Here is a 72,089-nt window from a genome sequence, read left to right as displayed (position 1 = left end):
ATCAAGAACAAAAGAGAGAAGATTTTCTCTGAGAAAGGATATATTTCATGGTAAAAGAAGTTAAAATCAGAAGGAAGAAATGTATTGGAAGAAAGAGTGGTGAGAAAGGAATGTACTGGATACAGTGCTACATCTAAAGAAGGGTTGACTATATAAGATAATAATGAAAATGATTTCTGCTTGGATGGGGCGGGGAGTAAGATTAAAATGCCAGAAATCAAATAATATATAAAAGCATTTTAATCTTTGTATTCTTAGTAGAAAAGGATATAAATTGCTTTAGAATTCATGTCAAATGTGTATGTTACCATTTTTTAAATTTTAGAATTTTTAAAAATTGTAGAATGTATAACTTCCAAGGCAGGGATGCAAAAATAAAATAAAAATGATAAGGAAAACTTATCCAATCCAATAGGATAATGATAAATAGAATCATAGAATAAAAATTAATTTGACCTAAAATTTAGAGATGAAATATAAAAATATCTTCTTCAATACATTACATAGGGCATATTTGGGCCAAAATCCAGCGAAAGGCCAAAGTCTACAGAAATAAGTAAAAGCTCACATTTGCATTTAAGGCATTTATTGAACCCAGGGAACTTAAGCTTAGATTTTATGGACTCAGAAGAATATCAGAGAACAGAGACAAAGACCAGGATCCACCTCCAAGATGGGGAATATGACAGGACACTCATTTATAAGCCTGTGACCCCTACAGGGCTAGACATTTCAATGCAAGGTAGATCAGAAAAAAAGCTCTGCTCCCTTGTCTTCTCCTACCAACAGGGGCCTGCAAAAAGACTGGCTATCTCAAGTTCTGTCACTATAAGGGGGAAAAGTCCAACAATGTGAATGTACTTAATACTACTGAACTGTACACTTGAAAGTGGTTAAAATGGAAAATTTTGAGTTGTGTATATGTCTCTACAAAAAAAGTTAAAAATTAAAAAATATTTCTCTTTGAGAACTAATAACCACAAACAGCCTTCCCTTGAATAGTTCCTCAGATTTAATGGTCTCAGTTTGGTGGTGCTACCAGTCATATAGCAAGAACTACTGGAAATACTCTCTGAAAGAACCCATGTTCATCCCAGGCTGAAAAGTATTCACAGTGTTAAAATTCCAAGAAATATGGGCTCACAGCAAACAATACAAGATTCAGGTGAAAACAATGTACTATGAATAACAACCAAAAGAAACAAGAGAGTAAAATCTGACCTATAAATTCCAATATTGGAACTGTCAAACACAATATAAAATAATTATTTTTTAATATATAAATATTTTTAAAAACACTGAGGTAAAGTATAGTGACTAAGAGTATTTGAAAAACAAAGTAGAATGTTCTAGGAATGAATATTTTTATAACTGAAATATAATATATGATTATGATTTATAAATATATATGAAATATATAATTGAAGCAATAATAAGCTCAATAGGGTTAAAAGCAGTTTAGGTGCAGACATAATACAGTTGAATAAATTAACAGCCTGAAAGATAGAACTGGAAATTATCCAGAAATGAAGTACCAAAAGAACCGAAAGATGGAAAATATTTTTAAAAGGAGTGATTTGAACATGGAGAAGAGAATGAGGATGTTCAAATACAGCTACTAGGGGTTTCAAATGAATACCTGAAAATATTCAGAGAAAATGTTTTGATGAAATAATGGAGAAATGTCCAGAAATAATTAAAGGTAGCAAACCACAGAATCCAAATTCCCAATTAATCCCAAACAGAATAAATGAACATATACTATCAAGTTAAAAAATGGTAGATCAAAAATATGCAAGTGATATCTCAAATAAGAAGTTAAAATGTTTAAAATAGTCTAAGGTCTAATGTCCTCATATTCTTCAAGAGGAGCATAAGTTATTAAGTAACTTTAGAGTTGAAAAACTTAAAAACACTTGACTTTCTATGATAAACACTAAAATGTGGTTCATGAATAAAAAAATATAAAAAACCTAATAGTTAATGGAGAAAGAAGAAACATAGAAAAAGCAAGACAAATAGAAATCAAGAAATAAAAATTGTAGAAAGAATGATAAGAAATGTAGATGGACTAGGTGCACTTGTTAAATGTGAAAGATTACAAACTGGAATTAAGCAAATCCAGTTATATATGTTATGATGACATTTCAGGCAAAATAGGCTAAAGAACAAAAAGTTTGAGGGGAGGGAGAGAGGATCACTTCTTAATTAAGAGATTAAATACTCTGGGAAGAAAACAAAAGCAATTCTGAAATATAATGCACATAATGATAGTCTCAAGAGTATATACTGCAAAAATTGAAAGAATTATCAAACAGAATAGATAAATTCACCTCCACAGTCAATTATTTTTACACCATCTTTCAGTAATTGTTAGATCAAGCAGTCCAAAAAATATCAGAAAGGATAAAGAAAATTTGAATAATAGAATTGATGAACTTAAACTGACAGACATATATGGAATACTGCATCCAATAACTGTAGATAAGTTTTTGGTATAATCCAACCTCAGACTTAAGGATTCCTTTTTTTAAACTTTTTATTAAGAGTGTTTGAAAGAGCAATGTTCATAATTTGCCATAAAAATGCTAAAACAAACAAACATTTTTTTCAGGCTCCCATGATCTAATGTTCTATAAGGAGTATTATTGGTTGCAAATTATTAGTTTCCTATAACTGATGTACAAATTAGATTTCTTTAAATGGGCCTCATTAGGTTAAAAACAAGGTGTCAACAGGGCTGTTATTTTATGGAGGCTCTAGGGGAACATCGATTTCCTTGCTCTTTCCAGTTTCTACAGACTGCCCACATTCCTTGGCTAGAGTCCCTGTAGCAGTTTGATATAGCTATGAATTCCAAAATTAGATATTGAATTTTGTTTGTAAACTGGTCTATACCTGGGCATGATTAAATTATGATTACTGCTTCTCTTGGGCCACATCAGTAGGGTGTTGGTGGGTGGGGACTCACAAATAAAAGACATGACAATGGACAGAGTTGGGGATTTTGATGTTGGATTTTTTGGTGTTGGAATTTTGATGTTGGAATTTGGAGCTGGAGTCCAGGAAGTGTACACACAGGAGATGAACACAGAGGAAAAGAGACAGCTCCTTATACATGGCAGAAGCCCGGGGCAGAGATGGAGCCATTTGCCTGATAGTCTACAGCTGGCCTTGTGTAGTGAGCACAGCAACTAAGTCCGGAGAGATATGCAGCCCCATGAACAGAGGAACCCTCACCCAGAGAGAAGCAAGTCCCATGAAGAGAGAAACCTAAGCCCAAACCCTGGCAGACATTGGCAACCATCTTACTCCAACATGTGGTAAAAGACTTTGGTAAGGGAAGTAACTTAAACTTTTAAGAATTTTCATTTGTTAATGTGATAATATTATCCTGATGTATGAAGACATACACTAAGCAAATGGGCAGACACAAAGAGTTAGACACAGAAAGAAAACTCATTGATATTATTTATAATTTGCATTATTTTATATACTGTTTAGCTTTATTTGGGGTTCCAAAATATATATTACTTATAACTGCATATTTAACCTCATCAATTTGAGCAAATAGGCAGACATGAATAGTTTGACACAACAACATGACTTCAGTTATTTTAAACTTCTAATTCTTACAAAACAAGTGTGACTGCAAAACATTTCAGACTCTTGAAACTCTTCTTAATTTGCACTATGACTGTGCAGTTTTATACTATGACTATGCAGTTTTACACAAGAATTTTCTTTCTTAATGGATTGTAACCAACATGTTCTCAATACTTTAGCACTTTTTTTTTTGTTTCAGAACTTTATATTTTACTTTGAATTTAGCAGAATTTTGGATAAGCAACAAGAGTAATTATATATATATATTTTTTAATTATTTATTTATTATTTTTTTAAAATTACATTAAAAAATATGAGGTCCCATTCAACCCCACTGCCCCCGCCCCCCACTCCCCCCACAGCAACACTCTCTCCCATCATCATGACACATCCATTGCACCTGGTAAGTTCATCTCTTATATTTACTGAGGCTATTTGAAGCCTCAGGGAGACAGATTGGTTTCTCTCATGAATTGCCACTCTTAGGAACACTGACCGTTAAGGCAGGGGACTTCTCCCCCTCCACCCCCCTTTTTGATTTTGTAGATAATAAAACTCCAGTGGTCATTTAACCTTATTCCATCAGGCAGCAATTTATTTAGTTTACACTTGAATTCATGAGAGAAAGGGTTACTAATACCAGGAGAGGAGACAGTGATGTCCCAGCTCTTCTCAATTATGAAATAACCATAGGCAAAGGCAAAGGGTGAGGTTAGGCTTGAAGTAACCATAAACAAAGGAAAGGTTAGCTTAGAATTTACACTTAAATAATAGTTTCAGGCTAAATTCACCCAGCTATAATTTCAGTTATTGTCTTTCCATTGTTTTATAATATAAATGCATTTATAAATGATTTTTAACTCTTAGTTACAGTTTTTATTAATTTTTTAAAAACCTATTAATTTTATAACACCTTTAAATACCTTTCATTCGACTTATAACATATTAAATGAACTTAACCATTACTTTAATTTTTCCTTTAAAGTAAAAGAATAAATCTCTTGCAATTAGTTTGAAATAAAAAGCTACTTTTCAGGATTTGATTTCTAGAACATAAATGTTCTTTTAATAGAGGTAAGACTCTTCTTCAAACACTGAGGAAATGATGAGGTTAAAGCACAAGAAGCTAGTTTGATAAAAGATTTTCTTTGTATATTGATCTTGCTCAATTTTAATCATAAAAAATTTCCTTCCACAAACCTTCTACACTTTCAGTATTCATTCAGGTTTTGTCCCACACTCTACTCTTTCCAATAATCAATCACTTTATCTTAGGACAAAATCATCTTCTGTTTCCTTAACAATAAAAACACACTCCATATATCCCACATACTAAGTTACCAGGCAAACTTCTTACAACATATAATTGCCATTAGTACTAAACAAGCTTGTTAAAATAATGAACTTTTCTTCACTTTAAATACTTAGTAGCATGTAATACCAAAAACGGTTTTTTTGGAAGCAAATTGGCAGGGGAGACTGGCTACCGAATAAATTTGTTATAAAATTGCCTTTTATTATTATTATTATCAATTCAGTTTTTGTTAAATAATGACTTTCTGCAATTAACCATTTAAATACTTTAATTTAAACAATGCTTTGTAAAACTTTTATAATTATTTATACCCTTAAGAAAAATTTTACCTTCACAGAACACATTCTCTTACTTAAAGTTACTACAATACCTTCTAAGAACCTGGGCAGAATGCAAAGTTATTTTGGCTTTGACACACTAGGGAGGGAACTTTACTGCATTTATTCTGATGCTGCTTTTTACCCCCTTCACCACAGGCAGTCAGGTGCACAACAATCAAACAGGAATGCAGCTTATGAATAGAATGTGTGGACTCACTGGAAAGGGGCAAGCTGCTGCCCCCTTTCCAGCTTTCAGCCAAAATGGGCAGACAGAACCTACTCAAATTCAGCAACTCTCCACGGGACCCAGCCACCCTGACTGGGCAGCCCCAACAAACTTGGGTGCATGGCACCGACACAGATGGCCTCCAAGCCCCGGCAAAGGGCCAGACCAGAGACAAGACAGCAGAGCATGCACAAACATCTAGACTCCACAAACATCCAGACTCCTCAATTTTGCTCCATAATCATTTCACCCCCTTGCCAATGGCAAGGGAGGGCTCCAGCTCAGCTGTAATTCTACTTTATATAAGGACACAACTCCAACACTAGCATTGAGCTGACACAGACAGAAGCAGAAAGGTCGCTAATCTGACCCACAAGTTTATATATATTTTCACCATGGCTGCCCCCACAGCCATCACAAACCTCAGAACACTTAACATTTGGTATAAAGCAAATTCATTCACATTTTAGCACCATAACAAAAGATTTCAGCTAAATTTTTCCACTGTTTAAACTTTACACCCAGACCAAGCTCCACCAGAAAAGCCGATCCATTTTCCTGTACCCAAGTTTTGTTTTTTTTTAAATCTAGACCAATTTCCAGGACATTAGGACTTGAACCTATAAATAGCCCTTTTTACTAAAATCAAGCCTCCACTCCTTTAGTGGATATAAGACTAGTACCAGATTCTAACATGCAGTTAGACAAACCCAAAACACCAGGACTTTTCCCCAGTTTTACTCCTTTTCCCAAGCCTAGAGAGAACGGCTTCCCCTCTAATTTTCTGGGGATACTAGGGTTCTCTTGGGAGGTGATCAGCCTCCCCTTCCTAGCAATTAAAGCTAGGGCCTTCCAGACTGTGCTCACCCAGGGAGTCTTACCTTCTTCCATGTTTGGAGTTCTTTTTTGTTCCCAGAATCTTTCTGTTCAGACTTTCCATTGCCCTCGATTTTTGTCAGGAAGATTCTGGTGGAGTGCACATCTTTTCTGGATTAAATTTAATCCAGGGGTGCCCAGATTTGGGGTTCACCCAAGTCCTCCCGGCTTCCTCAGGGATTTGGAAGGGGCAGCAAAATGCTACCATCTCTGGCCTTCATTTGTTGTCCTGCAGCGGTCACCAAAAATATTGTAGAATTTGAGAGAAGTTCAATTACTTGAGTATATAAAGCCAGGACTCAGGAATGATTTTGAGAAGGAAAAATGATTTATTGATGGCTGGCCAGACTCGGGAACTTTATGTTTGAATCCCAAGCCCCGAACAAGATTTTTTAGTCCCTTTTATACAGAGAGGAAAGGCCAAATGGTCCTTTTGTTTCAGTTCTCAATAGGCTTGAATTAGCATATATTTCCACATCTTAGTAAGCTTTTAGCCTGGGCCTCAGGCATTCGATAAGCTTTTAGCATATTTGCTTTGCATTTCCCCTGAATACTTAAAGTTTATAGACCTTGCATTGTTAAAATGTCTCCTGCTCATCAAGGGCAGGACTGCAACCTTTCATCATCCCACACCCACAAGTCACAGATAGTTTAGGTTATCTCTGAAGAGACAAAGAGCCTGCCACCCATAGCCCACATCACCATCACAGGTCTCTTTCTATGGCCAATCTGCCTTGATGCTTCCTGATGGGAAAGGGCTTTGAAAATCCCCCAATATCCTGCTTTGTTTTGAATATTACATGCCCTGTGTGGCAGTGATGCTGAATACCCCCAATTCCAAAATTCTCAGTCTGCCTTGTTTTCACAATGATGTACTTATCTCTGGATTCTGCAATTTTGCCTCAGATTTACATTGCAAGTTATAACCCAGTAAAACTTATTCCAGTTCCCTATGCCTATTTGCTCCCATTTTTAAGCCACAGTAATAATAGTCTGTATGATCAATGAGTAAAGAGATAGATATAGAAATGTATATATTGTCATTTTGGTTTCATAAAATTTCCTCATTCATTTCCAATGAAAAAATCCAATGTTTTATACCTATGACTCTACTTTTATTTTTAAAATTACTCTTTTATAGATTACATCAAACTTCAAAATGCTTACTTCTCAATATAAGAACTGATTCTGTAAGAATCTCTTACACGGAAAGAGATCTCTGCTTTTATGTGTACAGATAGTGGAATATTAATTCTTAATAATTAAGTACAATCTGCTTATGGCAATTTAAAATCACAGGCAGCACTGTGACAGCCTTGAAGTGGGATCTAGAAAGTTGATCATACAGGATTCTTGAGTGTGACACTTGTATGGCCAAGTTATTTTAGAGGGAAATGATTCTCCATAATGTTAATATGGAAAAGTGTCTAAAGTAACAGTTTATCACTGCTTTTAGACAAAACCATCAGCATATCTGTATGAAAGCAACCTTTTAGCTAGATTAATATTAATCTATGTTTTGGATTATTTTTGAATTACTGAAAATTATACAGTTCCTCACATTTTTAAATAACCAATAATTTGGATTCATGTGCTCCAGTGGTTATGAAAAGTTTTCTCAAACTTCATGTAGATACAATAGAGAAGGTGCTTATTATGTGCTATTGTTCTTTCCTTTTTTATCTAGAAAATAGAAAGCATGGATGTTGAAACATCATAGCCAGAGTTTGCATTTGAGAACCCAGACTCCAGAATCCACTTCCGCTACTTGCTAACCTAATATATTAGGAACTCAGAAAACAGTAATGAGTCGATCATAATTTTTGTTATTAGTAACAGAGCTCCAGAGTTTGTAAAGGAATTAGGAATGGAAATAACACAGGGCCCCAGTAGAGGAGGGTCTGGAGTAAAAGACAGGAAAGCCAAGGCAGGGTCACAAACTCAGGAGGCAAGCCTCTAGATTTCTTAGATTAGATCCCATGGGGTCTTTAGAAACAAAAAATAAGATAAAACTCAATTATTAGAAAAAACATCCTTTCTAGGCTTATAGTTCAGGAGCTGGGACATGTAGAAGCATTGGGGTGAAGCCAGGATGTACCCCATTAGCCTCTAATTTGCCAACCTATCAGCATATAATTTAGCACTGATATGTTGGGGAGCTCTGGTGGCTTCTTTCATAAACCATTCATCGGGACCTTCCCACAAAACTTTTGCCTCTTTAGTGGTCCCCACCCCTTTCATAACTTCTTTGCCAGCAGCAACTCCAATTGGCCTTTTAATGTCATTAGCACAGGTGACATGGAGATGAAACAGATGGAGACCTGGCTACTTTGGTGCCAAGGTAAGTCCCAGAACCATTGTACCCAGAGGAAAGGCTACAGGACCCACATGTGGACATGAGCTGAGGGTGGCCCTGGGGAAAATATGCCATGACTCCCCAGTACTCATCAAGATCACAAGGGGAGAGTCTTGATTAGGAAAATATGCCATGACTCCCCAGTACTCATCAAGATCACAAGGGGAGAGTCTTGATTAGGAGATTAAGGACCTGCCTACTCCTTCAATATCTCAATGCTCTTTTTGATTCTTCATTCTCTTTCCTTGATTTCCACCATACCCACATTTTTCCTCACTCTGCCACATTTTTCCTCGGGCAATGTGAACATTTCCAGTATGAATGACTGAGTAATTCCTTTACCCACAATAAAGTCATCAGTCATATCCAGGCAAATACTTGATAGGGATGGAATTCCCCTCCAGATAAAGTACACCCAATGGGTGATATCATTGCCCAGTTCAAACATCACCTAAGCCAGGGGTTCCATGGACCACTTTGCCAGCCAGGGGAAAACTGCAGACCCCTTACTAAGTCCACACTATACAGTATTTTAATATGTCACATCTGCACCTACACATCCCCAAAATAATACTTTTTAAAATTTAAATTAAAACTCACTGCCCTAAGCTAATAGTCTGTTCTTCAACTTTACACCATCTATTCCAGAGCACATCATACACACACACACACCCGCCAAATACAGTATATATTTTGTGAAATGATAAAAGCCACAATGTTTTGGAAAGTGTTCCCATCCCTGAACTCCTCTACAGCTGGGTTGACTTGTGCTGAGGGGACAGTGGGGACACCTGACCCAGGCCTGAGGTCAGTTTTCCTATTTCCACTTTTGAATCCAGTTCTCATCATATGGCTATAAACAAACCTGTGAAACACTTGAATATATGAAGAGATGTCTTGCCCAAGCTTATAAATAGCCTCTCCTCTTCTCAACCCAATTTGAAAGGCTCATTCCTCTGAACCACTCCCTTCTATCACATGTCCTTTCATTTAGAGGAAAAAGGAACAGAGAAAGGAAATTTCTCTGTGTGTCCCCACAAACCCACCACCTAGGGCTACCGTGCCCAGCAGTCAATAGCCAAGGTCACCACAGCTGTGTGTGCAGTCATCAACATTCATGGACCTGCCTGCCCAGACTCTGGGCTTGAGAGAGGTTACATGATCATTGAACTTTTCATTGGGGCGGAGAGGAAAACAAGTCCCACAGTAGACTCCCTGGCTGTTCCATGTGTACACATATAGATACAATAGCTCTAAAGTGTGTTCAGGGGTAGAAGAATTACAAGTGGTGGAATGTTTTCCATTTCATTAAGGCTAAACAAAAAAAGTGGAAAGCAGGGCCCGTGTCCCCCATCTTCATCAGGAAAGAAAGGAGACTTGGGTGAAGGTGTTTTCTTTTCTCATAATAAATTGATAGACATAGATTACTTCCACCCTTCTGAACTCAGCACTGAGGCAGCCCCAGACTTCCCCTTCTCACATTGGAGATATGTGATGCTGCAGGTCTCCCATCTTCCTGGATGGCAATTCCTGTTTCTAGTAAACCTGTGTATCCCCATCCATCCCATCCTTCTCAAGAAAGGGAGGATAGGGAGGAATTTTCTGAGGCAGGAATAGGATTGGATCTCTATGAACTTTATAGATTCACAGAAATTTTAATGGATGCTTTTTGAAATTTTTAAAATGAAAAGGTAAGGAAAACATATTTTAAATGTAAGATATCTGAGCACATGAAAAGGAACTGCCTGGTGGCAATGGATGGGCAATGTCAGTATTAAATTCCCTCCATGAACACGGGCTTCTTTTAGAGGCCAAAACAGGCACCTAATAGGTGTTAAAACTACCACTTTATTTAAGCTCAAGCTATTGGAATACCCTAAACTCAACCCAAATGTGGCAGAGACAGACACGACACTCTTATTTGAACAAAGAAATATATTTTTAAATATTTTTTTTTAAGTTAGAACAGAAAATGTGGTATGTCGCTGGGGGCGGGGAATAAGATTTATGATTCGGTGGGGGAGACACAGGACATAAAGCATAGCAGGGGGAAGTGGTGATGGCGGTCTCGGGGACCTTGCACTCTTGGTACATGCTGGTGGGCCCTGATGGGAGTCATCAACTCCATGGGTGGAATGGTAGAAGTACGGCTTGGACGCAGTTGCTGGGAGACTGACACTGACCTAGTTGATTTCAATGCAGCTTGGTGGCTATTTCTTTTTCTCCCTAGACAAATCCACTCTAGCACATGGCTAACCCTTTTCCAATGTTTGCTTTCCTGAGGTCCCTGTCCCTTTTGGGGCAAGAACTGGGGCATCACACTCTCTGTTGATCCCACATCCTGAGAAGGGTCGTCCATCATCTCTATTCCAAGGGAGGACCCTGACCCTAACTCTCTTTCTGGGTACCCTCCCAATGGGAAATCCTTGGGGTCCTCTTTTTCTGTATTTAGGTTTAAACTGGCATCTTCGACCATCCAAGAGATCTTAACCTTAGAATCCCTTTGCTCCTCCAGGCCCAGGTTGCTCCCTCTCTCCTCTAGGTGAATATAGGGGACCTGGGAATTGGTCATGTTTCCTCTACACACATTTGGGAACCAGGGCTCATAGTCCTCAGAAGACAAACTAGGTGAATTAGGGAACCCTTCAGTAGCACAGCCAGGAGGAGACTGGCTCAGTGGCTCTCCCTCCAGTTGGAGCTTTGGCTCACTATCAGGATAAACTTTCAGAGGTGACTTCCCTCCATCCTGCTCCCCCATTAGGTTCAGTATTGTAGGGCATTCGCCAGGTGATATATTCCTTATATTGAACAATTCTTTGATAGATTGGGAATCTGCAAAATCACTGGCCCATGGGGAATCTCCTGATTTGGGTCTGGAAACAATGGTCTCCCCAGCCTTGATGGTTTCCTCATACAACTGTTCTGGTTGATCGCCAGTGCTCAGGAAGGGAGGGGACCCTGGGAAGTCCCCATCAATATTAGGTAAATCTACAGTTTTTTCAGAATTGAGTCCACATTTCCATCTGCATTGTCTTGGAAATACTTCCTCCTTTTCTTTCTCCAGCACCATCTGGACATCCACTCCCCTTGTTCTATCAAGGGGCTCCTGAAGAAAATGCTGAAGGCCAAAGAAGCCACTTGATGTCATATGACAGCATTCTTGGTATGCCCGGGGTAAGGCCTGTGAAAGATGAAGAGAAAGACACACTTTATGGAGAAGAGCGTGGGAAGGTGGAAAAGACAAGCTCTTGTCAGGTAGCTGCATCCAGGAGAAGGCTGAAATGAGCAAGTCTGAGTTGACTTGCTGAGTCAAGCCTGATATTGTTAGAACAGAAGGCTCTAATCTAAAGGGACACTGTGGAGTTGAGCTCTCTGTGCCAGTGTTCGATAGAAAAGGAGGCAAGTCAGACTGAGTCAGTATAAGATGCCTATGTGGTATTGGAGTGGAAGAGAGGGTGGTGGAACATGGCAGGCAAGTGATTCATGGGATTCATGGGATGGCAGACTTGGGGGAAAGAGTGATATCCTGAGATTGTGGGCCCAGCTAAGGACATCCTTCTCTTGACTCTGAATTGACCCAGAAAGAATGAGGGCCTGGGACCCAGTTCTTACTGTCATTTCTTAGGCAAACTGCAGACCTTCCTTTTTCATAAACTATAAGACGTTCTACCTAGGATGCAAAGAACTGTGTTCCTTTCTTTTTATTCTTTTAAAGGGGATAAAATGTTTTCTACTTTTCCTTCTTTGAAAATCTCGAAGTACTTTATGCACATGATCCTCTATTGATACTGCAGTCAGTGCTCTGTGCTGAGGAGAGTGTAATCTCCAATCTTTAGGTGCCTGGGGGGAGGCCTTGTAAGATTCTGCTCCAAGGCCAGAGCTTGTGCTTAACATCTGACCAGAGGCCTTCCAAGGTTCAGTCTCACTCTCCAGGTCAGCTTCACCCAGAGACACCAGACTTGGGAAGGAGAATGATGAATAATTATCATAGCGGCTGTTTGATGCTGACATTAAGAGACATTTCTCCCCCAAATATTCCCTATATTCTCTTAATAACTCAGCCCAGGGGCCCTGAGTCACAGCACTTGAAATTTACCCTGGTGTCCTCTGCCACCCCCAAGGAGACAAGAGTGTGGATAGAAGCCTCTCTGCTGCCTCACCCTGTTTCCCTAAAGAAAGGTTTTCATCTTTCCTTAGAGGGTCCATCTCTGTGGAAACATAAATGATTTAGTGAAGTGGAAGGAGCAGAGAAAGCAAGAGTCCATCTATGATGGGGGTTGGATCTGGGATTCCCTTACCTCATCTCTGTCTCCATCTTCCTCAAATGGATTCATCGGAAGTAAGAACAGAAGTAGGAAGAGCAATAACCCACACAGTAAGAACACATTGTATACAACCACACATGCGGAAGTACTTGTGCTCGTCCATGGGGCACCATGGCTTCTCAGGAAGTAGAGATCTGTCTCCATTTCCCGAGCGCACACCTGCCTCAGGCAGCACTGAGTACTGAGTGCTGAGCCTGCGATGCCTGGAGATACAGGCCCGCATCACAGAGCCACAGAACACTCAGAGAGAGTGGGGGAGGGGCCCCCTCTGGCCCCCCTCCCACCTTAAAGACCCCACAGCACAGCCAACTGCATAGTTACAGAATAGCATATGTATACCTCAGTACAATATCATCAGATAGGAACTGTTCCTGCTTTATTCCTTGGTGCTTTCAGCTTTGATGCAATCAAACCAATAACCCAGAGTGTTTGATGCTTTCTCAATAATTGTTTTGCAAATTCTTAGTACTTTACACTTTCTGTATTTCTCTGCCCTCAACTCCAGCTTTGCCACCTTTCTGGCTTGTTTTGTATGAACCCAGGTATAAAATTCAGCTATCTTTCAAGTTTACCCAAACTATTCCATTTTGATTAAACACACACACATGTACCCACATACACTCATGAGTTGGCAATGTACATGCTATTACAGATACTATAAGGGCACCCAACAAGTTTGAGAGAGCTGCTAGGACCCCCCCCCCCCATGACAAATAATTTAATTAGAAGAATAATTTAATAATTTATATGTTCAGACAGTAATTTTTGTGCAGCAAAATCATTTTATGGGCATTCTGCTATCCTCCCCAGAACTTCTCCAGAAGCTCTTGAAAGTCTTGACCCCAACCTGTCCTAAACCCACTGGATTTTGAGACCAGGTGAGGAGAAGCTGAAGTATTATAAAGAAAATATTAACTTTTTAAAGAAAGTATTAACCTATGTTACTTATTTTTTGAAAAGATTTCTGATTTTTCACTTCTACTTTTTAAGTTTTAACCAAAATACTATTGGCCTCTCAATAATTCTTAAAACAATGAATACTGAATAGCTATATTCACTCACACATGCATACATAGATATTTATCTCCCATTTCAGCAGGCATATAGCATAGCTGTAATAATGATAGCTTCATTATTAAGATTACAAACCATGGAAATAACTCTGATTTTCTCCTGTCAGACTTGACCCAGAGCACCCAGATCAGTTTAAGTAGGAAGATAATACATGAAGAAGATACATGAAAAATAAGGATTAGGAGAGAAAACTAGCCCATCTGAGAGAAAAACATAGTAGAAAGCAACCAGTTAAATCAGTGTGGTATAATACCAGGATAGAGACAAAATTAAAGGAAACAGAGTAGAATCTAGAAATTGATCTAAATGCCAATGGGAATTTGGGGCATGCAGTTAACTGAGCATATTTAGTAACCAGTACCACATTCGTCACCTTAAATATACCTGTAAAATTACAGGTTATATTATTGGAAGATATTAAAAAATCAAACTATCTTTTTGGTACAAGTTTTAAGAAACATATTTGTTTCTATTTAGTAGCTGGCTTTCCTCAAAAACTAGTGAGACTTCCCTCTTTATTTTTTTATTTGTTTGTTTTTTCTCTCTCTCTCTCCATTTATTCTTTCTGTTAGAAGAATCATAAGATAATTAATAGCGTTAACTGTGAAGAGATGAGTGTGTGGATTTTCAGTTTTAATATTTTTCCCTTCATACTATTTATATCTTCCAATTATATAAGTGTATATTGTTTTTAATTTTAATTGAAATCATGCTAAAAGGGGACTTCTGGGCCAAGAGATTATGCAACCTCTCCCAGTCCTATTTTTAATGCTTTGGTACAAGATAGGTATTTTGCAGGAAATATTTACAACCCTGACTTCTAGGTTGTAGACCCTGAGACAAGATTTCGGGAGTAATTGACCCCAGGAAGCAAAAGATGATCAGGAAAGTGAGACAGAGAAGGGGAGGTAGCTATGAAGTGCATGTTAACAAGTCATTCTTCTGGATCTGGGGACTACTGGGGATCTGGGGGTCAGTGTGACCCGTGTGTATCAGAGTCGTGCTACTAGAGGAATTGTCTGCAGAAGGTGATTCCCAGTAGAGCTAATTCTCTGCCCATTCTAGTTTGCCAGGGGCCTGGGGAGATGAGCCTCTGGATGCCAGAGAGAATCAATAGGGAATTGGCAATCAGAGAAGTGGTGCAAGACAGTCCTAACACCTGAGGAGGTACCAGTGGTGAGTCTTCAGGAATACATCAAAGACCTGGGTGTGTACTTAGACTGGTGGTGTACTTTACCTTATCTTCCTCTGATTTACAGTTCCAAATGCCTATTGGCTCTCTACTGCTTGGAATTGGCCACTTATGAGTGTAGAGGTCTGATCAGTGATTCTAGATAAGGACTCCTCTGGAAGGGAAATAATTACTCTGAGGCTGGTTTGAAGGTAGATGAACTTCTGGTATTCAGTGGGTGAGTGTTCATTTTTGTTTGCCTACCAGAAGATTTTCTGTTTCGAGAAACATCCTCAATTTGTACTTTGGGAGCTCCCCTCACTCCTGAACATACTTTCCATCCACACGAATCAAGATAGACATAGGCAGTTCAAGTCAGGTGTTGGAAAAAATCCAACTAGAGCAAGTGTCAATAGATTTTCTGTAAAGAGCCAGATAATAACTATTTTGCTCAATATTTGTGAACTAGGAGGCAAAATTTAGGAAAGTTGTATAACAAAAAGGGAAAACAAATGCCAAAAATATTTACTGAAAAAAATTGAAATTATAATAATAATTATTTACTTTTTATACAAGTCTACTAATGAGGAGAAAGGGATTATTTTCTCTTTGGCAGATAAGATTTCACTTAATTGGATTAAAAGTTAGAATTCCTTATCATCCAAATCAATTGCAATTTTAATCTGTTAATGCTGATCTGTAATGAGATTTGATGTACTTTATCTTTGAAAATGTCTTTTCAGACCGATAGGCACTGCTAAGTACTGATACCAGGTCATAAGCAGTTGGTTTTAACTCAGGATCTACATCATTTGGAAGTCTATTAGATTCTTTTATTGACATTTGCTTTTTAGCATGTCTTTAACATACAGATTAGTCACCTCCAATTGAAGATTAGGTGGAAGCACTTGTATTGAGATCTGAAAAATGCTTCAGGACTGTAGTATCAGTTTGGAACATATGCACAAAGTTTTGTGAGATTGGATTTCTCACTTCTTATTTTCACTTTTAAGAGTCTAGGAAGTATATAAAGCAGTTTAACATTACTTGTGATTTAAGCAATTTTAATTGTTTTCAAAATGACTTTACCAGAGGATAATTTCACACAAAAGCACTGTTTTGCCTTGTAAATTTAGGTTTAATTAACTAAGAATTATTATTAAACCTATAGCAAAAGCTAATTTAAAAAACATGCAGTGTCTCATAATAATGGTTGAAGTTGACTCTCATTCAGAAAAATTTCAATCTCCGTAATGAACTCAATCTAAAGTAACCGTATCATTGGGAAGTCATAATACTTCTGTGTGGTAGGGCAAATCAGGACATTCAGCTTCTACTGCATATAAAAATTCAGAAAAAAATCATGATTATTTTGCAAGAGTAAATGAAGTTCACTACTTACACTACCAGTTCAAGAACACATTATAGATTCAAATGTTTTATATAAACTACCTGCTAATAATATAATAAATAACCATAGGCTTTATACATTTTACTTTTTCACAAGAATTGTAAATTTGTCCAACCAAATCTATTTCTGTTTGACATGTAATTTTACTACTTTTACTTATTAAACATCTTAGCAGGTTCCACTTCAGGTAGTATTGAATTAGTGTTTTCTTAAATTCTTTGAAAATATTCTGCCTGTAAATGTTCCACAGAGTATTTGTAGAGGCTAATTCTTGACATACTTCAAATTCTTTATTGACCCTTAAATAAACAACTGAGAAGTATAGGTGGCATCTATCAACTCACCAAAGGAAATTCTCTCAAAGTTGTTTGTCTTTATTTTAATTGGCAATTGATGTTGTTACAAATTTCCTAAACTCTTCACATAAGTATTCAATCAAACATGATCCAATTAGCTTATCATAAATCAACGGCTTTTCTTGCTTATTTAACAAATGAACCATCTGAAAGTTTACTTTGGTTGTGTGTCCATTTTCTATTTTTGTGAAGAATTTCTGCTGAGATAAGATTTAAAAAAAACTTTCTAGTTTTCCTGATCAGTATTTTCTGTTTGTTGAGATATTTTGATGAGTGTTCATTTTGGCAATGTCCATATATGACATATTCTTTTATCACATCCATACTGTCACTGCATCATGAACACAATGATGTGGATTTAATAATAAAATAATTCACATCCCATTGTTAATTAAATGTGTGACATTCCATATTAGCTTTCTATTGCTAATGTAACAAATTACCATGAGTTTAGTGGCTTAAAACAATACAAATTTATCCTCTTACAGTGCTGGAGGTTCAAAGTCTGAAAGGAGTCTTATGGGGCTAAAATCAAGGTGTCAACAGGGCAGTTCCTTCTGGAGTCTCCAGGGATTAAACGATTCCTTGCCTCTTCCCGCTTCTAGAGGCTGCTGGCATTTCTTGGCAGTTCCCTGCATCTTTGCACGCTCTGCTTCTCTCATTACATTGCCTTCTCTCTACATCTGACTTCTCTGTGCATCCTTCTTAGAAGGACCTTTGTGATTACACTGAAACCACTAGGATAACCCAGGATTTACTCCACATCTCAAGATCCTTAATTTAGGCATAACTGCGAAGTTGCTTTTGCCAAAAAAATTAGTAATAATTTCACAAGTTTCAGGGGTTAGGATATGGATACCTTTGAGATATTCAGTCTATCACACATTCAAAGCCTATTTTCTCTACTTCAATTGTTTTGCAGTTGTGGATATGCATTGATAATTTAAAAAATAAAGCATTGTAGTATGATCATATGTGTTTTGAAATGGTGTCAACTTATAACTGTGTCAATGCAAGTTGTAATGTGCTGAGCCTGATGAGAAAGTCACATTCAGTCTAAGTTGCAACTACTTAATTTGCTTTTGTATCATCAAAACAGTGATAGACAATATGCAAATGAATAAGCATGGACATTTTCTACACTGAAATTTAAATTACATATAATGTGCATTTGCCATGGAATATTAATCTTCTTTTGATTTTTGTCAACCAGTAATAAAATATAAAAATTATTTTTAGCTATCAGGCCATACAAAAATAGGTGGCAGACTTGATTTGACACATAAGCCATAGTTTTCTGATTACTAGCATAAACCAAAAGACACACAATATCCAGACAAGATCTGCAGATATACCTTGGACCACCAAATGATTTTTATAAAAAGAGAGAGCGTTGATAATTAAAAATAAGGAGAAGGGAAACAGATGTGGCTCAGGCCACTGGGTTCCTGCCTGCCACATGGGAGGTCGCTGGTTTGGATCACAGTACCTCCTAAAGAAGATAGCAAGCTGTCACAACAGGCAGGTGCAGCAAGCTGACACAAAAAGAGACACAAGAAGAATGAAAAAAAAAAAACATTCTGAGAGGCACAACAAAAGCAAGGAGCAGAAGTTCCTTGTGTCTCCTAAAGAAGACAACTAGCTCATGTGATGGGCAGGCGCAAGCTGGCACAATGAGATGATGCAACAAGAGATGTGGGGAGGAAAAACAGCATGAGAGATACAACAAAGCAGGGAGTGGAGGTGGTTCAAGTGATTAGTCACCTCCCTCCTACATCAGAGGTCCTGGGTTCAGTTCCCAGTGCTTCCTAAAGAAACAAGGAAGAGAAACAGACACAGGAAGTGAGAAACAACAAGGGAGTGTGGAGAAATAAAATAAATCTTAAAAAGATACAGATGATAGGGGTTTATTTTTTAAAAATTAAGGAGAAGTTCACATGAAACCTTGCTTTCTGCCTCCTCTTATAAAATCTGAAAATCCAGAAATACTGGGTCCACATAGCAACAATTTACCTCTTTTTTTCTTAGGACTGCCCTTCTGGCCTACTTCAGTCTTTATGCCTTTGAGTTTGAAATCCAAGTTTCTTACCCTTCTAGGTTTTCTCTTAAGGATAAATGTCTTAAATTCTTTCAACAATTCCTTCTAGGCCATCATTTCTCAACTCCCTCTACTATCTAGAACATTTTCTTTTGTAGCAGTTCTTTTCTCACCTAAAATATGACATGCAGAACATTGTCCACTTAACACTTTTAATTCAGTGTTATTAATTACATTACCACTATTGTGCTGCCATAGTCAATATCCATTACTCTTTTTCATCACTTCAAACAAATACTGCACTCATTAAGCAATAATTCATCCCTCACCTCCCCACCCCTGGCCTCTGGTAATTTGTAATCTCTATTTTTCTCTCAGAAATTTATTAGATATTTCACATAAGTGAGATCAATGCAATATTTGTCATTTTGTTTCTGGCTTACTTCACTCAGCCTGATGTCTTCAAGCTTCATCCATGTTGTAGCATGTATCAAAACTTCATTCCTTTTATGGTTGACTAATATTTCATTTTGTTTATCCATTCATTTGTTGGTGGACACTTGGATTCCTTCCACCTTGCAGCTATTGTGAATAATACTACTATGAACATTGGTTTACAAAGATGTCTTCCAGGCTCTGCTTTCATTTCTTTTCAGTATATACCAAGATGTGGAATTGCTGGGTCATATGGTAATTGATGCCTTTATAAAATCACAAGTAGTCAAGGGTAGAGGTGAAATTGTGAGCTTCTGTATTTGCTCAGGTTTCAAGTGTCTGTTGTCCTTAAAGGGTATAGTTTTTCAGAGTGCTAAGAGTATCATCAATGTAAATTTTGCCTTGTCTCACACCACACTTGCTTCTCAAAAATTTGCCATAGTCATATTTGATTTGTATTTTCTACTTTGTGAATTCAGTTACATTATATACTAAGAGGTAATAAAAACTTCCCCCTTGAAGAAAAATACCAAGAGCTGTTTCTCTAGTTGCGGTCACCGCTCGGGCTGAAGTGTGGTTTGCTGGCCTGGCGAGGGGAGCAGCCGCGGTAGGGCTAATTCTGCTGCCCCCATAATAGGGTGGTTGGTTGGGCCCACTGCCACCCCTGAAGGAAGCTCAGCATGGGTGCAGAGTGCCCTCGGGTCTCCCCTTCTCGGTAGCCATGCTTCCGCGGCCGCCCCTCCTCCCGGATGGCGCCACATGATGCCTGTGGGGTGGCACCCTTCTTCTTCTTTCTCCCTGCGCAGGCGCAGGGTGGAAAAATCCAGTCTGCCCTTTCCCCTCCCCCGACAGCAGCAACAGCCAGGCGTGGGCGGAAAACTCCAGTCTGCCCTCTACCCCAGCAACAGCAGCCACCAATCCCTAAACCCTGCCCCTTCCCCCAGCAACAGCGACAGCCAATCCCTATCCACCACCCCTCCCCCGTCCAGCACCTCCCACTGACCTTTCGCCAGCAACCAATCAGAAAAGGGCATGGCTTTGACCAATCAGCCTTCCCCAGCCCCTATAAAACTGTTGCCTCTCCCTCAATAAAGTGGACTTGCGTGTTTACCTTGTCTCCGCAGTAGTTCTTCTGCCGTGCGCCCTCCAGTCCTGAGAGCCCCCGACAAGGGCCTGGCCTCCCTTGTCCCCAGTTCGTCGCCTGCTTCTCCGGGTGACCCCTTCGTCGCCTGCTTCTCCGGGTGAACCCTTCGTCGCCGGCTTCGCCGGGTGACCCCATCAGCCGAACCGCGCAACCCCTGTGAGACCGATCCCTCATCTGCTGCCGGACCGACCCCTCGTCCCAAGTGGGAATGACCCCTCGTCCCAAGCAGGACCGACACCTTGTCCAGAGCTGGACCGAACCCTCTTCCGCAGCCAGACCCCACCTCTACTGACCGAGCAAGCCGCCGCAGTTGGCGCCCAACGTGGGGCAGTGCAACCCCACCTCTACCGGCCAAGCAAGCCGCCACAGCTGGCGCCCAACGTGGGGCAAGGCAACTCCACCAAAGCCTCACTCCATAACCTGGCAGCACCCCCCCTCCTCTCTTCTCACCTTGGGACTTCTCTCGTGCAACATTGCTGCTACCTGAGCCTTGGCTACCTCATATGATCCATGGCGGTCTGGGAGAATCGCTGGATGGCTTTCTCCTTCCATGTCGGGGGCTTATACCGACCCGCTATGATTAAGAGGAGCCTTGGATTTCTCGGGAGCGTGCGCTTGCATGTCTGAAGTAACCCTACCACAGCCCTACGCCCTCCTCTCTTCTCACCCCTATCTTTTCGCTCTGCATTGCTGCTCCTGAACCTTGGTGACCTCATACAATCCACGGCGGTCTGGGAGAATCGCTGGATGGCTTTCTCCTTCCATGTCGGGGGCTTATACTGACCCACTATGATTAAGATGCGCCAATAAAAAACTCAGGAGCACGTGCCTGAGCACCTCCACCCCTGCCTTCTCCTCTGCCTTCACCCCTCCGTGCTTGCTCCCCTTTGCCTTGCTCCACTGCTCATCGTTCCGCCCTCCCCTCGTCGGGGCCTTCTCTTGGCCCCGCGACCACCGTCGGAGCCCCACCGCCTTTGACCCCTCGTCTCACCGTGCACCTCGGCTCCCATCGCCGTGCTCTCAAGGATGTCGCTCAGCCAATCTGGGTCCCCGGGAGATACGTCAAACCCGCCACCTCAGCAGCGGATGTCCCGCAGGGAATGGCGCCAGATGCGAGTGATCCAGCACCAACTGAGCCAGCTCACCCTCCACCCCGAGAGGCAACCATTCAACCCTGAAGTCCGTTCGCTGCTCGCACTCTACTGTCAGTGCAGACACCGCAACCCTCGCCAAGCTGCCGAGCCAATTAACATAGTCTCTCTCCTTCTCCTTATGCTCTCCCTCGCCACCTCTGGCCAAGCTAACCCCTCTCACCAGCCCCGCTAAACGGCCCGCAATCCGCTTTCCCCCGGCCCACAGCTTGCGGAGCTTCCTCTTGTCTCGACCGCACTCCTCTTCTCAGCCATCCAAAGCGTCCTTTCTCGTCCCCCGCCCCTCTCCTTTTTTTTGCTTGAACCCCCATTGCATTGCAGATTGGGCCGCCCCATGTCAGCCCGCCCCGTTAACATCGGCCTCTCTCGCGCCCGTGGAGACCTTGGCCTTCTTGTCCTCGCCTACATCTCCACCACTCCCGATGCTGCCGCCACCACCGTCGCTGATGCCCTGACGCGACTTGTCCTCACTGCTGCGATCCTCCAGACCATCACACAGTCTGCCTCTACCGCTCTTCGCCGCCAAGAAGAGATCAACTACCTATAACGCACTGTCAGTCTGGACTTTTAACAGCACATGGACCTTATAGCCACCGAGATCAATGAGAATTGGACATTGGCCACCCTTGCTTGCAACAGCAAGATACCGCCCCCCAAATTGTACATTTGTATGCCCATCATACTCACCTCCCTCTTCAGCCCCGTTTCATCATTGCTTACTGCCTCTTGGGCCTCAGCTACTTCTTGCTGCTGCCATCCTGGCCCTTATTTGAAAAGAAGGGGGAAATGCGGTCACCCCTTGGGCTGAAGTGTGGTTTGCTTGCCTGGCAAGGGGAGCGGCCGTGGTAGGCCTAATTCTGCTGCCCCCATAATAGGGGTGGTTGGTCGGGCCCACCGCCACCCCTGAAGGAAGCTCGGCATGGGCGCAGAGTGCCCTCGGGTATCCCCTTCTCGGCAGCCATGCTTCTGCGGCCGCCCCTCCTCCCGGATGGTGCCACATGATGCCTGTGGGGCGGCACCCTTCTTCTTCTTTCTCCCTGCGCAGGCGCAGGGCGGAAAATTCCAGTCTGCCCTTTTCCCCTCCCCCAAAAGCAGCAACAGCCAGGTGTGGGCGGAAAAATCCAGTCTGCCCTTTCCCCTCCCCCAACAGCAGCAACAGCCAGGCGTGGGCGGAAAACTCCAGTCTGCCCTCTACCCCAGCAACAGCAGCCACCAATCCCTAAACCCTGCCCCTTCCCCTAGCAACAGCGACAGCCAATCCCTATCCACCACCCCTCTCCCGTCCAGCACCTCCCACTGACCTTTCGCCGGCAACCAATCAGAACAGGGTGTGGCTTTGACCAATCAGCCTTCCCCAGCCCCTATAAAACTGTTGCCTCTCCCTCAATAAAGTGGACTTGCGTGTTTACCTTGTCTCCGCGGTTGTTCTTCTGCCGTGCGCCCTCCAGTCCTGAGAGCCCCCGACAAGGGCCTGGCCTCCCTTGTCCCCAGTTCGTCGCCTGCTTCTCCGGGTGACCCCTTCGTCACCGGCTTCGCCGGGCGACCCTGTCAGCTAAACCGCGCAACCCCTGTGAGACCAATACCTCGTCTGCTGCCGGACCGAACCCTCTTCCCAAGTGGGACCGACCCCTCATCCCGAGCGGGACCGACCCCCTCGTCCAGAGCTGGACCGACCCCTCATCTGCAGCCAGACCCCACCTCTACCGACCAAGCAAGCCGCCACATCTAGTCACTTTTGATTAGCACTAATCTGGCTCTCCAGAGAGAAAGAACATGACATTGGTCACTGAGCCTCTCTATTCAAAAAGCTGATTCTTAATAGCACTGAGGGAAAAGGAAAGATTCTTTTGATCCTGTATTTTAAAATAAATTTTAATCTGAACCATAAAATTTTAATAACTATCCTCTAGGTTTCAAAGTGAGTGGAAATAAGTATTTTGCTCATGCTGTATATTACACATATAACTTCAGATTCCTTTGTATCTGCAAGAACTTTGAAGACTGCTTATTAAATTAGTAATGACCACCAGTCAAAGACTGTCAATCTTTGTATACTCACAAGCCTTGCCCACACATCGAAAATAGATGCTGCAATCCTTTCTGTTCACGAGCATAATGTAATCATATGACTATGATTAATAAATTCTGTGTTTCTCATGGGACTCTCAATAATCATTTCTCTAGCTTCTTCCAGACATTGCTCTTTAAATGCTAATAAATGAAGAGGCCAATTGATGGTTTATACTTTCCAAAAGGCTGATGATAATGGGAACACTTCTGATCAAAATGCTTTACCCCTATTATCCTAAACTAAAGCAAAGTTTCTGTTCCAGAAATAGAAACGGATCAGTAGCCTAAACCCATTTAAAATTGGTCACTTTATTTTTCTGTTTAGTTTTTTGTTTTATGCACTGAGTAGATGGTTTTTAAAATTAAAGAATACATTTTGAAGCAATTATACCCTTTACCATTTTACATGTGGTGGAATAGAAGTATCTATAAGTCAAATAAGAAGAAACTCAAAAAAAAAAAGAAACAAATGTGTAGTACAATTGGCAGACATACTGCTATTTTTCAAGAAAGTTTATTTTTTCTATTAGTGCACTCAGTGAAAATATGGTCAGAACACACTACATGTTATGCACTATACAGGAAGATGAGATAGAAAATTTCTAAAACAAGGAGTTTTGTTTAGTAATTTGATATTTACTTATTATGTAAAATAAACATAACTGTAATCAATCACATGAAGGCAGCAGAAGTGACAGAATGGAGGAAACATAGTAATTCAGAACAAAGTTGATTAGTGACAGCGTTGAGGGAGCAGGAAGCTTCAATGAGAATATAAACCTTAATTTAGTTCTTAAAATGTAAAGAAATAAGGAGGAGTTCACCAGTCAGATAAGAGGAGCAAGGATAATCCAGGAAGATCTCAGGTGAGTAAAAAGAAAGAGTGGCATGGAATGCATAGCCTCTTAGGGAATTTTTGAGTTAGTCATTATTGATAGAAGATGGGGGGGGTGAGAATAGGAGGTGATATTGAATAGGAAGGCAAGACTTCACTGTGTGTGTGTGTGTATTTATGTGTGCCCATGACTACATGAGTATGGATAGAAGTTAAATAGTTGTTTCTAAGAATTAAAATGGCTACCCAAGCTATTTATGTATATATGCAATGTAGCAATACAGGAGAAAATATAAGTGAGCATCAGATTTGCTATTTTATTCTCCTAATCCCATTGCCTCAACACCTTGTCCCCAACACTCAAACCCAAACAGCATATACAAGCAAAAATATATTTGGCACAGAATAAGCTATTCGATGAGTACAATCTATATATACTAATGACCTGGTAAGATACAAATTATAATAGACACAAATCTATATTTATTATCATAATAATTGACTCTAATGAGAGATTCAACAAATTACCTAAGTTGGTTTAATATACTTTGTTTACTGAGCTATAATTTAAATGTAGTAAAATGACCCTTTTTAGTGTAAGAATCTATGGGCTTGACAAACACATACACTTACGAACATACCCAATTAAAATAGAGTACAGGGAAACAGATGTGGCTCAAGTGATTAAGCTCCCTCCTACCACACGGGAGGTCCATGGTTTGGTTCCCAGTGCCTCCAAAAGAAGAAAGAGAGCTGGTGTAACAGACAGGCACAGCAGGCTGACTCAACAAGATGATGCAACAAGAGACACAAGAAGAAAATCATAACGAGAGATACAACAAAGCAGGGAATGGAGGTGGCTCAAGTGATTAGGTACCTCCTTCCCTTATTGGAGGTCCAGGTTCAGTTCCCATTGCCTTCCTAAAGAAACAGCAAACAGACTCAGCAGGTGCAAACAATGAGGGGGTGGGGAGAAATAAATAAATAAAATAAATCTTTTTTAAAAATACAGTATGTTACTATCACTCAAATGTGTAATTACCAGAACGATCAAAATATAGTATGGGTCCATCAACCCCCAAAATTTCTTCATGCCATTTAGTGATTAACTCAAGCCAATGGCAGCAAATGATTCACTTTTTGTCTCTGTAGTTATGCATTTCCCAGAGTGTAATGTAAATGGAATCACAGATTGTGGACTTGGGAATCTGGCTAATTTGATTTGGCTTAATGCATGTGAGATTCATCCATATTATTAGATGCTTCAAAAGTTCCTTCTGTTTTATTGCTGTTTTATTCCATTATATGTATGCACAACACTTTATCTATTCACCATTTTAAAAGCATTGGGTTGTTTCCAGATTTTGCCAATTATTTATGAAGCCACTATATACTTTATATAAGTTTGCTTGTGAACATCAGTTTCCTCTTAGGTAAACATTTTGGAATTAAATTGATGGGTGATACAGTAAGTATATTTTTAACTATATTTATAACTGATAAACTGTTTTTCAGTTTGGCTGTAGTATTTAACAGTCCCTGCAGCAAAGTATGAGAATTTCAATTGCTCTTCATTCCAACCAGCAGTGGACTTTTCCAGATTTCATTGTTAGTAATAGGTATGGAGTATCACAGTGTAATTTTAATTTCCTTAATGGCATGTGATGTTGAACATATTCCCTTGTCCTTTTTGCCTTCCATATATCTTCTTTGGTGAAGTATCCACTCAAAACCTTTTCCCATATTTTTAGATGGAGTATTTTTAAAATTTGTGCTTTGAAAGTATTTTTTATATTTGAATACAGTCATGCTCTGCAAAAATCTTCCCTCAGCCAATAATTTTTCATTGTCCTAATGCTATCTTTCAAAGAGCAGAAATTTTTAATTTTGATTAAGCCCAAAGTTTTGATTTTTTTTCTTTTATGGATTGTACTTTTGATGTCATAAATAAGAAATATTTGCTTACTCTAAGGTGACAAAAAATATGTTTTCTACTCCTAGAACTCTTGGCCTCTAAGGTACATTGCAGTAGAGAAAGAGATGGTTGGAGGACTGGTTTTTGCACCATATTTTAAGTGCCATGGTTGAAAGTGATGTACATCAGTGCTTCTTCTACTTTACTGTGCATCAAAGGGAATCTTGTTAATGTGGATTCTGATTGAGGACGTTGGAGATTGAGCTTGGGATATGTATTTCTTGCAAGCCCTAAGTTAATAGTGGCAGTGCTGTCTCATAGCCCACACCTCGAGAAGCACAGACTCAAATTCCATCTGAATACATCCCTTTGGCCTGAATCCTTCATTTGCTCTAACCTAATTGCAAAGAGGTCAAGGAACATGTTTTTCCTATGTGCCCAGGAAGAGACATTTTTTCTGTCCCATGAGACTACAACAAGCAACTTCAGAGAAACAAGATGGAAGTAGCCTCTGCAGCTGCAGGGTCACTGTGGTTTGGCTAAATTATACCTCCAATTATGTCCATGTCCTAGTGCCTGGAACCTGCCATTTTACCACATGTGGCAAAAGGGACTTTGCAGATGTGATTAAATATAGGATTTTAAAATCAGATGATTAGTCTGAATCATGCTGGTGGGTCCAATGTAATCACAAGGGCCTTGATAAGAAGGAGGGACAGTGTCAGAGAGGGCGACATGATGATGAAAGCAGAGAAAGAGAAGCAGTTGCAGTGATGGAAGCAGAAGTGAAAGTGACATCAGTTGTGGAAGGGACCCACAAACCAAGGAATGCAAGTAGCATCCAGAAACTGGAAAAGGTAAGGAATGGATTCTCCTCTGGAGCATCCAAAGAAATACAGCCCTGTCATACCTTGATTTTAGTCCAGTGAGACTTATTTTGGACTTCTGAACTCCAGAACACTCTCAGGGAACCCAGGAATTGGCTAAACACTCAGAGAAGCAACTGTTTTTAAAGACCTGGGACTGACATTCTGAAGGTGGCTGAGAAACTCCTGGCCTTGGACAAGGTTACGAGAAGGACACATGAGCCAAAACTGAGGGTGGAACTTTGAAGAGTGAGCTATGATTCCATGAGTCTGGAGCTTCCTGATATTTGAATACTTTTCTCCCTCTCAGGAGATAGCATAGACAGTTTTATGTTGAAGGGAGCAGCAAGGTCTTAGGGTCAGCACATCCTGTCAGCTTGGGTGAGAGAACTGCTGAAGAAGCAACCAAAGAACTAAATTTGTCAGAGCTGGAGATTTTTGAGACAATCTATTTTAGTAGTGTAATTTCTTGATAAGCAGGCCTCTCCTCCTTGCTCAACATCCTTGAGCAAAGACGAAATCAATTATGACAACTCTGTTTGCCTTTGCCCACTGAGTACCAACACTACCTCAGAATCATTTTTGGCCAGAAACCCACAGAATAACCATCAAAGCAGGCATGGATGTGCCTGCTCAGAACTCCCATCAGGAAAGTACTTGCTGCCCAGCTGCCAAGAGTATGGCATTCTTCAGCTGTTAGCTCCTTCAGGGTCTGTCTCAGCTTTTGGAAGGAAATTGTATTCTTTTCTGGGCAACCCCATCAATGCCTGAGCAGGGTCATAGTGTAAGGGCCCAGTTGTTAATAACACCAGTAATTATGCCATAATAAAAATTTTCCATTCCAAAAAACTTTGTATCAATGGGACAGATATTTCAAACTCTTTTATAAACTTTTAAAAATGAAGCAAATAAAATGATGGACCTAACTGATACTGTGGTAATATGCAGTAAGCTACCTAAGGTGGAAATGAGCAGTCTAAAAAGATAATTGAGGAGATGGGAGAGAGAGGCTTGACAGAATACAGAAGGCTATAAAAACATGAGATGCCCTAAACAACAACAGATAGCCATATTTAAAAAACAAAACTAAACAAAACACTGCTATATCCAAGCGTCCACATTGTGAAATTTCCTGACCTATATTTTTACTAAAATGAAATAATTGGGAAAACAATTACAGAGCAACCTAGCTAATAATTCAGGAGTAATATTAGTAAAGAAAATAGTAGAGAAAAAAGAAGAAAAAGTAGGATTATAGATTATTACCAGCTTAAAAAAAAATAGCGAGAGAGACAAAACTCACACACTCAGTGGGGAAGTTTCAGGGATCTAAACAGTTCAGAAAGATGGGGTTTCCTTGTTTTCCTCCCAGGAAGGGAGAAGGGAGGAGAAGACAGGCTTAAGGCATTTGAACTCATTACTTTTGCAGTGTCTCATCAGGCACACTTTATCCTGGAACAGGGTCCCAGTGCCACTAACACCCACCCAATGGCCTAGAAAGGGGCCCTTTGACTCTGAGAAATGACACCCCAAGGCAGCCTTTTCCTCCTGCACAGCCGCACCATACCACCATGAACAGCAGCACCAAGATCAGGAAGAGCAAGGAGAAAAAGGCCAAGGCCATGACCACATAGTCTTTTATTTATTTATTTTTTTATGCCTAGGTGTGCATTTGTTTTTTTAAATATATTTTTATGTATTTTTAAGAGATACTTAGATTATGTAAAATGTTACATAAAAAAATAAATGGGATTCCCATATGTACCACTCCCCACACCTCTCACATTTCCCACATTAACAATATCTTTTTTTAGTGTGGTACATTCACTGCAATTGATGAACACATTTTGGAGCACTGCCATAAGCATGGATTATAGTTTACATGGTAGTTTGTACTTTCTCCCATTCCATTCTGTACATTATGGCAGAATATGTAATGGACTTTATCTATCTTTGCAATGTCATTCAGGATGATTCCAAATCCTGAAAATTCCCCCATATTACATCTCTTTTTCCCTCTCTCTGACTTCAGCACCTCCAGTGGCCACTGTCTCCACATCAATGATATAATTTCTTCCATTGCTAGAATCACAATAAGTCTATAGTAGAATACCACCAGTAAGTCTACTCTAGTCCATATTTTATTCCCCAATCCTGAGGATTCTGGGATGGTGATGCCCACTCCATCTCTAAATGAGAGGGGACTTTGATCCCATAGGGCTGATGGATAGGACTCTCTTGCTTGCAGTTGTAGACACTCTTGGTTCCTTGGTGTGGTGGTTGCCCATCCTCACCTCCTTGTTAGTTGTCCTGGGTGAGTCCAATGAACTGGATAGTAGGTGTTGCAACTCCACTGAGGCTCAGGGCCCAGCTGGCACATAGACAGCCCAGAGATTCAAGTCTCTTGGACATACACATACCAACTCCACCACCAACTATAGGTTGCAACAGCAGCGGCATGTGTAGAGAAGACACATCTGAGGTCAGCTCTATCACATTTGGGAACCAAAAAACAAAGTAGGGCCCACTGGGAAGGCATCAAACTCTGGAGCTATCTGCCATGACAATGGGACGTGGGTGTCTTCAGAGCCCTCAAGAGCACCACTATTTTGAGTAGTTTTTAGTTTGGCTGTCTGTGAGATCCTGCTGATATGTGCATGAGCATTACCTCTCTGATGATCTCCTAACTCACTTTGAAGTCTCTTAACTATATCAACTCATTTGTCTTTACCTTTTCCCTCTTTTATTCAAGTTTCTTTTTCCAGTTGTATCACTAGCTGGTTATTGGTAGTAATCCCTTGGTGCCAGAGACGCTTGTCGCCGGGAGTCATGTTCCACACTGGGGGAAAGTAATGCATTTATATGCTGAGTTTGGCTAAGAGAGAGGCCACATTTGAGCAACATGGAGGCTCCAAGGCAGTAACTCTTAGGTACCCTACAACACTAGCCTAAGCTTCAATTTCAAGAGCAAAAGGCTCACTAGCATTCTCATCAATATATAGGACCTATTAATGGATCAGCGTTACTCACTAGTCATTTCTTCTGTACTTGGGGGATTGTTGCTGTTCCATTAGAGAATGTGACAGCACTCCCCAGGGAGAAATTCAGTATTCTTTCGGTTGCTGTGCAGATCTCTACCCACTGTGGCAATGCCCCATGAACATCTAAAGGTATTTATATACCTTATACATATGCACAGATGAACTTCCTCCCATGTATCCCCCATTACTGACACCTCAAACCAATGATGCTCCCCTGCCATAGTTGTAACCCTTCTGTGATCCAAAACTTCTTCAAAAATGAAGCTAAGAATATTCCCAATTTCAATTAATAAGAAAATGAAATAATAACAATAGGTTTAAACATAAGAAATAAAATATGCAATAATATTGAAAAACTAAAAGTAAAAAAATTTGGGGCATTAAAAATGAAAAATAATTTTAAAAACTTTTACATTTTACCTTTCATCACTGTAATAAGTATTATCAGTATGTACAGTGGCATTTTCTTCCATTTCTTCCCCAGTGTCTTACTTTTTTTCATTTCATCTTCAAAGAAATTTTTTTTTATTTTTTTAAAGATTTATTTATATATTTCTCTCCCCTTCCCCCCCCCCCGCCAATTGTCTGCTCTCTGTGTCCATTCTTTGTGTGTTCTCCTGTGACTGCTTTTATCCTTATCAGCAGTACCAGGAATCTGTGTTTCTTTTTGTTGTGTCATCTTGCTGTGTTAGCTCTCTGTGTGTGCAGTGCCATCCTTGGGCAGGCTGCACTTTCTTTCATGCTGGGTGGCTCTCCTTACAGGATGCACTCCTTGTGCAAGGGGCTCCCCTACTCAGGGGACACCCCTGCATGGCAGGGCACTCCTTATGTGTATCAGCACTGTGCATGGGCCAGCTCCACATGGGTCAAGGTGGCCCAGGGTTTGAACAGAGGACCTCCCACTTGGTAAGCGGATGCCCTATCTGTGTCCAACTCTGCTACTCCAAAGAAATCTTAGGTCACAGTAAAGTCACATACAGAATATAGGGGACTCCCATATATGTAACATCCTCCTCCTTTCCCCTTCCCTATTAATAACCTTTTTACATGTGGATGGTACTTTCGTTACAACTGATGTTCAAATATTGAAATCATGGTCAGTGGTTTACATTATGGTTTACATTTTAGACCATACACTTTTATAAATTTTTTATGAAATTTAACAAAGCCTGTATCCATCATTGCAAGATCACACAGAACACTTCCATTGCTCATTAACTACCACTCTTCTATATATTCTATTCCTCCCTCCCCCTCTCCTCAGGGCCCTCAGTGACCACCAGCTTCACTGCTTGAAGGGCAAGATTCATAGATGCTTGCAATAATGCTGAGGACTTGACACACAGGTGTGTCCTGCCCTTTTAGGAATTGCCCATGCTCTTGAGAGACACCTACCCTCTGTTTAAGAACATATTGAACCTCCCGAATTTGGGAGTCCAACTACTTCCCACTCATTATGTTGATCTCCCTCCACTGATACAACACACTATGACCAAATGATCACTCACACATTCTCTGGAAGATTGCCCCAGGTGTCCCCTGTGCTGAATGCCCCTCCCCCACCCAACACCCGAACCAGTAACCCTTCCTTGTCGTATTGCCAAAAGAGTTTTCTTAATATAGTAGTTTCATCCACATACCTCCCAATCCCCCATGTTCACCTGCTCCCTGCCCCAAACTTCCCCCCAGTTCCATAGACCTTCCAATCCATCCTCCTCATCCTAGCCCCCTGTCAAGCTTGCAGCACCCAACCCAATATCCCTACACCACTGTCATATCCCTTCATTGCACAAATACTCACTTCCACCTTCTCATAGATTTCACCGGTGTGGGTGTTGGCTCACAACCTTCTTCTCGCTTTCTATTTCCTGTAAACCTATCTTCCAGACTCTAACTCTCTGAGTCAGCTCAATTTCCTTAATTCATATTAGAAAGGTTGTGTAATATTTGTCCTTCAATGCCTAGCTTACTTCACTCAACATAAGATCCTCTAAATTCATCCATGTTATCCCATGTATTAGTACTGAATTATTTGTTACAGCTGAGTAATATTCCATTGTATGTACATACCACATTTTTTTTAATGCATTTATCTGTTAAAGGGTGTTTTGGTTGATTCAAAATTTTGGTAAAAGTGAAGAATTCCACTATGAATATTGGTGTGCATACATCTGTTCATGTCTCTTTTTTTCAGTTCTCCTGGGTATATACCCAGCAGTGGAATTTCTGGGTCATATGGCAGATCTATAGTTAGTTTTTTGAGGAACCACCAAACTGCCCACCACAATGGTGGGACCATTCTAAATACCTACCAGCAGTGCATGTGTTCCCTTTCCTCCACATCCTCTCAAACATTTGTAGTCCTCTGTTTTTTCAATGGCCACCAATCTAACGGGTGTAAGATGGTATCTCATTGTAGTTTTAACTGGCATTTCTCTAATAGTTAGTCACGTTGAGTATCTTTTCATGTGCTTTTTAGCCATTTGTATTTCATCTTTGGAGCAGTGTCTGTTCAAATCACTTGCCCATTTTTTAAATAGGTTGTTTTTCTTTTTGCTTTTATGCTATAGGATTTCTTTATATATGCAGGATATAAGGCTCCTCTCAGATAAATGGTTACCTAATATTTTTTCCCATTGTGTAGGCTGTCTTTTGACTTCCTTGACAAAATCCTCTGAGGTGCAAAACATTTTAATTTTGAGCGAGTCCCATTTACCTATTTTTTCTTTCACTGCTCATGCTTTGGGTGTGATGTTCATGAAACCATTTCCTATTAGAAGTTCTCATAGATGCTTCCCTATATTATCTTCCAGGCTTTATGGACTTGGCTCTTATATTTAGATATTTTATCCATCTTGAGTTGATTTTTGTATAAGGTGTGAGATGGTGTTCGTATTTCATTCTACTGGATATGGATATCCAGCTCTCCAAGCACCATTTGTTGAAGAGGCCTTTCTCTCCCAGTTGAGTAGGCTTGGTGGCCTTGTTGAATATCAGAAGACTGTATATGTGAGGTTCTATATCAGAAGGCCCAATTCAGCTCCATTTGTCAGTATGTCTATCCTTGTGCCAATACCATGAAGTTTTGACCACTGTTGCTTTGTAGTATGTTTTAAAATCAGGTTGTGTGATTCCTCTGATTTCATTTTTCTTTCTCACTATGTCTTTGGCTATTCAGCACCTCTTGTACTTTGAACTAAATTTCATAGTTAGTTTTTCCACCTCAGTAAAAAATGCTGTGCTGATTTTTATTGGGATTGCATTAAGTCTGTAGATTATTTTTAGTAGGATAGACATCTAATGATATTTCCTCTTCTTACCTATGAAGAGGGAATATTCTTCCATTTATTTAAGTCTTCTTTCATTTTCTTTAACAGTATTGTATAGTTTTCTGTATATAAGTCTTTTAAATCTTTAGTTAGATTTATTCCTAGGTATTCGAATTTTTTAATTACTAATGTAAATGGTATTTTTTCTTGTTTTCCTCCTCAGATTGCTCATTATGGGTGCAAAGAAATGCTACTGATTTTTACTCATTGATCATATAACCTGCAACTTTACTGAACTTGTTTATATGTTCTAGAAGCTTCATTGTAGATTTCTCAGGGCTTTCTATGTAGATCATGTCATCTGTGAATAGTGAAATTTTCACTTCTTCCTTTCCAATTTGGATGCCTTTTATGTCTTTTTCTTGCCTCAGTGCTCAAGCAAGTACTTCTAACACAATATTAAATAGGAATGTAGATAGTGTGCCTCCTTATCTTGTTCCTGATTATTAGAGGGGGAACTTTTGGATTTCACTATTGTATGTGATGTTAGCTGTTGGTTTTTCATATATACCCTTTTTCACGTTCAGAAAGTTCCCTTCTATTCCTATCTTTTGCTGTGTTTTTATCAGGAAAGTGTGCTGTATTTTGTCAAATGTTTTTTCTGTGTCTATAGAAATGATTGCGTGATTTTTTTCTTTAGATCTGTTTATGTTGTGTATTACTTTGAGGGATTTTCTTATTTGAACCATTCTTGCATACCTGGGATGAAACCAACTTGGTCATGGCATATAATTTATTTGATGTGTTGTTGAAATGATTAGCAAGTATTTTGTTAAAGATTTTAAAATCTAGGTTAATTATAGAGATTGATCTGTAGTTTTCCAATTCTTGTGGCCTCTTCATTTGGCTTTGGTATTAGGGGAATTTTGGCATCATATTATGAGTTAGCAATGTTCCTTCTACTCCTGTTTTTTGGAAGCGTTTAAGCAGCATTAGTGTTAGTTCTTCCTGCAATGTTCAGTAGAATTCATTGGTGAGGCTGTCTGGTCCTGCGCTCTTCTTAGTTGGTAGGTTTTTAATGACCGATTCTACCTCTTTAATTGTGATTGGTCCGTTGAGTTCATCAATTTCTTCTGTCATTAGTGTAGGCTGCTTGTGTGTTTCCAGGAATTTGCCTGTTTTTTCTAAATTGTCCTACTTGTTGGCATCTAATTTTTTCAAAGTATCCTCTTATGGTTCTCTTTATTTCTGTGCAGTCAGTGGTGATATAACCTTCCTTGTTTCTTATCTTTTATATTTGCAGCTTCTCTCTTTTTTTCTTTGTTAGTCTAGCTAAGGCTTTGTCAATTTTTTTTATCTTCTTGAAGAACCAGTTGTCACTTTTATTTTTTTCTAGTGCTTGGTTATTTTTTATTTCATTTAATTCTAATCTTTGTTATTTCCTTCCCTCTACTTCTTTTAGGGTTTGTTTGTTGTGCTTTTTCTAATTCCTCCAGGTGTGCGATTAGGTCTTGAATTTTAGCTCCTTTTTCTTGTCTGATATATGCATTATGGCTATGAATTTCCCTCTTGGTACAGCTTTAGCTGCTTCCCATGTCATTTTCATTAATTTCAAGGTATTACTGATTTCGTTCAAAATTTCCTCCTTGACCCACTGTTTCTCTAATAGTGTGTTGTTTAATTTCCATATCTTAATTTCCATATCTAATCTGGTTCTCTGCCCCTTACTGATTTCCAGCTTCATTCTATTTTGTTCAGAGAAATTACTTTGTATAATTTCAATCTCTCTGAGTTCATTGAGAATTTTTCTGTGGCCTAGAATGTGGTCTATCTTGGAGAATGGTCCATGAGCACTCAAGAAAAATTTATCCCACTGTATTTGTGTGTTGTGTTCTGTACATGACTATTAGGTTCAGATCCTCTAATGTATCATTCAAAGTTTCTTTATTGATATTCTGTCAAGAGGTTCTGTCAAATCATGATAATGGTGTATTAAAGTGCCCCACTATAACTGTAGAGGCATCTGTTTCTCCACCTTAGTTTTTCCAGTCTTTGACTCATATATTTTCAAGCACCCTGATTAGGTGCATAAATGTTTATAATTGTTCTTCCATCTTGAAAGATTACCCCTTTTACTAATATAGACTGTCCATCTTTACATCTTACAATACTTTTGCATTTAAAGTCTATTTTACCCAGTATTAATATAGCTATTCCCACCCTTTTTTGGTTATTGTTTGCTTGTAAGATTGTTTTCTAGTCTTTCACTTTCAGCCTCCTTGAATCCCTGGGTCTCAGGTGGGTTTCTTTTAGACAGCATGTAGGTGGGTAATATTTCATTATTCATTCTGCCTGTCTGAGTCTCTTGACTGGTGAGTTTAATCCATTAATATTCAGTGTTATTATTCTCAAGGAATTACTTACATTAGCCATATTTTCTTTGGGTTTAGTTCATGTATGTCGTATGTTGTTTTTATTTCTCTTTTTGTCTTTGTAGTTGTTCTTACACTCTCCTCCAAGCTCTCTCTCCTGTTTATTCCTTTCAGCCTAGAGAACTTGCTATAGTATTTCTTGAAGGGCAGGTTTCTAAGTGACATACTCTCTTAATTTCTCTTTATCTGTGAATATTCTGATTTCCATAATTTTTGAATTCCATTTTTACTGGATAAAGAATTCTTGGCTGAATGTTTTTTTCTTTTAGTATCTTAACTATGTCATACCATTGCCTTCTTGCCTCCATGGTTTCAGATGAGAAATCAGCACTAATTTCATTGAGTTTCCCTTTTATGTGATGGTTCTTTTTTCTCTTGCTGCCTTATTTTCTCTTTGTGTTGAGCTTGAAGAGTTTCACACATGTATGTATTGTAGTAGGCCTGCTGAAATTTATACTGTTTCTGGTTTGCTGCACTTCCTGGGCAGGTACATCTATCTCGCTCAACAGGGTTGAGAAGTTTTCAGCGATTTTTTCCTCCAACAGTCTTTCTGTTCCATTTCCCTTCTCTTCTCCCTCTGGGATGCCTATAATGCATATGTTTGTGCATTTTGTGTTGTCATTCAAATCCCTAATTCTCTGCTGGGCTTTTTTCTATCTTTCATCTATCTGTTCTACTATCTGCTTGATTTCAGACGTATTGCCTTCCAGATAGCTAATTCTTTCCTCTTCCTGTTCAAATCTGCTCCTGTGTGCTTCCAGGGTATTTTTGATTTCTTGGATTGTGTCACTCATTAACATATCAGGTATCTTTTTCTCTATGTTTACAATTTCCTCAGTATGTTCTCCTGGTGTCTTAATATCCTTAATCTCTTCATTCACTTCATTAAGTTGATCCATGAGATTTGTTTGAAAAGCTTTGACTCATTGTTCCATGTTTTGAATCTCTCCCTGGTTTTTTGTTTGTTCACTGGACTGGGTCATGTCTTCCTGTTTCTTGATTTTTTGTTGCTGTTTGGCCATCTTTTTATCTTGATGGTTTTAGTCAGGTGATTACTTTCTCTCTCTAATCCAGGATTTTATTTAGCTGCTGTTTTGTGTGTGTGTATTACATTTTCTCTTGGACACTTTGTTTTTGTTCTATTTCCTTGCTGTTTTCTTTGGTCCCTTGTAGGTAAAAGATTAGGGCCTGAGAAAGCAAAAGATGTTAGAAAAGAAAAGGGATAATTGTTATAATAATAGTCAGAGTTAGAAAAGGAATCACTTAAGCCTAGGAAAATGAATATTTAACTTACATAAGCAGGGTAGAGTAATAGGAATAAAAAAATGGAATACCTACAATGAAATGGGAAACTGAATAGAAAAAATTTATATAATGAATTATAAGGCCAGAATGATGAGGAGAAGAGGGAAAGAGAAAACAGAGGGAAAAAAGGAAAAAGTTGATAAAAGAAAGAAAACAGAATAGATGAGATAGAAACAAAAACCAGAAAAAAATGAGGGCTAATCAGAGAGGTACAATGTAGGAACAACACAGAGAGTCAAAGATAGTAATAAGAAGGAAGGAAAAGAGATAGCATTGGTAAACAAAATCAGTATACAGAGAAAAGGGGTAATCAAAGAAAAGGAAACAAGAAACAAGTCAGCAGCACCTAAAGAAAAAGAAAATTGGGGGGGAGGGAGGGGAAGAAAGAGGGAAGAAAAACAAGGAAACAATACAAACAAACACACAAGCAAGCAGTCAAACAAAAACTAAGGAAGAACTGCCTTCCCACTTAGGCCCCTGTGGAGCTTCTCAGGCTGCCAGTGTTCATCGATCCATTACCCTGCAGCCTTCCCTCTGCAGGTTTTGAAGCATATTTTAGTGAGTAAACTAAGTTAAATTTTTAAACAAATGTAACCTTTTCTTAGGAAAAATAAGAGACCTAAGAGAAGCTAATACAAAAATAATATCTATGTTTTCCCTGTTGTAAAATATCAGCTGGATGTTTGATATTCCAGGGGATCACTACTCTAAGAGGAGACAGGATTCAAACTAGGGACCTTGTATATTCAAGGTGGAAACTCCTCCACTGAGCTAAACTGTCTCCTTGGGTCAGTTAGTTCTTCAGGAAGCTGCCAAGTCACTTTCCCTTGGGCAGATTTGACTTTTTGTAGTTGGATGAATTCCTGCTGATTGGGAGTCTGTACCAGCCTCCTCTTTATTCCTACTGCTTTCTCTCTCAGGGCAGCTGGATGCAATAGCCTATGTGAGCATTTCCCCCCTCACCTCACCAGGTTAGGTTGTGTTCCCTTTTAAAATTCAAATGGGACCCTGGTGACTTAACTCACTGCAGAAAGAAATGACCACCAACCCTCTTTGAGACCACCTCCTTCTCCCAGGAGACCCTAACTAGACTATTGGAAGCTTATTAAGCACTTCCTATTGCCCACCTCCCTTAGAGGAGTTGAAATTTTTAGTTTTCAGCACAGGACTAGTCAATTGCCTGACTACCTTCTCCCAGGCCAAGTTTCCCTATCCCAGGGAAGTTAGGTTCCTCAGCAGCTTTGCCTCTCTCCTCCTCCTGGTGCCACCTCAAGCCAGCTGGTATGCTCCTCAAAGCCCAAAGAGGGACCAGGCAATGAAATCCACAGAAAGAAAACTCATCTCTGCCCTCCACCAGAACCCTCCCACTTTCAGAGAACTGGTCCTCCAGCTGGGTAGGGGCTCTCCTTGGCTTTTTCCCTTGAGGTAGGGCTTTGCCATCCTGCAGTTTCCAACCTCAAGGACAAGAAACTCACACTTTTTCCTTGAACAGTTTATCTCTTTGTCCAGCTCTCTCCAGACCAATGCCTTGAAGCCTCCTGCTCTGTGGGTTCCCAAAACAGTTCACTCAGGCAGGATCTTGTCCCAACTCCAACATATTCTTATTAGACATATCAGTGTGGGTTATTTTTCCATGGATTCACTGATTTCAGCTGAAGCTGACACATCACCCAGGAAAACTGGCTAGGAAGATTTAACCTTTAGTGAACAGGCAATTAGGAGACAGCACACACCTGAGTACCATAGAATGCATGAAGATCAGCTTTTCATAGCTCTGTGTACAGATATTACAAGATTTTTTTCTTTCTTTCTTCTGATTGATCTTATATATGCCTATGGCAGATTCACTCAAAAAGCCCTTGGCTGAAAGGAAGTTTCTGAGATTCAAAGCCTCTGTTTTTAATCAACGGTTTTTGATACCGTAACTGCCCAAATCCAAATTCTCAGCTCACTTCTATCTGCATGCCATTTTCCTTTGTGTGATTCAGGACATAATTTACATGAAAGTCATCTCTCTATCAAGGGCTATAATTCTACTTTAATTAGATTGTAATTAAAACCAAATAGAGAAACATGTAGATGAATAACTTCATAAATTTTTACTCCCAGAAAACAGTTGCTTTTTTCTTTGTTAATCAGTCTAAAATATATTCAGAGAACAGTTTTCTGCATCTTGATAGTAAACCACTGAGTATGCCTGTGTGTCTTTTCCCCTGAAAGGCTCTCACACAGAGCATTTAAATTTTCCATAGTATTGCTATGATGACCTCTGAGACCTTGTAAAGTAAAGGATTTATGATCCTGGGCTTTTTTATGGTATTGTTTCAATATTTTGTAACATTTGTATTTCTTGCTAATGTTTTTGGCATTAAAAATCACTCAAGCTGTGCTAAAATATTATGGTATTCATTGAACCATACCATGAAAGGATAATTCAGTTCAATGAGGTTATTTGAGCTCATCATGTACAAAAAGGATTGAAAGAAATTGTAGAAGAGCCTCAGCTTCCTACATGTGCAGTATTGAGACTTGCTCCCATGCCCAATAACTTCACGTAGAAAAACCTTCACTTGAACATAGAAATTTCTAGTTTTAAGTGTTTAGAAAGGACTGGAAATGAAAGGAATAATACAATGGCCCAAGATATAAGAAAGCAAAGTACTGGTACTGGTAAAAAGTTTCTCTGGAGCACCAATATCATTTACCTGTGACACAGACAAAAATTAAGCTCAACAAAGAGTCAGCACTCATTCCCAATTTCAACATATCTCTAGAGAAGTCCAACAAATGATGTCATCTCATACTTAATTAGCTTAGTAGAATGTGCTATTACAGATAGAAACCAGGGATGACTTAATGTCCACATATTTAAGTCGTCTGTAACTATGGACATACCCACACAATGCCTAAGGTTGAATGCTATACTTATGCCATTTTCTACTTATTTTGCTATTTCCATCCCAAGAGTAGACAAATACAGAGCCTCTTTCTTATCACATTCAGACTGACATATAGATTATAAGAGTATCTGGTATGTTTTGCTCTTTTGAATATTCTCTGTTTTGATTGGTTAATCATTTAAGTTTGACATTAATAATATCACATAAAGTCCTAAAAGCTGACTGGTCAAAACACCAATATTTACATGCTTCAAGGATATGTGTGCGGGGTCTATGCGAACCTCTTATATTTTTTAATATACCATTTTGTGTGATCTATGTATATTTAAAAAAAGAAAATTGATTAAAAAAATAAAGGATGTATGTGTGTATATATGTTTAAATTATACAGGTCAAACATGTTTTGAATTACAAATGATTGAGATCTTAAATTTGGTGTACCCATTCAATAGAAGTCATATATTTCTTCTGAAGATGAAAAACAGACCTTTCAAATTTTATTTGTTTTAGATAAGAGAAGTAAATACTGTGGCAATATACAAATGCAGTACAGTGCTAAGCACATGGGCTCTGGAATCAGCTAGGTCCTGGGTTCAAATAGAGCCACTGTTACTTCCTGCTGGATGGCTTTGGGCAAGTTACTTTGTCTTTTCTAAGGCTCAAATTTATCATTTGTAAGATAGATATATGGTTCAACTGCTATAGCAAAGACAATAAAATGATACTGAATTAAATAAGATAGAAGTTTATTTTTCTCTCAGATAATAACTCTGCTCATAGGCAGTCTAGGGTTGAAATAGCACCTCTAGGGTACCAGGGACAGGGCTCATTCTATTATGTTGCTTTGCCATTTTCAATATATAACTTCCATATTTTGGTCCAAAGAATGCTGCCTAAGCTCTAGTTTCATGTTTACATATTTGCCAGTGCAAAAATGAATAAATGAAAAGGAAGTGAGGTAGACCACAAAAATGGCCCCAGTGACTTGGAACTTCAAAAAGGCACAATAAATATTTGCTGTTATTTATAGTCAGACTCAGAAATAGACAATATTTGTTTAAATAGTCACAAAGAATAATCTGCCATCTCATATTCTCCAGACACATTTCTGAAGTCAGGGTCCACATTGGAAGAAGATCCATGGAGAGAACATAAAGAATGATATTGAAACACTGTGTCTTCTGATGTGATGTGGACAAAGCCTGGGTGCCTGCTAGAAAAGATTAGATAGTCGATGGCATAAAGTCAGGGGACAGGACTAAAGGAAGTCCGTTCAATTCTATTATCAGTCACTGTGTAATAAATAGAGAATGTCACTGGGCAACTGTTAGAAATCAGAGAAGAAAGTATTTTTTTCCTCCTTTTTTTCTTTTTTTTTCCCATAAAAAAAGAAAAAAAAAGGTGGTATATTAGTAAATGATTTTGGTCTTGAGCAGAGAAAAAATTGGTGCCTTTCCTGTGGTCAATTTATGTCTCTTCCATATCTTAAAGTAAAATAAATGAAAATAAGCAGAATGGGAGATGGACTGTGTAGGAAAGGGATAGAAATGAAACCTAAATGTAAATCTTTTGAAAACAGCACAATGAATGCATATAATCCTCCATAAAATATGATTGTCATTTATTGGTAAGTTCAATTATCACCTAATGATAGCTATAAAACAAATAAGCAACTAATAAATAGGCTTTAATCATGAACACAAGTTTATCTCTATTTTCAGTACACCACAATAATTTGACTGAGCCTGTGGTTTCTTTAGATATCTGATGTTCTGAATTTTCCTCCAGACTACTGTATGGCATTACACATGGTAAGTAGTTACCATTGTTGAAATCTGTGTGAATCGTTCCTCTCTATGTCCAGAGCTGCTGCCAATTCAATTTGTTATTACAAGTCAAATCCTGAAACAACCTGAAAAAATATAAGAGACCCTGGATGGAAGAAAGATGAAATAATCAGTAAGTAAAGTGGCACTTGCACAAAAGAATGAGACAGCAGTGAGATGGAGGGCAGGCATGGGCCATCTTGTGAGTGGCAGTATTTATACAATAGGTCAAATTGAAATGCAAAGAAGGGCTCAAGGTCAACAACTAGAAAATCAGAAATCCTTAAGAAAGAAGGCTTTGTGAGGAGCCATATATGGGTAAGGACTAGCAGGGTGAGCCAGAGAAGACAAAGGATATTCCAAATGGGTGGAGAGAAGGAGCATAAACCAGTATAATGGCATTGAAGAGAAAAAGAAAATGGAAGGTCCTAAAGCAAGGTTTTTAGGAACATTTATTTTATTCAAAATGATTAAGAAGCAAACATCCATGTCACCCATATGAGCTGATATTCTAAAATATGAAAAATTGTGAGGCTAATTCTATCAAATGACTAGAAAATAATAACAGCGTACAGGAAAAATCAAAACAAAGATTAAAGTGTGATGCCCAAGAGATATAAATCAGCAATCCCTGAGGATATTCAAAGAGTACTAGTTTCTCCTGAGGGTAACAGACATCATATAAACCTCAAAAGCTATAAGAGTGTCAGGCAACATGTGGTTGAATAGATTACTTTACGGGAGAGAATATTCAGAGCTATTGTGCACTGTGGCACTGTAAAGGGAGAGAGTAGTGTGTTGTAGATTCCTGTTGTTTATTCTTCCCAGGGTTTTTTCTCCCCCTTTCGGTAAAGCTGCCCACTTTTTCTCTGGGGAACAAGATGGAAACTTGATTTGGGACTTGCCATCAGAGTGCTCAAATTTTTTCCCCTTTCCCAAACTGCTGGACATATGACCTGGCCTAAGACAATCAGGCTCCTCCTGAGAAATTGCCTCTAGTGTCACTCCATTTTCCCGCCTCTTCCCAAGCTCTGGTGGTTCAGTTTACCCTGAATGTTCTGAGGTACTCCACATGCTTCCCTTGAATTCTATTCAGGCTTAGTAACCAAATTATTTGTAACAAGTCACAAACACATTTGCCTATAGATGTTCTCTCTCTCTCTCTCTTTCTCTGTCTTTCTTTCTTTCAGAAAAATAACCTGATACCACAAGCTATCTTCAGAAGACACACAGCTCTAGATATTAATGGAGGAGTCTGAGAGCATATTAAGGGGACATAAACTGGACTCGGTGCTGATATTTACAAATTGGGAGTCATCAAGTAAAGAACAATAACGCACCCCTCTCTGTGTTCATGTCACAGAGGGATAAATGTTCTTGCTAGTGATGGTGAAGCCATCACACAAAGATATGGTATTGGTACCATGGCTATCAATGGCCATATGATTCCTTCTCTGGAAGAAATGTGAGTTCCACAGCAAGGAATAGTCTTTACCAGGGCATCATCTTCAGAAATGACTATAAAAGGGAACCTTGCACTTATTACAATCTTCTGGGAGAACAATAATATTTAGTTAAGTGAACAGTCTCCCTCAGTCAGGAGAGATGTGGAGGGAGGAGAAGGGGGAGAGCATTCCTTGGAAGACCCCTCCCAAAGCCTAGTAATGGTTGGTATGTATATTTTTGAGGAGCCCAATACCTCTTTAAGTATATTCAATTAAGAATGAAGAATTAAGTAAAACTGTCCTAAGATAGAGGCACAGCACCATTAGCTATGCCTTTGGAAAAAGCCCTCGACCAAAAGGGGTAAATGATAAATACAAATGAGTTTTTATGGCTAAGAGATTTCAAACTGAGTCAGGAGGTCATTCCAGAGGGGATGCTTGTGTGTGTCTCAGCAGGATCTCACTGACTGCCACAGTAAACTGTGCCTCAAAGAGCCTGGCTCCTGAGGGCTCCAGAGATACCAAGACACTATAGGCAGAGCAGACAAACTCAGGACAGATACAGGTCATTATACATTTTGTCAAAACCTATAAAATTGTGCATTGCAAAATGTAAATTATAATGTAAACTACAGAACATGGTGAGCAGCAATGTTTCAATACATGTTCATCAATTGTAACAAATGTACCACACTAACAGAAGATGTTACTAAGAGGGGAAAATGTTAGGGGGAGTGGGGTATATGAGAAACCCCCATCTTTTTGATGTAACATTTATGTAATCTAATGCTTACTTAAAAACAAAAAATATTAAATTTTAAAAAATAGAGGTAGAGCATATAAATATTCCTTAATATGAAAATGGCAGAAAGGGGAGCGTACAAGCGGAAAGAAAGAATAGAAGGGTGCTAATAGTACACGTGCAAATAATTTTAATTCTATATATATGTTTCTACAATGATAAAACCAAAAACAACAATGATAATTTTCATATCAATAATAGCAAACACAAAAATATCACTTGGGCTCTATTCAATACACACTACAACTCATTATCCCCATTTTACAGATGAGAAAACTGAAGCAGGAAGATCAGCTAAGTTTAACATCCCCTCAGATATTGTTATTATCCTAATCTTTCTTCCTCTTTACCCCACAAAAAATGCAAATATGATAAAATTTGTGATGGAAGTTTTGTTGCAAGGACTTTGTACATAAGTATGTAAGTACTTCTTTCTGACTTTACCTGGTTCACTCCCCAACTATTCCCAAGGTTATACCTTATCCAGCCAAATCTGCAAATCAGTAGCGGAAATCTGCAGCCAACTGTCTCCTCCAATTTTTCTGGGAAATGGAGCTTCCAATTCCAGCCAAAAATAGTTCCTGAAGCAGCATGTGCAGCTAGAGTAGGAAAATCACCAGTTTCCATGGATTGGCCAGTAATTTCCTGCAGAGGCAGGTGCAAGTCGCCACAGCTTCATCCCTGCTGGACGTGGGGCTGGGACCTAGGCTGGAGCTTCAATTTGATCTGAATGGAAAGAAGCTGGTCCTTACCAGCAATGAGGTTTTCAGTCTGACCCACTTCCCCTCATGCCAGCTGAAGAGTTAAGATGGTGTGTCCCAGGCTTTTTCTGACTTGGACAGACTCAAAATTTAGCTGTTCTCAGAATTATACTATAGCCTGCTGAATTTACTCATCAATAGGTGAAATTGGTGCCCAACCATCTCTTCCTTCCCCATTTTGGGGAAGAGGAGCTTTCAATTACATCTGCAGAGCAGCTCCCAAGGAAATTTTGCCTCCAAGGGAGGATGGATACCAACCTCCACAGCATGGAGTGCTCTACTTACAAGTCTTCACTGAAGATGGGCAGTCTCCTCTTTCCACTCATTCAAGGATGTTGCAGGGTGATCTTGTGGACTCCTGGAGGCCCCAAACAAGTGCTTCAGCTAACTCCAGAGAGCTATGGGTATTTGCTAACTGCCCTGTAGCAAGTGCTGTCTCTAGGGGCTCCTTACTCCACCACCATCTTGCTCCTTCTCTCTCTTCTCTTTCTCTCTCTCTCTTTTATTATTTTTTTTGAATAAGGGCACTTGATTGCAAGACTCAAAGCCTTAGATCTCAGAGTTTCAATTATTTGAATAATCCATGAAACTAGAGCTTAACCAAGAGTCACATAAGACCTGAAATATAATTTTTTTGTGCACATATTTGATGTCTTTAAAATAGAAAAAATGGCAGGTGAGGCAAGATGGAATCTGAAACAGTGCACCTTATAGTCTCTCCTGCAAAGAACCAGTCAAATAGGATTGGAGTCTTGCCAGAATGGGGGGTCTTGGGGGCTTGAAAGGCAGGAGGTTTATGGATGTTGATCTGAAGAGACAGTGACAGAAGTAGTGCTTGCTAAAAATAGAATTGTTGGTTACAAGTACAGTGGCCAGTAGTTGTGGGCTGTCAGGCCCTTCCCCCTAGGGATAGTGGCCACCATGTTCCCTGAGAACTGTCATTTGAGCGGTGGTTTTCCTGGGGCCAATGATCCCCAGAGTCGTGGTCCCAAGGTCCATGTCGCTTAAGTCCCTATAACTCACATTCCAAAGACCTACATACATTAAGTCTTCAAGTGTCCCAGACTTCCCTTTCCCAAGCACTCCCTGAGGTCTGGGATTGCCCTAGCCCTCTGGTTTTGGACTGACTCTGTAAGTGGGAGGGATTCAGTTGGAGGTGCAGCAGAGGGACCAGGTTAGTGAGGCTTCAATTTTCTGGTTCCCTCTCCCCCGCATTTTTTAAATTTTTTTACACTTGGAGGGCCATACCAGTTGGCAAGGGAAGAGCCTGGGAAGAAATGAGTGATGAATCTATTGAGAAAGCCCAATTCACCTAAATACCCTGGGATAAGAAATGTGGTCTGGAAGAAGGTGAAGTCAGAAAATCAACTAGCCCTCTGGTAGCACACTTAAAGGAGATTAACTGTAGGAGGTGATTTTCAAGTTTCCAATAGCATACTTGGGGTTCCTGGTGAGGTGTGGGTGCTCTGTACAGGAAATTAACAGTCATTGTTTTCTATGCAGAGCTGGTTCAACAAGAAACCACTTGAACCTCCTACCAGACCTCTCAGGCAGATTCCCTGCTGCCCTGGGAGAGAGGGAAGGGAGGAAGGGTGAAAGAAGGAACATCAGGTCCCTAAGATATTATTTAACTGCAAAGAGGTTTCCTTGCTTCAAATTTTTTGTCTTGTCTTTCCTTCCTCTTAATCCCCTCAAGGTCCTTTTTTTCTTTTTCCTTTTTTTCTCTTTCTTTTTCTTACTTGCTTCCCCCCTCCCTTTTGTCCCTTTTTCTATTATTTTCTTTCTTTGTTTCTCTTCTTTTTTATTCTTTTTATATTAGGCACTACAGGGATCTTTTCACATTAGTTGTATTACCTCATCCACCATTTCCTCTATTCTGTGTGTATAGATTTTGGCACCAACACTATACCCTTTCCTCTACATCTTTCTAGCCTCCATCATTTATTGTTTCTTCTACCTTCCACCTCTCTTTGTTTACTCTCCTATTTTCCTGAGTTTTTATTTCTAATACCTTTTTTCTGATTTCTGTCTTATATTCACTCTTTATATTATTGCTTTTTTTCTTTTCACACTCTCATGAAAACACTGTCCTTTTAATTCACACTATATTCCTCCCCAAATACAGTTTACTGTCTTATTATACGTACTCTAATTTTCTTACCGTTATACCTCTACATACCTCACATGAGCCTGATATCCATTCTCCTAGACTTCACATGGTTCCTCTGTAAATAATTACTATCAATACTACCATTATTCATTTTATTTTCTTACTCCTTTTGCTTGCTCTGGCCCTAATATTTTCCCTCAACTGAAATCAGTCAACAAAATGGAAATAAAATAAGAAGAACAAATGGAGAAAGAGAAGACTTAACACACAAAAACAACTAATTAAACCTCGAACTAGACAAAGAAGCTTAGCAACTGATTAAAATCTCAAGATAAAATGATGACCAGACAGCAACAAAAAAACTACAAGCCATACCAATAACCAGTAAAACATGACCCAATTCAATGAACAAACTAAAAATCAGGAAGAGGAACAAAACATCAAACAAGTAATGAAAGATCTCAAAACATAAATTAGGGACCAATTCAATGAAAAGAAGGAAGAGACTAAGAATATGAAGGAAAAATATGGAGAGAATACAGAAGAAATTGCAGTCATATGCTAAAAGATAACAGACATGATGGTGATGAACAGCACGATTCAAGAAATCAAAAAATATACTCTCATCAATAATAGACTTGAAGAGGTAAAGAATTAATGATATGGAAGACAGTACATCTGAAAACAAACAGATAGTAGAACTGACCTATAAAAAGATAGAACTCATTCGGGAGGGACTGAGGGACCTGAATGACAATGCAAAATGCACAAACGTATGCATTATAGGCATCCCAAAAAGAGCAGAGAATGGTAAGGTTCTAGAAGGGGTATTGGAGGAAGTAGTGGCTGAAAATGTTCCAAAACTAATGAAGGAAATGGATGTACATGTCCATAAAGCATGATGCACCCCAAACACCATAAATCCCAACAGGCCTACCACAAAACATATACTTGTCAAATTATCCAGTGCTCAAGACAAAGATAAAATACTAAAAGCAGCAAGAGAAAAGAAAACCATCACATACAAAGGAGGCGCCATAAGATTAAGTGCTGATTTCTCATCTGAAACCATGGAGGCAGGAAGGCAGTAGTATGACATATTCAAGGTACTAAAAGAAAAAAAAAAAAATCCGACCAAGAATACTTTATCCAGCAAAGTTAGCATTCAAAAATGATGGACAGTTCAAAATATTCACAGATAAACAAAAACTAAGAGAGCATGCCAACCAGAATGCTGCCCTTCAAGAAATACTAAAGGGAGTTCTGCAAGAAGGAAGAAAAACACAAATTCACACTATATTCCTCCCCAAATACAGTTTACTCTCTCATTATACGTAATCTAATTTTCTTACTGTTATACCTCTACATACCTCACATGAGCCTGATATCCATTCTCCTAGATCTCACATGGTTCCTCTGTAAATAATTACTATCAATACTACCATTATTCATTTTATTTTCTTACTCCTTTTGCTTGCTCTGGCCCTAATATTTTCCCTCAACTGAAATTAGTCAACAAAATGGAAATAAAATAAGAAGAACAAATGGAGAAAGAGAAGACTTAACACACAAAAACAACTAATTAAACCTCGAACTAGACAAAGAAGCTTAGCAACTGATTAAAATCTCAAGATAAAATGATGATCAGACAGCAACAAAAAAACTACAAGCATACCAATAACCAGTAAAACATGACCCAATTCAATGAACAAACTAAAAATCAGGAAGAGGAACAGAACATCAAACAAGTAATGAAAGATCTCAAAACATAAATTAGGGACCAATTCAATGAAAAGAAGGAAGAGACTAAGAATATGAAGGAAAAATATGGAGAGAATACAGAAGAAATTGCAATCATATGCTAAAAGATAACAGATATGATGGTGATGAACAGCACGATTCAAGAAATCAAAAAATATACTCTCATCAATAATAGCAGACTTGAAGAGGTAAAGAATTAGTGATATGGAAGACAGTACATCTGAAAACAAACAGAAAGTAGAACTGACCAATAAAAAGATAGAAATCATTCAGGAGGTACTGAGGGGCCTGAATGACAATGCAAAATGCACAAACGTATGCATTATAGGCATCCCAAAAAGAGCAGAGAATGGTAAGGTTCTAGAAGGGGTATTGGAGGAAGTAGTGGCTGAAAATGTTCCAAAACTAATGAAGGAGATGGATGTACATGTCCATAAAGCATGATGCACCCCAAACACCATAAATCCCAACAGGCCTACCACAAAACATATACTTGTCAAATTATCCAATGCTCAAGACAAAGATAAAATACTAAAAGCAGCAAGAGAAAAGAAAACCATCACATACAAAGGAGGCGCCATAAGATTAAGTGCTGATTTCTCATCTGAAACCATGGAGGCAGGAAGGCAGTAGTATGACATATTCAAGGTACTAAAAGAAAAAAAATTCCGACCAAGAATACTTTATCCAGCAAAGTTAGCATTCAAAAATGATGGACAGTTCAAAATATTCACAGGTAAACAAAAACTAAGAGAGCATGCCAACCAGAATGCTGCCCTTCAAGAAATACTAAAGGGAGTTCTGCAAGAAGGAAGAAAAACACAAGAGAGACAGAGTTGGAGGAGAGTATAAGAGCAACTAAAAAGAAAAAACAGAAGAAAAAGAAAATCCAACAAAATATGAGAAACACAAATCCAAAGAAATTGTGGCTACTATAAGTAATTCCTTGAAAGTAATAACATTGAATGTCAAAGTATTAAACTAAAATTTCAAAAGACTCAGACTGGAAGATTGAATAAGAAAATCCGGCCCATCTATATGCTGTATACATGAAACACATCTCAGACCCAGGGATTCAAAGAGGTTGAAAGTGAATGGCTGGAAAACAATTTACAAGCAAACAATAACCAAAAAAGAGCAAAAGTAGCTATATTAATATTAGAAAATAGACACTTTAAATGCAAAACAATTGTGAGAGACAAAGATGGACACTACATATTAGTGAAAGGGAAAAACAATTATGTTTCTAATAAGGGAGGTTCCAAATATGTGAGGCAAACACTGAAAAAACTAAGTGAAGGGATAGATGCCTCTATAACTTTAGTGGAGGACTTTAATATACCACTATCAACTTTGGACAGAACATCTCAAAAGAGAATCAATAAAGAAACAAAAATATTGAACAATATATTAGAGGAGCTGGACCTAATGGACATCTACAGAATATTACACCCAAATACTGTAGTATATTCATTCTTCTCAGGAGCACATGGATCATTATCCAAGATAGACCACATGCTAGTCCTCAGAAAAGTCTCCATGAATTCAGAAAGATTGCAAATATACAAAATAATTTCTCTGACGACAGTGGCATGAAGATGGAAATGTGCAAGGGACAGAGACCCAGATTTGGTACCAAAACTTGGAAGTTAAACAACACACTCTTAGAAAAAGAGTGGGTCAAGGAGGAAATCACAAAAGAAATTAATAACTACCTGGAAAATAATGAAAATGATAGCACAACATATCCAAACTTAGGTGTTGCAGCAAAAAGAGTACTGAGAAGAAATGCATAGCCATAAATTCATACATCAAAAAAAAAAAGAAAGAAAGAAAGAAAGAAAGAGCTAAAATTGAACAACTAACTGCACACTTGGAGGAATTAGTAAAAAAACAAAAAACTAACCCAAAAGGAAGAAGAAAGAAAGAAATAACAAAGCTCAGAGCAGAACTAAATGAAATAGAAAATCAGAAAGCACTTGAAAAAATAAACAAAACCAAGAGCTGGTTCATTGAGTAGATCAATAAAATTGACAATTCTTTAGCTAGACTAATAAAAAAGAGAGAAGATGCAAATATGTAAAATAAGAAATGAGAAAGGAGGTATCACCACTGACCCCACAGAAATAAAGACTATCAGAAGAGGATACTTTGAAAAACCATATTTCAACAAGACAGACACTTTAGAGGAAATAGAGAAATTCCTAGGAACACATCAGTAGCCTACATGGACAAAACAGGAAATTAATGATCTCAATAAACCAATCACAAGTAAAGAGATAGAATCAGTCATTAAAAACCTCACAATGAAGAAGAGTCCTAGGCCAGATAGCTTCACAGGTGAATTCTACTAAACATTCCGGAAAGAACTAACACCAACGTTGCTTAAACTCTTCCAAAAAATCAAAACCAAAGGAACATTACCTAACAAATTCTTTGATGGCAACATTAGTCTAGTACCAAAGCCAAACAAAGACACCACAGGAAAGGAAAATTACAGATCAATATCTCTAAAGAACCTAAAGGCAAAAATCTTCAACAAAACCTGAGCTTAGGCCTTATCATCATCTGGTGCTTGGTAGTAAACCCTCTGCCAGGGAGGCTCATCCCTGGGAGTCATGTACCATGCTGGGGATAAGGTACTGCATTTTACATGCTGAGTTTCTCTTAGAGAGTGGCCACATTTTAGCAACATGGAGGCTCTCAGGAGGTAACTCTTAGGAATGCTGCAGCTCTAGGACTAGTTCATATTTCAGGCACACAGGCTCATAAGCATAGTCATCAGTATCAAGGGCTCATTGCTGGACCATCCTTCTTAGTTGGTTTTGCCATTGTGCTTGGGAAATTCTTGCTGTTCCCTTGGGGAATGTGAAAGAGCTCCCCTGGGTAGGAGCGCAGCATTCCCCCAGTTGTCATTTGTAACAGTAACTACTGTGAAAATTCCCAAAATATATCCATTCATTTTTATTTACCCTATATACATGTCATGAGGAATGCCCTCCCAAACATGTGCCTCCTTCAATAACACCCGACACCACTGTTCCTCCCTAGTTTCACACCAGTGAGAAGAGTTGGTGGAGGGTTAATGTATGAGACCCCTGTGTGATGTTATGTATTTTAATTTTGTAAATTTGCAATCTTCACTTATAGTTCATGTGTGTTCATGTATGAATGCTAAACTTCAATAAAAAAAGGAAAAAAAAATAAATTTTTCTTTATTCTGTTCCCAGAAACTCACATATGGAGATGGAAAAACCAGCCAATTCATTTGAAAAATGAAGTAGTAGTATAGTCTAAAAATTATAAGCTGTTCCATGTCATCATCCACAACATTTTTTCATTTTGAAAAGGAAAGGCTTTCAATTTTATCCATTTTAGGTTAGAATAGATTGTGGTCATCATGGTTTTTAATATATTGACCTCTTTTATAAGTATTATTGGCCATTTGTGTATCATATTTTCTGAAATTTTCATGGTTTTTCCATCCATTTCTGATTTATGCTGTTTGTAGATATTCAGCATATTTTAATGCATCAGGTATTTTTTCAGGTATACGTATTGAAAATATTTTCTCCTAGACTTTGTACACTTTTCAATTTATAAAGTACTCTGTTTTGCTTTAGCTCTTATTGCAATGAGGATTTGTTATTAATATCACAGCCCATTTCTTTCCTTTGTGTATGTGATATATTATGATACATACAAACATGTTGTTCAAAAACATTTCAGTTCAATTAACATTATGGTATTAAACCCATGGTTGGAATTTTAAAATGAAATAATATAAATGTTTTGAACAATTTTTGAATACTTCACAATATTGATGTGAGCCTTATTCTAATTCTAAAACCTCAGTTTTTGAGTGAATTGCTTTTTTTTCTCATTGTGCAGAATATATGTGCTTTAGTGTTATCAAACTGACCTACACCTCTGCCATTAGCTCTTTTGGCTTAAACTATTAGAATATTCCCTTCCATCTGGTGAAGTCCATAGGTCAAAAATGAGTGTGTGACCAAAACTGAGCAATGGGAGGAAGTATATTTCAAGATTCATGGATATGATATGATAATTCATAGATTCATAGATAAATGCAATCAACTTCATACTTCTGCTTAAGCAAATTTAATTTTTTGTTGTTGTTTGCAAACCAAAAGATATCCAAGGTATGTGGTGATTTTATTAATTATGATAGAATTTATGAGTGCCTCACTGGGTCTATCTTTATATCGAGTCAAAAGTAAGACTCATTTTAATTTAGATATTCTGTCTCTCCTTCCTCTATTTGCTCACCTCTTCAGTCTTATCTCTCTGATTTCATTCAGTCTTTCTCTTCCTCCACTGTCCTAATCTACTTCTATTCCTCTATGTTGCCTTTGTCCATTCCTCTCTCTTTCCTTCTTTCCCTCCGTTCATTGATTCATCATATCCTTCCATATTTTCCCGTTTGACTCTGTCTCTCCATTCATCCATCCCTCTATCCTTTCACTCTTTCCACCCTTTTATTTAACAAATATGTTTCCTTTCATTTGTACACTTAAGAATCCAGTAAGCATTGCACTAGAAAGAAAATTTATAGGCTAATGTCATTTTATATGCATGCAATAACTCTTTATGCAGATTTACTTTGAACAGTCTAACAAAAGAACAGCAGAGCAAGGCCCAATAAGGTTTTTCCCAATAATTCATATTTAACTTTATTAATGAATTTTTAAAAGTTAACAGGTAAAGAAAAAAATGCACTGTGAAAAAGGTCAATAAATATATTGTCCAAATCATTATAAAACTCTGAAAAATCTAGAAGTGAAAGAAATAGTTTTAATCTTAAAATGGTTATGATAAAAACAATATGCTACAAACACCATAAGTGATCATGAAAGCTTTGGCAAATTTCACACTTAAGACATGAGAAGTAGATGGAATCCCATGAGCAACTTTAAGATTACACATCGTATTAGTAATATAAACAGATAAAGAAATAAGAGGGAAAAATAATTGGAAAGAAAAGAAATGTTGAAGTTGCCTACAAGCATATATGAACCAAGATGTAAGAGAAATAATACTTTTTGTATACAACATAAATAACCTTTGAAAATGTTGCAGAGGGAATAAAAGCCTTTATATTAGCTGAACAACTAAAATGTTCCTAGGAATAAATATGAAGAGACAATTTGTTATCCTTATATGTAAATATATAGGCAAAGTACATATATATGCATTAATTATCAATGAATGGTGATGAGCAGAGGAGACATGGAAAGAGATAGAAAAAACCCTGAAAGAAAAAACTTACTGTTGCAAAAATATGTTTTCCCTTAAATTAATCGATAGCTTCAATATATTTCCATTCCAAATCTAGCAGTATTTTATTATAACTTTTAAAGTCATTTCCAATGGCCAAATGAAACAAACTAAGCAAAAATAGCCATAGGTTTCAACATCATTCCTCCTTACTTATGTTATTGTTTCCATTCCCATTTTCTGAAGGAGAAGACTGGAGAATGGATGCAGAAGGGCAAACAAATATCCAGCACAGTACTTAATTAAATTAGTGCTCTTCCTCCATCCTCTAGCTTGCATTTTTCTCATAAATCATTATATATGTAAATTGGGAAAATTAACCACTAAGACTTTTTCAAAAACCTCACTTCAAAAGGCAGTCATCAATACGTTTGATCCACATAGCACTTGATGCTAGATAACCAAGATAGGTGGAATTGTACCAAGGTTTAGGAGATTAAGTGAATTTTCAAAGACCAAGAGGGCCTTGGCTTATAAAATAGATCCATTGAATTTATGCAAAATCTCAGAGAAACACATGTTGTAAAAGAATCTTTCAAGATGAACAATCTGAGTAAGACTGAAGGATCATAAACATCATTATTATAACTGTATTTCCACTGGGCAGAAAGCTGCATCTCCAAAAAAGAATTTGATTTCCTTCCTTCCTTCCTTGCTTCCTTGCTTCCTTCCTTCCTTCCTTCTTTCCTTCCTTCCTTCCTTGCTTCCTTCCTTCCTTCCTTCCTTCCTCCTTTCCTTCCTCTCTCTCTTCCTATCTAATTTTCTCTTTCTTCATTTCCTCCATTCTTTCATCCATTCTTTCCAACAAAATTTACATGCATGGCTTAAAAAAGAGCAAGAGAAATTCAACATGATATGTTGGAGAATGATTCAAAATGTTTGATCTACTTATAGGGCTGAAAATGAAATTTGATTCTGAGTTACTTGATATTAGTAAATATCTCAATTCTTAATTGTCAGAAAAGAAGAACATATTATTTTCTCAGAAAAAAGATCAGATATTCTTAGACATCAAATTTAAAATAAACTCTTAAGGAGGACCCCTAATTTTAAGTAAGGCTCTGAACTGCAAAATAAACACAGTACTTCATAATACAACTAAAAATGTATTCACCAAATGCAATGAATGTGCCATGGTCATGGAAGTGGTTGGTGATGTGGGAGGAATGAGATGAGAGGGGTGGGAGTTATTTGGAAATCTCTTATTTTTTTTAAGGTAACATTTTAAAAAATAAAGACAAAAAAAAAAAGAAACAACAAGAAATAATAATAACAAGTGTAAGGATTTTTCATGAATTTTTATTGAAATCAGAGTAAAATATTAAACACACTGCATTTCAGAAGATAATGATCAGCACATAAACTTCCAGTATGTCCTGTATGATCAGACCTGGACTCTAGAGAACGTAGAAAGGGGAAGAGAAATCCCTTCTATTTTAGATCATCTTTCCAACAACTAGCATTTCTGACAGACAGGTTTTTGAGTGGCGTAGACATGTTGAGGATATTCTCTCCAACAAGTCCTGAAATGGTACAGTAAGGAGGGAAATGTACTATCAACTATAAAATAAAAGGTGTCATCGTGTTGTACATATTATGATGTTTGTTTAAGAGGGAAAAAGTCAAATAAAGACATTAGGCTCTGGACTGATAATATGACACCCAGGCGCAGAGCCTCAACAGACTTCAGCTCCTACACTTTGATTTATTGGACTTACTCCACTCAGCTAACATGGAGTTGAAGAAGGTCAACCACCACAACATGGAGCCTAGAGTGTCTACAACTGGAAGCGGGAGGAGTGCATCCAGTACCCATATGGAATCTAAGCCCTCACTTGACATAGATGTGCAATGGACACAACCAATCCAATGTCCACAGAGAAAATGTGGAATGGGTGTGGGAACGGTAGCCATGGTGGCTCCTGGGTGTGGGGAACGGGAGGAAGAGATGAGATGTGGAGGCGTTTTCAGGACGTGGAGTTGTCCTGGATAGTGCTTCACGGACAATTACGGGACATTATAGATCCCCCCAGGGCCCACTGGATGGAACGTGAGAGAGTCTGGGCTATGATGTGGACCATTGACTATGGGGTGCAGTGATGCTCAGAGATGAACTTACCAGGTGCAATGGATGTGTCATGATGATGGGAGAGAATGTTGCTGTGGGGGGAGTGGGGGGCGGGGGCAGTGGGGTTGAATGGGACCTCATATTTTTCATAATGTAATTAAAAAAATAAATAAATAATTAAAAAAAAAGACATTAGGAAGACCAGAAAAAGGAGTTATTTATACATAGGAATTTATTATAATTAAAACATGGTCATGGCAATCTGGGAGAAAGTAAGGAATATTCCATAAATAGTATTGAATAATTATGATTACTATAAAGAGATGAAAAGGGAAATGTTGATAGTGTTTACCAGGTATATTAGAAAAAACAGAAGTGCAAAATAAAATGGGAGAATATGTGTAAATTTGGTAATTACACACACAATGAAGGCAGAATATCCATACTCATCACTGTACTTGAGGAACCAAATTATGTAGTTTAGATTAAAAGTAATTTAGAAGGCTGAGAGATGTGTTTCTGAACACTGACAAACTGTAGGAAATTCATGTGATAACTGAAGGAAAATTACATTATATTTCTATCTAATACCTGAAAGCAAGCATTTGGTAGATTTTTATCAGGCCCTCTATTTGTTATAGGAAACATGAGTTAAAACTTAAGAAGACTTATTACCCCTAGAATGTGTTTGATACCTTAAACCCTGGTGAGTGTTCCTATCTGGCTTTATAAAAATAATATAGCACTTTGGGGCAAAGATGCAGCCTAGTAATCCAGCACTGGAAGTCAAGATGGAGAAGATCTCCACAGCTGCCATGACCTTCCCCTTGGTGTTGTGGTAGACAGGGAGGAAAGTGAACCAAACACTGCAGAACACCAACATGCTGAAGGTCAAGAACTTGGCTTCATTAAAGGTGTCAGGAAGGTTCCTGGCCAGGAAAGCTACACTGAAGCTCCTGAGAGCCAAGCAGCCCAGGTATCCCAGGACACAGTAGAAGGCAGTGGGTGAGCCCTTATTGCACTCGATGATGATATAAACAGGCTCAGAGTGTGCATCTTTATCAATGAATGGGGGAGAGGTTCCCAGCCAGATGCCACAGAGTGCCATCTGGATCAGGGAGCAAATGGGAATCACAAAGTTAGGTGCTCCTGACACCAAATACTGCCTCATCCTTCTCCCTGGAGCAGTGACCTTGAATGCCAGAACCACAGTGATTGTTTTAGCCAAGACAGTGGACACAGCCACGGTAAACACAATTCCAAATGTGATTTGTTGGAGGATGCAGGTGGCTGTGTTAGGGCGACCGATGAAGAGTAAGGCGCAGAGGAAGCACAGGGTGAGGGAGATGAGCAGGATGTAGCTCAGGATCCTGTTATTGGCCTTGACTATGGGAGTGTCTCTGTGCTTCACAAAGACCCCAAGAATAACAGCAGTGAGGAAAGAGAAGCAAAGAGCTGTGCAGACCAGAGCCATCCCCAAAGGGTCTCCTTAAGCCAGGAAGGTCACAGTTTTTTGAAGGCACTGATTTCTCTCACTGTTTGCATACTGATGATCTGCACACTTCACACACTCGTCCATATCTGGTGAGAAAAGCAATGTGTTATCAGCTCAGGTTCAGTAATTTTAACTTATTTGCAAGACCCCAAAAGAAACACATTGGGTAGTTTTAGCCATTGTTTCTCTGTGTGCATTGACTTCATTTAACTGTGTGCTATAATCTGTATAATTTTCTTCTGTTAAGCAGCCCATCTGAAGCCCCTTTCCTAAATTCAAAGAATTACATCTCCCACATCTTCAAAAATGCTAACTTGTTGACATGTAACCTAGATTCCTTCTGCTTGGGTCCTTTGACCCAATACTATTTTTGTGAGATTCTTCTATGTCACAGTATGCAAATACAGTTTCTTTTTACAAACACATCTAGTCTGCTAAACATTCATTTTCTCTTCACTCTGCACCCATTACCTAGTAAACTCTACTAAACTTTTGACTCTGGAGATTTGATATTTCTAGAATTCTATTGCAAGTAATATAGTACAATCTCTTTGTTTTTGTAACTTCCATATTTCAAGTGTGTAATATTTACAAGTTTCTTTCAAGTAACACCATATCTCAGAAATTCATTTTTTTCTTGTGGCTGAATAATATTCTCTGATGTGCAAGTTCCATATTTTATCAATTTAACTATGATGGACACTTGGATTATTTCCACATGTTGGTGTTATGAATAATGCTGCTACACACATTGCACACAATTACTATTCTGCGAACCTCTTTTCACTTTTAATATAAACCTAGACATGCATTACCAGGTCATATGGTGACTGTATCATTAAATTTTTGAGGATGTGCTGTAATGCATTCCACAGGGACTGAACTACATTACATTCTCATGAACGGGTCACTAGAGTTCCAATTTCTACGACTCCTCTCCACCACTTGTTATTTTATATTTCTAAAATATAGTGATCTTTTTAAAATTGTATAAACTATTCACTTATATTGCTGGATAGATTTCAATATAATAATACATCATATTTCATTTACACATTTTACTGGTGATAGAAGTTTAAATGCTTAAGGGTTTTAGTTATTACCAATAATGCTGTTCTGAGCATCTTTGTACATCTAGTACAAATATGATGCTCCATTACTGGGTCATATGCTATATAAACATCTTTGTAAATAATACCATCCTGTTTTATAAATGGTTACACCAGTTTAAACTCCAACAAACAATATTCATTCCAGGTGTACCTTTTTCTGTCAGAACCTTGACATGGAAGTTGTTTAATTTTTGCTATTATGGGAAATGTTTTCAGCTTTTTTTTTTAAATATTTCTTTTTTTTTTAAAAAAGATTTATTTATTTATTTAATTCCCCCTCTCCCCCGGTTGTCTGTTCTCTGTGTCTATTTGCTGAGTCTTGTTTCTTTGTCCGTTTCTGTTGTCCTTCGTGGCACTGGAAGCGTGGGCAGCACCATTCCTGGGCAGGCTGCACTTTCTTTCGCGCTGGGCGGCTCTCCTTACGGGGTGCACTCCTTGCGCATGGGGTTCCCCTACGCAGGAGACACCCCTGCATGGCATGGTACTCCTTGCGCACATCAGCACTGCACATGGGCCAGCTCCACACAGGTCAAGGAAGCCTGGGGTTTGATCCATGGACCTCCCATGTGGTAGACAGATGCCCTAACCACTGGGCCAAGTCCTTTTCCTGTTTTTAGTTTTTTTCACCATGATTTTTGTTTGGAATTTCTTGGTGCCTAGTTAATCTGAACACTAGCTCATCTGTGCATTGCACATTTCAAAATGTTTTTCTGGGAAGAACCTGTGCACAAGTCAGGCCATTTTTATTACTGTATTTTGTGTCTATCTTCTGCATTTGTAAAAGCATTCTATATATGTCAGATATGATTTCTCACTGGCTAGATCTATTTTACATATTTTATCCTACTTTGGTTGTTCCCTACTATTTCTAATTTGGTCTTATTTTTGTTGTTTAATTTTAAATAATGAATGAGTGCTGATTTTTATTAAATGTTTTCCTGAACTTTTTGAAATGATTGTTTCTACACTTCTGGGGGTTCATTTACTGAATTATTTTGCATAAAACAAACTTCATTACAATAACTTCTTTACGTAATATAGCTGGATTTGGATTGCAGCTTTTCTTTTTAGCAAATATAAGTTTAGTCTCAAGAAAAAAGTGATCTGTAAATTTGGTTTCTTGCAAAAATTTTATCAGAAGTTGGTACCAATGTTAAACTCTTCTCATAAAATTAAATGTGAAGTCTTTTTCACATTTTCCTAGTATCTGGAAAAGTTTGAGTAGATAAGTATTCTTTTTTCCTTGACAGTTTGTTTGGATTTCTCAGGAAAGTCATAGGCTTATAAAAACTTTTTGAGAAGATATCTCATTTTAAAATATGGTTTAATATCCTAACAAGATATGAATCTTTTCAGATTTTCCTTTATTAATGGGACGTATATGGTATTATTTATTTTTTTTGGAATTTGGGAATTTCTTTTCAATTTTCATATAAACTGGAATGAATTTATTTATACTATCCATTTCTGATTTTAAAAATTCTGTACATATTTCCCAATTTTAAATCATTTATTATATAATATTTCTTAATTCATTATTCTACTAATTTATCGGTTTTGACTTTCATTAGACTTAGCTTTGAGTTTTTATACTTTCATATTTGTCTTTCATTACATTTTATTTTCATACTTATTATATTCTTTTATTTTATATTTACTCTACTGTTCTTATTTTAATTTGTGATAGTTATAACTTCAGATTTTTACATTAAAATATATATACTAATAGTACACACACACATGTATAAAATTTAGGATGATATATTATATTCAGAGGATATCTTTAGCTTCATTACCTGAAACTTGAAATGTGAAAATTCCAGTTTTATACATTTTATAAATCTTATTGTGCTATTTACTTTAAAACATGGTTTATTCGTGTATTTCTTTACTTTAATTTTTAATTTTTATATTAAAATATCTTTTTAAGGTATATATATCTCAAAAAATGGTACATTAAAAAATATAAAAGGCTCCCACATATACAACACCTCCCTCAATACTCCCACAACAGCATAATTTTTCATAATTATGGCATATTCATTGCATTTGGTGAGTACATTTTGGAGCACTGCTGCACTGCATGGATTATAGTTTACATTGTAGTTTACACTCTCCCCCAGTCCATTCAGTTGGTTATGGCAGGATATATAATGTCAAGCATATGCCCCTCTAATATCATTATGGACTACTCCAAGTCCTGAAAATGTCACCACCTCTCATCTCTTCTCCCCTTTCCCTGTCCTCAGGAACTACCATGGCCACTTTCCCCAGATCAATGCTACAGTTTCCTCCATTACTAGATGCAATAATTCTATAGCAGAATACTAGTAAATTCACTCTAATCCATATTTTATTGCTCCAACCTGAGGACCCTGGGTTGGTGATGTCCACTCTGCTGCTATCTTGAGAGGGGGTTTAGATCCCACATGGTTGATGGATGTAATTCTCTTGCTTGGAGTTGGAGGCACTCTCAGTTCCCTGGTATAGTTGTTGACCATCTTCACCTCCCTGTTAGCTGACATATGCAAGTCCAACAAACCAGAGAGTAGGCACTGTTACTCTGCTGAGGCTCAAAGCCCAGCATGTACATAACCAGTCCAGAGATTAAAGTCCTCTGGATAAACACCAAATCTAAGCCAACTATAGGTTCAGTAAAAGTGAACAGAAGAGGCATGTGTAGAAAGTTCATATCTGAGTACAACTCCTTCATACACAGGAACACAAATTCCAAAGTAGGGCTCACTGACAAGGCGCTGGACTCCAGAGCCAATTTCCATGATCATAGAACCTGTGTTCTCTGTAGTTCTCAGGAGCACCTGTAACTGGGATTGTATCTGCTTGTGCTGTCTCTGGAATCCTAATGATGTGGGTATTAGGATGACACATCTGATGACCTCCTGACACTTTTTATTTTATTTATTTATTTTTTATTTTTTTATTTGTATTTTTCTAAAGACAAAAGTTTTACTTTAAGTCATAAGTAGTGAGCTTTCAAGATACAAGGGATGTTCTCCTCAACTCAAGAAGGACGAGAAGAGCCTTCTCTGCTCTGGGGTGAATGCCAAGAAAAGGGTGGAGGGTGAGGAGAGTGGAGAACACCAGCTGAGCAGCCTCAAGGCTCCACGTGTGCACAGCTCTTGGTAGTTCTGGGGAATCACAGGGTCTGGGTAAGAGCAGCTTCCTTCAGTGATGGGTTTGTCTCTTTTCACACACTCTTTTTCTGGATTCCTGCCAATAATCCTCAACAAGCCTGACTCAGTTCACTGCTCTCCGGATAGTGTAGGAAAGAGTCCTGAGGCCAGAATTGGAACCTTCTCTGTTATTCCAAAGAGCAGTGTGTCTTGACTCCCAGTTTCATACCCCATTAAATTAAAGGTCAGCCTGCAAGACTGCTAAGGACCCCCTTTTTTTTTTTCATTGTTCTCTACCTTTTGCCTTTATTTTTTTTAATTTTTTTATTCTTTTTTAAAAATATTACATTCAAAATATATGAGGTACCATTCAACCCCACCACCCCCACCCCACCACTACCCTCACAGCAACACAGTCTCCCATCATCATTCCTGACACTTTTTTAAAGACTCTTAGCCATATATACTCATTTGTCTTTGCCATTCCCCCTTTTATTCAAGGCATTTTTCTAGTTGCATCACCAGTTAGTGATTGGTGGTAATCCATCTGTGCCACAGAGGCTCATCCCCAGTAGTCTTGTCCCATGGTGGGGGGAAGGTAATGAATTTACATACTGAGTTTTGCTTAGATAGTGGCCACATGTGAACAATTTGGAGGCTCTCAGGAGGTAAATCTTGGGCACCTTGCATCTCTAGGACTAGTTCAAATTTCAGGCACACAGGCCCATAAGAATAGTCATCAGTTCTTTGTCCACAAGCCTCTCCTGTTACTTTTACCAGAACTGTAGTTGGTGTTGGAATTTAAGGTACACCCAGGGGACCTGAATCTCTGGACTGATCATGTGATAGCCGCACCCTGAGCCTCAATAGACTTGCAACTCCTACACTCTGGTTTATTGGACTTACCCCACTCAGCTAACCAGGATGTGAAGAAGGTCAACCACCACAACAGGGAGCCAAGAGTGCCTATGACTGAAAGCAGGAAAGTTGCATCCAGCATCAAAATGGGAAATCTAAGCCCCCTCTTGATATAGATGTCGAGTGGACACAACCATTCTAAGGTCCACAAGATGGAGAAATAGAGTATGATTTAGAGTGGACTTACTGATAATCTATTCATGAAATATTGTGATTAGTAATCAACAACATATGGCATTGGTGTGGAGAAAGTGGCATGGTGGCTTGGGGGTAGGGAGTGGGAGGAAGAGATATGATGTGGGGGCATTTTCAGGGTTGGAGTTGTCCTGGGTGTTGCTGCAGCGACAGTTACCAGACATTATATGTCCTCCCATGGCCCCCTGGGTGGGCAGTGGGAGAGTGTGGGCTATGGTGTGGACCATTGACCATGAGGTGCAGTGGTGCTCAGAGATGTATTCACCAAATGCAATGAATGTCTCACGATTATGGAGGAGTTTGTTGTTATGGGGGGAGGAGTGGGGTAAGGAGCGTGGGGGGTATATGGGGACCTCATATTTTTTTAATGTAATATTAAAAAATAAAGACAAAAAAGTAACTTTTTATTATTTATATATCCTTAAAAAAGACAATTTATTAAAAAATAAAGAAGAATGAAAATATAAAATTATACCATATCAAGTCTTAAAAAAAATGCTGTGTTGATTTTTCTTGGGATGTCATTGAGTTTGTCAATAAGTTTGGGTAGTATAGACATCTTAATAATGTGACCGAGCATGTAGGGTATCTTGGAGAATGATCCATGTGCACTTAAGAATAATATAAATCCTGCTGTATTTGGGTGTAATGCTCTGTATATGTCTATTAGGTCCAGGTCCTTTAATATATTGTTCAAGGTCTTTGTTTCTTTACTGATTCTCTGTTGAGTTATTCTGTCCAAAGGTGATAGTGGTATATTAAAACCCTGACTATAATTGTAGACACATCCATTCTTTCACTTAGTGTTTCCAGTGTTTGTCTCATATATAAGAAGGTGCTCTAATTATGGGCATAAATGTTATGATTGTTATTTCTTCTTGAAAGATTATCCCTTTCACTAGTATGTAGTGTCCTTGTTTGTCTTTCATGACAGTTTTGCATTAAAATCTATTTTGTCCGATGTTAATATGCCCCATTTTTGGTTATTGTTTACATGTCAGATTGTTTCCCAGCCTTTCACTTTTAATGTCCTTGAATCCCTGGGTCTAAGATGTGTTTCTTGTAGACAGCTTATAGCTATGTCTTCTTTCCTTACACATTTTTCCAATCTGTGTCTCTTAACTGATGAGTTTAATCCCTTGACATTCATTGCTATAACTTTCAGGGAATTATTTTTATTACACATATTTTCTTTGGATTTGTCTTTGTGATATATTTGGGTTTTTTTTTTTCTTCCTCTTTTTCTCTTCTTAGTTGTTCTAACAGTCTCCTTCAACTCTATCTCTCATGTGTTTTTTTTCTATTTTCATGGAGAATTCCTTTTGGTACCTCTTGAAGGACAGTCTTCTTGTTGGCATACTGTCTTAGTTTCTGCTTATCTGTGAATATTTTGACTGTCCATCATTTTTGAAAGCTAGCTTGGTGGATAGAGTATTCTTGGTTGGATATTTTTCCCTTTTACTGCCTTGTGGATGACATTTGACTCCCTTCTTGCCTCCATGTTTTCAGATGAAAAATCAGCACTTAATCATATGGAGCCTCCCTTGTATGTGATGGTTCTTTTTCTGTCACTGTTTTCAGTATTTTCTCTTTGTCTTGAGTATTGGATAATTTGACAAGAATATGTCTTGGTGTGGGCATTCGGGGATTAAAGTTGTTTGGGGTACTTTGTGCTTCCTGGACATGTTTATCCATCTCCCTCAATAGGTTTGTGATGCGTTTAGCCATTTTTTCCTCCTACACCCCTTCTGTCCCCTTTCCATTCTCTTCTCATTCTGGGATGCATGTTTGAGTATCTTGCATTGTAATTTAGGTCCCTATGTCCCCGCTGTATTTTTTTCTCTCTTTTTACCAATAATTCTTCTATTTGTTTGATTTCAGATGTACTGTCTTCCTCATCACTAATTCTTTCCTCTGCCTCTTCAAAACTGCTGTTGTTTGCTGATTGTGCATTTTTGATTTCTTGAATGGTACTGTTCATCACCATCATATTGTTATCTTTTTTACATATGCTTAAAATTTATTCTCTATGATCCCCAAGTGTTTTCTTAACATCCTTAATCTCTTCCTTCTCTTCATTAAATTGATCCATGTTATAATGTTTTGAGAGTTTAAATGGTTGTTCAATGTTCTGATTCTCTTCCTGGTTTTTAGCTTGTTCATTGGATTTGTTCATGTTTTCCTGATTTTGGGTATGGTGTGCAGACACCTGCTGCATTGTAAATTCCCAGACTGCCCCCTCAGGGAGGATTCTCTTTCCACTTAGCCAGGTTTTTACAAGAGAGATGACAAAGGTGCACTCAATCAGACACCATGTTACCCCACTTCCTCAATAGTGTATTTCTTAATCTCCATATGTTTGGGAAATGAATTTTTGGTTAGACTATTCCTTTATATGTGCACATGGAACATTTATTCAAACTTACCATATAAAAATGTGTACATGAACCTTTTTTCCACATTGACTAAATTCCGTATTATTTCATCAGTTCAACAGGTCTCAAATAACTGAAATAATAGTAAGCATTTCAGGAAATTCAACTACATATTAATTATCAAAAGAAACTTAGAAATTTCCAACCATAGAAGTGATTCTAGAATTTAATATATGAATATTTATAATTTAAATGTGTTAATTATATTATATAAAGAATATTTAGCACTTTTCTACATCATGTCTCAAACCACATACCGAATATTCTGTGAGATCCTGTCACATAGAAACTGTGTTTTGGTACTCTGAAATTCTGAAAATTATGTGCAGTAATTATTTCCTTTTATTTTATTTTTTTTTATATATAATAATTTGGCCAAGATTTTATCACATCCTCCACTCTTCTTACATAATACTAATGTGACTGCCGCTATGAGGAATTGCATCACACCCTCCTCCCAAGGAATGTACTGGTCCCTAGGACCCTGTTCAAATATTTATAGCATATTTTAAGCATGGGCAAAAATAGTCCATGTTTACCTCCCCATTTACCTGTGAACTAGAGGAGAGCAGGAACTGAAATTCCTCATTAAGACTTTGTTACTTCATCCTAATGTTGGACGCAATAGAACTAAACATTCCCTAAATCATTTCCAAACTTTCTGAACATCTGCTCTGTGTCATGAACAGTTTTAGACACAGAAATGGAGTAAGGTTAAAACACATTACTTAATTATAATCTAAACATTCTTTCAATCAAGATGGAAAGCAGGTACTTGTAATCACATTTGTTAAATTCCAAGAGAGGCATGAAAGGTCTATTAATTTGGTACAGTCAACAAATGTCTTCCCAGAAACTATTTGGCCTTCATTGTGTCTCAACAATGACTCAAGTAAATTACTTAAGGGCATAGAAAGGGTGTTATATCAAAGGGAAATATTTTTATTATAAAAATGAAATTACTAAACAAAGGAAAGAAGAAAATTGTTTCTGTAGTTTTCCTCCAAATTCTTTCCAATACCTTGTGTGATCAGGGGATATAAAGGAGAGGTGGGGACCTTTTTGAGGGCAAAACTTACCTGTGTCATTGGAAATCTCATTCTCTGAGCAGGGCGTGCAAAGAAAGCAACATGCTGCTTTTCCTTCTTGAAAGGTTTTCCTGAATCCAGGCAAACACTTACTACATACAGAGTGGGGAGTCTGGGAAGAAAACAAGATACATGTTCTTAACAGCTGTGTATTTACTTCTCCAACCATTAGATGGTTTGAGGTATTGGGTATCAACAATTTTAAATTTTAAGTGCCTAAATCAAATTTACTGATAAGATGTCAGGTTTATTTTATGATATGAAATAAAATAATTTAGAAATGTATCTTTAAATAAATGTTTTCTTTTCCCATTCTGTGGACAGTATGTGAGAAAAATTTTCTTGTGTAAAGGTAAGTGGTTAAACTACTAATGTGAACACTTACTTAGCAGGAAGGAGGAAGACAACTAGTGTGAAGGTTAGGTCAATGTGTTAACACAGCCAGTGTTTGATCAAGTAAACATTGGGCTAATTGTAATAAAGGACACTTATGGACTTTAGTCATCAGTGAATTGACTGCATAGATGACTGATTACATGTACAATCAGCCAGGGAGATTGCTGTCAGCAATGGATAAGGTTTTATCCAATCAATTCAGTGCCTTAAAATAAAAAGTGATTTCAGCATTTGGAGAGAAATTCCCTGTTCTTTGAATAGCCAATATCTCCTGTAAACTCCATCAAGTACTTTCATGGGACCTTCACTGGAATGCCTGTTTGCAGACTGCCTGCAGAATCTGGACATGTACATCCCTTGGTCCCATAAGAGAACTATATTAACTCATTTACTATTTACAAATATCTCATGTTGATTATCTTTCTTTAGAGAACCTGCACTAATAAAATATTCATTGCAAGATTTTGTTACTTTTGTGTAATATTAAGTATTGTAATTGTGGCCTACCTACCTCTGAAAATCCTGTGGCCCATTCTATCATCTCTTCAGAAAGAGACAATTGTTGATCACGTGGCACATCTGAGTTAAAATGTCCTACTTTAACTTTATGTCCAAAACCTTCTGGAAAATTCCAAAAGTTGAGAATATCATACCTAGCTTCGAATTTCCTTTCCTTATCCAAATTCACTGGATCACCAGCAGAATTGTTAAATTGGATGTTCTTCAGAAATGGATGTAGCTAAAAGAGACACACCTGTGAGCAATTGTGCCCACTGAATAAGGACAGATCACCAATGTGGTAACATCTCTGATCCCCTATCATCCCTGCTTCCTAAGGCAACTTTATCAGTAACATTCAATTAAGTAAAAAAAAAAAAAAAAAAAAAAAAAGAAACCGTAAGGTGGACTAAAATGTTTTACAAAATATTTTCAGGAGAAAATTCCAAATACAATGAAAGCAAAACAATCTGTGAGTGTGTGATATGAACAAACCTTAAGAGAAGAATCAAATCTCAGCACCCTCAATTACTAACTGAATTCTCCCCAGGTAAGGTCAGCAATACCTGAGGAGGTTGCAGAATTAAATGATATGTTTGATGTGCAGTATCTTACAGAGTGCCTAAAACTAATTCAAAAACAAGTTTGTTCCTGTTGTCATGCAAATGTTTAATGGAAGAGGTCTAGGTATTTTATATTAAAAATATTAGCAGGGCAGAATGTTGAGGGCCTTAGTAACATGAAACATTGGCATTGATTAATAACTCCTTCCATATCTTCTATCAGCACCTTCCTGTTCATGACCATTTCTGCCTAGGTCTAGGTTTACCTCTTAGACAGTGAACAAGTAAACAATCTCTTGCTCTTTTGGAGAGACAACCCTAAACTTCTTGACTTGAGCATATGTTCCACACCAAGAAAGTCATAATTATGGCATGTTCTGAAATACACATATTGTTCAATGGAAGAGGTATTACCTGCCAGGGGTAAACACCCAGTCCATCTCCATTTTCCACTGACTGCATTTCTAATCGTTGAAGAAGCATTTCGTGAAGGCTCTGAGCTACAGCATACACCGCATTATACACATTGTAACTTCCTACTTTCATGTCCTTGTCAAACAGCCACCAAGGCAGCAACTCCAAGGAGGCATTGGGAGGACAATTCTCCAGAGTGTTACAATCAGATTCAGAAACCAAGCAATCAAAAGAGATGTACCACAATTTCGTGAGGTAAAAGTCTTCTGGGTATTTTGAAGGTTTAACTGTCTGCAGGAAAGTTTTAAAATCAGGCAGTTCACCAATATTCTGTGAAAAAATGAAGGCCCCATGGAATGAATCAAGTAAAAAGTCTCTCTCGCTGGTGGTAAAATCCCATTGTGAGGTTGTGATCCAAACTTTCCCTATTACTAAGAAATTCCATCTCCAAAAGCTCAATCCCATTAGTGAGTCAGAGTCACCATAAATGAGAGTCACATTTACTGTTGATTTTCTGTTCCGTAAATGATATTGCCAGTCTTTTGAGTAATATGACCTCTCAGTGACAGGAATCATTTCCAGAAAGCCTGCACAGACTCCCTTTTTGTCCATCTCTTCTCTCAAGTCCCATAGGAACTTCACACCTCTCTTATCTTCTGAGATGACCAGTCCCACCCAGTTCCAACTAAAATGAAGCATCAGTGAGACCATGCCAAGTGCCAGAGATGTGTCCTTGGGGGTAATCTGATAGAGAGATGAAAACTGTCCATCATCACTCAGTTGTGGGTCGTAAATGCCATAAGCAAGCTAAAGGGGAAGGATTAAATAGCCAGTATGAGAAAGAGAATTAGTCAGAAGCACAAACTCAGCCCAGATGAAAATTAAGCAATGTTTTAAAGAGGAAGAAAGGAAGACTTGCTCTTTTTATATTCTAATCATCTCCCAATCCCTGAGAGAATAATGGAAATTAATTGATCAGTCTCAAGGGTCTAGGAAACTCCTTTGTCTCTTACTCACCTGACTTCACTTATGTTCTTGAAAAGGATATGTGAACATCCCATCATGTCTCTGTATACTAGCTGTACCCTTTGAGAAATGTGTAAACACAATTCCCTCTTTTGACCTTTTCTTTTAAGGTCGATAAAAATAGCAAAGGAAACATTAATTCATCTTCCCTCTAATGAGGTTCACCTGTGGAATTTTGTAGAGTTCCAGCAGTGTCCCAATCTGGGCAGAAACTGCACACGTTGTTCCCGTAAGGGCTGCTATAGGCTTGGTCTCTTTCCTGCAGGTGTAATTAGGGAGGTCCTTGTCCAGCCCTGATTGACAAATAATGGGATTCTCCAATGTTGTCTGTTCACTGTGTAGTGAATTGTACAGATCAAATCCCAAAGTAATGTTGGGTAAAAGATGGGGTTTACTGTTGATCTCTTCAATTGCAAAAATCAAGGCCAGAACATACTGGTAGTTCTGGGTCTCAAACCTGTGTGGAAGGCAGAAGACTGAAATCATGATTATCTTCAAATTCAATGAAATGACCAAATTCAGGTTGAAAGCACAAGTAGTCTCATTCTCAATGAGTTCTTCTGAAGCCTTAGAAATTTATCTTTCAAAAAGAGCTAAAAGGTATTTGATTGCTATGATTGAATTCTGCTTCCTTGGAGGAAGATGATACTGTTTACAAGGGAGAGTGTAATGAGTGATGAAATTCATATAGAATTTTTAATTTATTCTTTATATCAGGAAATAAAAATGATTTTTTTCATATTAATACATTATTAAATGGTTTATATAATGACAGTATTATTGTCATGAAGTTGAAGTTAGAGTAATTCCAACTGAAGGTTATATCTCTTCAAAAGTTCAGTTCCAGTGCTTAGGCAGAATTGGATGTGAGAGACAGAGGGGCATAACATCTACATGGTGAGAAGTGTCCACAAAAAGAATGACAATCAATTCACTGAAGGCTCTACCCCATCAAATTTTGGATCTGCCATCTTCCAACATCAACAAACTGAGAAGAATATCAGAGCACAGTATAGGAAGAATCATGCAAAGCAGGAATATTTGAGAGAAGAAAAATAATGAAGTGTGAAGTTATGCCTACCTATACCTAATAGGACTGGAAACAATGTAGTATTCTAAAGGGAAAAGTGTTATGATGTCTAAAAGGTCTCTTAACCATTTCTTAATTAAAATATTACAGAGACAGATAAAGTAGATACAACCCTAGGGATTGGTTCTTCTGAGGGCTACAGAGAACCACAGGTTCTATGGACATGGCAGATGGAGTTCAGTGCCATGTCAGTTGGCCCTACTTTGGAGTTTATGTTTCTGTGTGATGGAGCTGGAATTAGATGTGATCTTTTCCACAAGCCTCTCCTGTTACTTTTACCAGAAATGTAGTTGGTGCTGGTGTTCAATATATACACAGGGGCTTCAATCTCTAGACTGACTATATGATAGCCAGGCCCTGAACCTCAACGGACTTCAGCTCCTACACTCTGGTTTATTGGACTTATCCCACTCAGCTAACATGGAATTGAAGAAAGTCAACCACCACACCATTGAGCCAAGAGGGCCTTCAACTGAAAGCAGGAAGATTGCATACAGCATCTGTGTGGAATCTAAGCCCTTTCTTGACATAGATGTGGAGTGGATACAAAGATTCCAAGGTCCACAGTTTGGAGGAATAGATTATGGATTAGAATGGACTTACTGATATTCCATTCATGAACCATTGTGATTAGTAATCGAAGAAAATGTGGCATTGGTGTGGAGAAAGTGACCATGGTGGCTGCTGGGGGTGGGGAATGGAAGGAAGAGATGAGATGTGGAGACACTTTTGGGACTTGGAGTTGTCCTGGGTGATGCTGTAGGGACAGTTACTGCACATTGTATGTCCTCCCATGGCCCACTGGGTGGACTGTGGGAGAGTGTGGGCTATGATGTGGACCATTGACCATGATGTGCAGCGGTGCTCAGAGACATATTCACCAAATGCCGTGAATGTCTCATGATGATGGAGGAGATTGCTGCCATGGGAGGAGGAGTGGGGTGAGGGGGATGGGGGGTATATGGGGGCCTCATGTTTTTTGAATGTAATATTAAAGAAATAAAGACAAAAATTATTACAGTCCTATTAACATTAATATTAATCCAAGATCTTCAGTTCTATTCACTTCATATGACTCTTATTCTTTTTATCTTTATTGTTGATTTGTGCAGTTTCACTTCCTTAATCAATAAGTCATTTCTGGGCACAAATGAAATTTTTTACATTTTTATTACCCAGCAAAAGAATTTCCAAGAAGAATGAAAATCTGCTTTCAT

The 72,089-nt window shown here is 38.5% G+C and overlaps 1 protein-coding gene and 1 pseudogene across 1 annotated transcript; both read right to left on the bottom strand.

Annotated features, from left to right (window-relative positions):
• Positions 1–10,614: 10,614 nt before the first annotated feature.
• On the bottom strand, positions 10,615–13,126 carry LOC131276720 (uncharacterized). Its single transcript, XM_058290255.1, has 2 exons — positions 12,998–13,126; positions 10,615–11,880 (listed from the first exon to the last, which is right to left on the bottom strand). Exons 1-2 carry the CDS (start codon positions 13,031–13,033, stop codon positions 10,705–10,707), a joined length of 1,212 nt encoding a protein of 403 aa, XP_058146238.1. The 5' UTR covers positions 13,034–13,126; the 3' UTR covers positions 10,615–10,704.
• Positions 13,127–57,166: 44,040 nt separating this feature from the next.
• Positions 57,167–70,268, bottom strand: LOC101413890 (vomeronasal type-2 receptor 116-like; annotated as a pseudogene).
• Between the last annotated feature and the right edge of the window lie 1,821 nt (positions 70,269–72,089).

The sequence above is a fragment of the Dasypus novemcinctus genome, chromosome 30, assembly GCF_030445035.2.
Source record: "Dasypus novemcinctus isolate mDasNov1 chromosome 30, mDasNov1.1.hap2, whole genome shotgun sequence".
Taxonomy (NCBI): Eukaryota; Metazoa; Chordata; class Mammalia; order Cingulata; family Dasypodidae; genus Dasypus; species Dasypus novemcinctus.
The sequence above is the reverse complement of the archived record's forward strand: the minus strand, read 5'-3'. Positions and strand labels throughout refer to the sequence as shown.

Coding starts and splice junctions, on each gene's coding strand:
- LOC131276720 (XM_058290255.1), bottom strand. CDS start 13,033: ATGAATCCATTTGAGGAAGATGGAGACAGAGATGAG. Junction 11,881..12,997: donor AAGATGGAGACAGAGATGAG/GTAAGGGAATCC, acceptor CATCTTTCACAG/GCCTTACCCCGGGCATACCA.